Raw genomic sequence first — 72,089 nt, forward strand, 5'->3', positions numbered from 1 at the left:
AGATAAGTAGCTTTCTTGTACTTTACAACAGTTTGCAAGATAAGACCTACCAGAGAATTTCGTGCAATTGTGAGTTAAAACATACAAGACCTTTATTTCAGATCCTGACATAAGCTGTGCCTATGCTTTTTAATATTTGTCATGTGAGATTGCTTAGGTGCAACTACCCATTATAAGAAGGGGATTTTGGGAGCCTGAAATTGCACTATTAGACCACTGCCACAAGCAGCATTCTATAATTATTCATATCTCAGCATTAGGCAGCATTGCTTAGGACATATTACATTTCAAGCAGTTGTGCGATTGGCCATGCTATGCAGCTTGAAAGGTTTCCAGAGAACAATGGCCGCTGATTGTTTGGGGATCTTCTCAGTGGTGACCCCTGCCATTCGGCAAAGCGCCCTTCTCACTCACTAAAACCTCTCTACAGTACCACCTTCTGTGACAGCTCCCGCAACTCAACCAACCTTGAAACCTCCTCAGGACCGTCCCCGTTTCTAACTGGATGACAGGTGACAAGTGCTTTCTTACCATTGGACAAAAGCAGTGTCGCTCTGCAGTAAGCTAGGTTGAGCGCTGGTCACCCCAGGCTCTGCAGGGAGAAGTGTGGACGGAGGAGCCGGGGCCCCGGGGACCTGGGAGCCATAGGGGCCTCGGGAAGATGGAATAGACTAAGGGCCCCTTTTCAGCCTTACACCCCATTCTTCCCTGACCTAGCCTGTAGTGTTTGTGTGCGTGTATGTTATGAATGTGAGTCTGTGCATTGCATTAGTATATTATGTATGTTTCTGTACTGTGCATGTGTAAAGTGTTTAGATGCACGGTGTGCAGTTTTTGTGTGAACCCTTTGTGTAATCTGTACCGTGGATGTAATACAATATTTTCATGTAGTGTCTTGATGTATTTAAGCACATTGGATTTCACGCATAAAACGTGTGTTCATGCTGTCAACCAGGAAACCTCAAATTGTGCATCTTTTCATTTTGTGCATGGACTGCACAACCAAGCAGTGTGGTTGACTGTAACGTGATCTATGTGGTATACTTTATACTATTTACGGATCTGAATGCAGTTTGTTTGTCTTTAATCCGTGTAAAGTTTGTGTTTGTCTTATTGTGAATGACACCATTTTATTCCCCTGCTTGATATGACCTTATACCCTTCCTTTGTTTTCATTCTACTTGTTCTTTTATTTTATCCTATTTAATGGTGTCCTGCATGCTTGCTCCCTGTACCTATCCCTCAACCCTTCCTCTCCGGATTCATGAAGCGTTGCAAATCAGACGAATTGCACCCTGAGGAGGTGGGTGCACAAGATGCTCCTTTGCCACCTATTGTCATGGAAGTGCGAGCTTCAGATAGCCCAATACCAGGGGATGTGGGCTCTGCAGGAGCAGCTGTCAACCAGACACCCCCTGTCATCACCCGGAACAAACCTCCAGACCTCAAGGTAATAGGAATTTGATTGAAGAAATTGTAATAATTTCATGTAAATAGTTGCATTGTTCTATGAGCCCTTGGACATATATGTATTTCCCAGTACAAACACAGTAATTGCCATATTTTACAATGCACATTCAAGTTACATTTTATACCACACACCAGCAAACACTAAGATTATGAAGGTTTCCTTGCAATGTGACCATTGTTCATAGGGAAACTTAAAACACATTGTGATATGTAAGCATAAGGGTCTTGGTAAATTCATTAGTTACTTCAGATGTACCATATTGATAACAGATTTAGTAAGAAATACCTTGCACTTTTAGTTCATAGACAGGAAGCAACATAATATTGATTCAACAGACAGTATAATATATATACAGTATCAATGTTGTGGTGTGTAATATTCTGTTTTCAGGATAGGTTTATTATACACTCAAAATTTCATATAAACTAAGGCTCCACTTAGTGTCACATTTTTTGTTATTATTGTACATTTCACTGACCAGAAATGTGTAATGTTGGAACCTTCAGATTTATAAATACTTTTGTACAAGTCTCATCAAGTTAATGCAGAAGCTAAGTTATGGTACTACCTATTGATGACTTGATAAATACTTGTTTGACTCTATATGCACTGCATACTTAAAATGTACTAAACCTTCCATTTTAATATATTGTAGGCCAATCAATTGGCTGATATCATTAATGCTTACACATTAGGAAAAGGCTTCCTTACACCCATCTATCAATGACATTGTTCCATACTGTATATGTTAGGGGCCTTGCCACTTCAATTATTTCTCCATAGACAACTAAAATACATAGTATACATACTAATATATACTGAAATTAACTACCATTCCCTACTAGTGATATGCATTTCAACCATACATTGACATTTGTCATCAACATGCATTCCGCTGCAGAGCATCTCAAGGTGGAGGGTGTTGAACTTATTTGGCACTGTAGCTGTTTCCATAGAGACGCTGGAATGAGAATAAAGTTTTGTTGGCTGTATTTGGTGTGAGAGCTGTGGAGTGGGCTGTTAGCAAGATGCACGTTATGGAAATCAGGTTGTTGAATATGATGAATTTTCTTTTCATCTTTCTGCAAATCATATTTTAAAGGTATATTTATAAAGCGACAATATCGCCATGAAATTGGCTGATCTGAAAACTATAGGTAACAGGTACTAAAGGCAGCATAACTTTTCATAAAGACAGTTATTAACAGCTAAGTCTATGTAATAAAAACTCATCATTTCAGGAGGGTGTGTAATGTTCTCTGCAACCTTCGAAAGCCATCATTCTGGTAAGAATGCGATTGTTTCACTGAAGCTGGGGCTCATAAATACTGGTTGACAGGTGTGTGAGTCTGACTTTTTAATGATGGTGACTATGATTTTCATTCCAGTAGCTAGCAAAATGAAGCTACACATATCTAAAAGAAGATCAGATAAGGGTTTTAACCCCTGTTCAGGACGAAAGTTAATTTTTGAGTTCTTAGTAAATACAATTTAATGTACCCTTCCCTCAAATGCTGGAGTGACTTCTTTCTGAAATTATCAATTGCACCATATCATCATCATCATCATTTATTTATATAGCGCCACTAATTCTGCAGCGCTGTACAGAGAACTCACTCACATTAGTTCCTGCCCCATTGGGGCTTACAGTCTAAATTCCCTAACACACACACACACACACACACACACACACACACACTAGGGTCAATTTGTTAGCAGCCAATTAATCTACCAGTATGTTTTTGGAGTGTGAGAGGAAACCGGAGCACCCGGAGGAAACCCACGCAAACACAGGGAGAACATACAAACTCCTCACAGATAAGGCCATGGTTGGGAATTGAACTCATGACCCCAGTGCTGTAAGGCAGAAGTGCTAACCACTAATCAATTGTGCTTTTACTATGTGGCCCTAAACTGTTGGTGTGACCAAAAAATGTGTTCATACATATTTCGGCTTTGCACACTCCTGAATTCATCAAGGCACGGATCTCAAGATACTTGAAACTTGAGGCAGGTCGACTGTGCTGTACTACACAAGATGTTGCAGGACATGTTAAATAGCTATGTGGATTCTAAATTTGCAAAAGAACACACAGGAAAATATTGAATTAATGTCATATGTTAATAAAATAGGCATTAATGAGAAAACTGTTTTGTTTTGGTTTTTTCCCGCCATGAAATACATTTATTAGAATGTTGTTAATGTCTACTGAACATAAAATACATTTTTACAGTTGCTTGTGATTGCAAACACATGTTATAGCCTGCATACGACACTGTCATCACTACTGATCAGGACTTAGACTAGCCCTTTAACTGAAGCAAGAGACATGGCAGAAAAACAAGTAACTATGAGATGCTCAAAGCTTGATTTGGACGTGGCTGAGTGTGCTTGAGTTTAGCACATTCTTACTGTACATTGATTATCGCAAAGCGCCCCTTGCCCGCTCCGTTCACTCCCAGAAATCATGGGCTGTAGTACGTGCCCTTTGCATTCTTTGACATAGAGGACAGGGCTCTCGTTCACTGACGTATCTGCCAGTTCTGGGCATGTGCAGAGCCATTTTGCGTACGATATGCTCAAAATCATCTTGATAAATCAGGCCTATTATATTTAAATAGGAAACATAAGCTGATTATTGATGCTTGATCTAACAGGAGTATCAGCTATGTACTAGTAGTGTATCTGTGCCTATCGTAATATTTTTGTGATCAGTTATGTCTGGGTGTGCTCAGGAACACACAATTTTGAAGTGTTGAGCATGGTTTCATTGAACTCATTCTACCAAAAGTGCTTCAAAAAAGTGATCCCAAGACAATTCAAAAACAGTGGGCACTTTGGAATTATTTTTAGAGTGTCCTAAACCGACTTTTTTGGAAAAAATAAATATACATATAATACATTAAAAAAATATACGTATAATATACTTTTAGGGACACACAGCAAATATGTGTAATGTGCCTCTGTATGAAATGAAGTTCACTCATCCAACTTGTTCAATGTATATATTTTTATCATTCTTTATCAATCCTTTTACCCTTTTCTCTCTCCATGCCTTCTTTTTAAATGTTGAAATGTGCTTTGCTTTTGTTACAATCATTGTTCTGCTCTCAACTGAAATTGTTTGCTAAAACCCATTGTTCAAGATTGCACTGAACAGCAGATTCTCAATGACCTCCTTCATGGTGGATCTCAATATACTAGGCTTTTAACTCTTTAATTTCCAGGTCACTCAGCTCAAAGAACATTGTTTGTAAATTTTTCAACTTTGGTGTCCATGCACAAAGGGTTCACCATTTGATAGCCAAAAAGCTATCCGCCCAAAACACTGATTTTACTTTTATTCCTATGTAATTAGAGTTTATGGTCAGCAATCACTTCACCTTTAAAGTCACAGTATTAGGATATAAACTACACGTGTATAAAATCACCAAACTGGCATTATGCCTTCTATAGGGGATTCTTTAAAAATAATATATTAGGATATATTAGGTTGCAAGTGAACAGTCAGTTCTTGAAGTTGATGTGTTGGAAGCAGAAAAAATGGGCAAACGTTAGCATTGTAGCGACTTTGACAAGGATGAAATTGTGATGGCTAGACAACTAGGTCAGAGCTTCTCCAAAATGGCAGGTCTTGTGGGGTGTTCCTAGTATGCAGTGGTTAATACCTACCAAAAGTAGTAGTCCAAGAAAAGACAAATGGTGAGCCAGCGACCGGTTCATGGATGCCCAAGGCTCATTGATGCGCATGGGGAGTGAAGGCTAGCCTAGCCCATCTGCTCTAATCCCACAGAAGAGCTACTATAGATCAAATTGCTGAAAAAGTTAGTGCTGGCTATGATAGAAAGGTGTCAGAACACACAGTGTTTCATAGCTTGCACCGTATAGGGTCTGAGTGGCCAAGCTGACCCTTGTCCAACGCTGAAAGCACTTACAATGGGCGCGTGAGCGTCATAACTGAACCATGGAGCAATAGAATGTGGGACTAGTCTGATTAATCACATTTTTTTTATATCATGTGGACAGCTGGGTGCGTGTGTGTTGTTTACCTTGGAAAGAGATGGCTCCAGGATGCACTATGGAAGAAGGCAAGTCGGCTGAGGCAGTGGTGTGATGCTCTGAGCAATGTTCTGCTGAGTCCTGGGGGTAAATGTATGAATCTCCGGATTCTTCATCTCTGGCGTGTTCAGCCTCTTCAGCGCTTAAATTTAAAGAGAAGTTTCCCTTTACAATGCAGCGCCGCTTTAAATTTAAGCGCTGAAGAGGCTGAACACGCCAGAGATGAAGAACCCGGAGATTCATACATTTACCCCCTGGTATTTATGTGGATGTTACTTTGACGTGTACCATCTACCTAAACATTGTTGCAGACCAAGTACACCCCTTCATGGCAAAGGTATTCCCTGATGGCAGTGGCCACTTTCAGTAGTATAATGCGCCCTGCGACACTGCAAAAAATGTTCATGAATGGTTTGAGAAACAGGACAAAGAGTTCAAGGTGTTGACTTGGCCTCCAAATTCCCCAGATCTCAATCCGTTTGAGCATCTATGGGATGTGCTGGAAATTAAGTTTGAGACATGCAGGCCCCATGTCGCAACTTACAGGACTTAAAGGATCTGCTGCTAACATCTTGATCCCAGATACCACGGGACTCCTTCAGACGTCTTGTGTCCATGCCTAAACGGGTCAGAGCTGTTTTGGCGGGATGAGGGGGACCTGCACAATATTAGGCAGGAGATTTTAATGTTGCGGCTAACTGTTTTGTGTGTGTGTGTGTATGTATGTATGTGTATATATATATATATATATATATATATATATATATATATATATATATATATATATATATATATATATATATATATATATATATATGGCAATACAGATATAGAAGGACGGCGCCTTCAGGTGTGTAAAACAATGTATGTACAATAATCACAGAATAGTCCAGAGGGTGTATAACCAAACGGTGTCTATATGTATGCACCGTAGATAGTTCATAAAAATGATGCGCAGGATGATAATAGCAGATTCATATATTGACATATAGTATTGTCGTGCAGTATATAGAAATAGCGTGCGTACCAGATATATATAAATAAACCGCTTATCTGTATAATGGCTCCTTAGGCATCCCGAAGTTAGGTCTGTGACCAAATCTCCTTGGCGACGGAAACAAAGTATGTTCTAAGTAATATCACAACCGCAACACCAATCTCATCCGCTCATCATAGAAAGGAAATATATGAGAAGGCCATATGGTGTAGTATTTTAGGTAGACATTTTAATCAAGTAAGCATTAAAATACAAACTCACAATATGTATATTTTGTAAAAGCTTATCTGTAAATAACTGGTCTGCAGTTTAGTCCCTGGTTGTGATAGAAGTCCCTCAGCAGGCTCCACACAGAAGCTAGGTGGAAGATCATCTAAAAGTATGGATCTCAGGGTACAGCAGTGTTTACCAGTATTTTCCAGAGGTGTAGTGCAGGGGCTCAACGCGTTTCGTTCATTCAATGAACTTCATCAGGAGGAGTATATATATATATATATATATATATATATATATATATATATATATATATATATATCTATAATATAAAAGCCTAGCGGCGTGTGTTAGTCTGTGTGTGTGAAAAAAAAACCAAGCTGCAGCGCCACCTGCTGGGCGGAGTTATACACTGACCTACTAAATTCTTAGCATTATCTAATATATAAAAGTAAAAGCCTAGCGGTGTGTGTGTGTGTGTGGAAAAAATTATTTTCTCAGAAAGGACTCATCCAATTGACCTGAAATTTGGTATACTGACATTATTTGACAAAAAAATGAGCATAGTGAAGTCAGTTAACTTCCATCATCCCCCCTTCCCCCCGTGGGAGGGGTAGTAAAGGCTAAATTTACGAGTTGAGGGCTCAAACTCATTTTCGTGAGGTAATTTTACCTCATGAACACACATTAAAAAGGGTGCTTGTGTCGGGAAGTAACGCTCTTCCCCTGAGGAGGCCTGGGCTAGGCCCAAATGGATGACAAGAACCTTTTTAAGGCCTTAAGTAGCTTGATTTGACTAGAATGCATGAGTATCATGCACGGGTTAACTTGTGTATATATATATATATATATATATATATATGTCTGTTTTTGTTTATATATATATATATATATATATATATATATATATATATATATATATTATTTTAAATTTTTTTTTAAAAAAAGTGTTAATAACCATAAAAATAATAAATGCAAGCCAAAAGTTTTTAGTACCATAATCTCTTTCGGCATAGCGGGTACAGCGCTGCCAACTGAGACAGATTATCGTGGCAGTCACAAGTCACTTAAAACTCATATCATTACATTCAATTCGCTATAAAATAATTATTTGCCACTTTCCCATTGTTTAAGAATTTAGATGGGGGTTTTAAGTTAATGTGTGAATTGTTTTTGTATTTAATTTCACTTTAGTAATCCATAAACAGGGGAATAGTAAAAGCAGCCATATAAAATTGTCCAGCTATAAAGTAAATAGTGACCACGGCTTCTAGGTTATCATCTACAATTTGCCACCAAAAAAAATTCAAAACATTTCAGAACCTAAAAGGTTAAAGTCATATATTTTTTCTTCCAGAACTTGCTTAAAGTGAACCTGCCATCCTCAAATATAACACTCTGCTGTAATTAAAAGACAAATATATTATATATATATATATATAACTGTTTTATAAGGTTATGTTTATTCATGGTGACCTTTACAACCTGACTGCTGGGGGACATTTTGTTGAACTGCTTCTTTCTTGACCAAAGCCATCATTGGTATTTATTAATTATTCATATTCTCATGTCTGGTTTTTTTCTCTCTGTCACACAATCCAATGTTCCTTTGTAATACACACATCATACTAAATCTCTTCTGTTGCTATCACATTCTCATGTTTTTTCCTCACACTCTTGTTCACACATACTTTCTCAGTCTTAAGTGCTATATCTGTCTTTTTTTTTTTTCATTCTTTCTTCTTTTTTAAAAAGAAATAAATAAAAATTGTTGCAGTCTTTTTAGAACCATCACTAATGCTCCATTTTCAGTGCTATCACGTCTTGCATCTCTTTTCTTTACTTTCCTGTCAGTATCGCAGGTTAGCCCTGAGCTTAGACACCAGTCTGGGAACCTGATAGCTGATGTGAAAGGCTGTAAATTTTTCATGGATATTATGTGACATTCTCTTGCTGGCTTCGGCCAGCTGTAAACTCTCAGAATCCTCAGACCATAGGATTTCAGGTCTGACAGGCTCCAGTGCTTATGGAGATTAAAGGGTTAAGACTCAGGTGGGGTATTTGAATTGATGACAGCAGGTCTGCCTTTTTTAGAAGCAGCATGACAATAAGTATTAATTTGAAAGGTTAGAGACAGGGTACATACATGATTTATATCATAGCACAGTTAAAGGGCAAACTTATATTGCCCACTATATGCTTTCTCTGTGTATACATGTGATAGATATTGCTAAAAGTTAGTGGACTTGTTTTATTGATGTGTCCTGCAACAACTGCAGTTTTTGTTAACTATCTTTATTATCCTTGTTTGTATATTTGTTTAACAAAAATGAAACAAACGCTGCCATGCTTATCTTACATACCCTCTTTTCCCTACAGAAAATCCAGCAGCTCTCAGAAGGATCCATGTTTGGACACGGTCTGAAGCACCTCTTCCATAGTCGTCGGCGCTCACGAGAGCGTGATCATCAGGCAGCTTCAGAACAACCAGTTGCCTGGTCAACTACTGGCCCGCAAACTCCACAAGCACCCACAGCTGCCCCCCTATCCTCCTCAGACCACGACTCTGCAGATGAAAAAGAGAGATCTCCAGAAATGCACCGAGTGTCTTATGCCGTCTCCTTGCATGATCTACCAGCACGTCCAACTGCCTTCAACCGTGTATTGCAGCAAATACGCTCCCGCCCATCTGTCAAAAGAGGCTCTGGCCAGCATGGTGGTGGCCGACGGAGCAAAAGCGGCCCTGGGGACACTGCTCATCATCACCATCATCAACCACTGCGTGGAGGAAGTCCTCACCTTCCCCGCCGCCCTCCACCAATGGATGGTGGACTGGCTGCAGTGTTATACCATCATCAAGGCCGACCACGATCTTCCTCTACCACTGATGCTGCACTGTTAGCTGGAGGTGATGCAGCTGGAGCTGGAGCTGGAGGCTTTGCACATGAGGACCAGGAAAGAGCAATAGAGAAGGTATGACAAATATCACTCGATGATGAATATACTTTGTATGCCGTGTAAAATACTGGAGTTGCAAAACTAATGCAGAGTGCATTTGTATAGTGTTTATCTAAACAAGTGATCCATGATACAAGATGATGCACTGAAAATAAGATGGACACAAAGTAAAAACATTTAATAATAATATAGGCAAGAAGAGACTAGTGTGATAAAGAGAAGTTTTAGTTATGGGAGTGTGTGGTGGGAGATTGAAAAGAGGGAGAGCTTGGATTCGATGGTTAAAGGCTCTGCTTTAGCTACATACGGTATAAGATTACATATGGAGGAGAAGGGGATGTGTTTTTTTTACTACTGCCAGACTAATTGACAATGAATAATTCAGTTGTTTGTGCTATTCAAGCTGTAGCTGCAATTGTAGACTTTCACAATTGTGCTGATGTCCGATCTTTTGTCAGGTGGGCAACAGGATACAACTTTGTAAATACTTTTTTGGCAGTAATGGGATTAGAGCAGTATCATGTGTTTCACATACATTTATTTGAACGGAAAAAGCTGTTCAAAAATACGCAGCAACAGTGCGTAAGTTTGATACAGGTGACATCTGGTCACTTCTATTTAGTTACAGCAAAACATAATAGATTCGCCTGTATTTCACTGTGTTGCTTCTATTCAAATCACTTTCTTGATTGCTTGTGTGAATGGACACTATCAGTAGCCTGTTCTTTTAGAACACCTAACTCAGTTACACAGATCTATCCACCACAGGAAGACATAAAAATTGCTCCATTAAGCCAGAGGTGAAGGACCCTTTGTCTGTGAGTCACTTTCTTAAGCTGGGTACACACTACACTGTTTTCGTCCAATAATCGGCTCAAACAGCCAACATACGACCGCTTGTTCAAAAGTCGAGTCAGTGTGTGCAATGACACGATGGTCAAAAGTCTGCCCAAATGGACGATTATCGCCTCATTTGGTTTGTCGTACCGTTTAATATTTTCGTTCCAATCTCATTTCCGCTGTGTAGTGTGTATACACTTCCGACCGATCCACAACAGTACGAAATTATAGTCATTGCTCACGACAACATGGCTGTAAAAAGTCGCTAAAGGGACGTCCGCTCTTCCCTTTATCGTTCTAAACATGGCTAGTGTGTATGCAGTCCATGGACCGAGCGATCGGACCATCGATCGCATGTAAAATCGCTCGGCATAAAAAGTTGGTCGAAATTTCTGTAGTGTGTACCCAGCTTTATTCAAAGTTTCAGATTGTAATTGATGTAGTAGTATTTAATTTTGTTACCTACAAATTAAGTGTTTTTATTGAAATATAATGGAGGGGAAATTGAGAATTGTATAAAATAATAATACTACCTTTTGGTGTGTAGTTTGCATGCTCTCCCCGTGTTTGCGTGGGTTTCCTCCGGGCAGCTCCAGTTTTCTCCCACACTCCAAAAACATACTAGTAGGTTTATTGGTTGTTATCAAATTGACCTTAGTCTCTCTCTCTCTTTGTCTGTGTTTGTGTGTGTTAGGGAATTTAGACTGTAAGCTCCAATGGCGCAGGGACCGATGTGAATGAGTTCTTTGTACAGCGCTGCGGAATTAGTGGCACTATATAAATACCTGATGATGATGATGACCCTGTGAGGTACATATTCGACTGGCACTCTTGGTTGTAGAGATGTGCCGTCATAGCACCATCTTTGTGTGCTGAAAATAACGGAGACCTACTGGAATCTCTGGTGAATCCTCACAAAACATTTAGTAGAAAATGTAAAGGGTACAAAAAGGGAAGAAAATAAAAAAATACCACAACTCCTCCAACCTTTATGGTACAGCACTACATTCCCTTCACTGTTCCCTGCTCTGTTCTTTTGTTTTCAGGTTGGTCTAACTGCTTAAAGGTAATTTAATGCCATTGATATCTAAAGATATTTATTGTAATACACTACCAAAAGAAAATTGTGAAAAAAGTAATGCAAAATTCACTTTGACAGTCTAAAGAACAGTCAGTCCTGGTGAAATGAGCGCAGGACAGAAACAAAACAATTATGCTGATTATTGAATGGGTTGTACCAGTGCTTATTATGTAAGTAAAATAGGAGTGGAACACCAAAAAAAAAAGAAGTAGGATTGAAAATCTTATGAAACATGCTGGAAGGGCATTAAAATTATGGGCATTCCTCTGCATTCAAATTAAGCCTTTGGCTGCAAACATACCTGATGCAAAGATTGATTGGTAATTTTCATAGTCAGAGACCAGGAAATGTTTGAAGAGATGTGGAGTGTTCAGTAAAATTGCTCAAAAGTCAGATACTGCCATCTATATCACTGAATTGTTCCCCCTATTTAAACCTCTACTTGCTGGTCACTGGGCGCAGAGAGGACACCATAAATGACAACGTGATACACTTAAGGTCCTGATCCATAATTTAGGAACACCTGGCTTCAGCAATTAGCTAAACTTGAAGGTGTGTAGGAGTGTAAATACCACTTGTCTTTACTCCATTGCCCAAATAGATCCTTGCATCCTGTGGCCTCTTATATACAGAGACTGTAGAACAGCATGCAGTGCTGTTTTCAATGCTAGGTAGGCTGTATGCATGTTTCATTACATAGTCAATGGGCTCCCCCAGCTGGTAAGAATTAATAATTGCAGTGATGATCCTGTATGTTCAAACAGAGGGGATGCTTTTCTCTTTGTACTAATCCAGCATTGGTGACCTGCCAGTCCATTCCCATGATCCTTCAGGAGGGATTAAAGGTTCCCAAGCTGGGTGACAGTCTTTGAGGAGGAGACAGGCTTGTGGTGTGACTCTACATAGGGAGGTGACAGATAATGTATTCTCCTCATTGTACAGCAGTGTGGAGAAGCAGATGAGGGCCTGTTTTTTAAGCACTGAAATGGTTGCTGGTGGATCCACACTCGTTAAAGGAGGAAATAGAACATGGTGCACATTCTGGTGAGTTTTTGATAAACTTCACAAACTCTTAAAAGAATAAATAGAACTTCAGATTTACAGTTATATTAAAGCATCTGTCGAAGTCTTAAAATGTTAGGGTGGATTTTCGTGTGGGTCTTTGGAATGTAGCCAGTTTATAATATAGTGTAACAGTAAGATACGAATACTTCAATAGAAGTTACAAATATTATAATTAAGCGTTTCTAGTGAAGATTAATTTCCCATAGTCGTTCAGTTTTTATTGGGCAGCTTACCAATAGGAATGAGTGAAAATGGAGCCTTACATAACCAGGAATGGCATTCAACGGGGATGTCCGTAGACTGCTAGGAAATTATATTTAATTCAATCTTCATTTGTTTTGTGTGGAAAAAGGATGCTTACAACAGTTATAGTATTTGCCTATATTTTGGCGGTTAAACTGCTATTCTCTTTGGAAATAATTGACTAGCCGTTTCTTAAACAAATGAAAGTTGTGTATGTTCATTGAGTTGAATCCCAGTTGACCCTATTTTCTAATTAATTTCAAATAGGAGTAACCCATTTTACTCAACAGGAAAATTCCTATTTTGTGATGTGTTTATTTTTTTATTATTTACTATTTTAATTTCCTCATTGTTGTTTCTCCATTATGTATCACTGTTTGCCGAAAAGACAAACACTAAAATCAATATCGTTTAGGGTTTATACCCACATATGCAGTTTACATGAAAACAGATTCAAAAAGTGTGCCAATAATAATTTGTTTGTTGTATGAAACCTTTTCAAAGGGCCTTGTAAACACATTTAATAAATTAATAACTTATTGTGTAAAAGCACAAAGGTGGATATGGACCTTTTTGTAGTGATACTTGAGATACATTTTCCGGGTGGATTTTTGTAGTAGTGGCCTAAGCTTCTCACAAATCCTTCCTCATACTTTAATTGATAAATACATTTCAAAAACTTAATTGGAGCCCTCATCATCATTAGTGTATGCCAACTAACATCAGGATGCCTTGGAAATTTCCGCTTGGCTAGTGTTACTAGAATGGCTGTGCAGATAAGTATTAGCCCCCCACTAATAAATCTCACACTCATGAGCTCATGTTGAGTTGAACGCAAATTGTTTTTTTGGCATATAATAGGCTTTTTTACTTCTGCGCAAATGCAAAAAAACGCTATTTTCGGAACTAGTACATTTTGCGCTAACACAGAATTTCAAAAAAAAGCCTATTGTACATCAAAAAGGCAAGTTGCATTCAGCTCAAAATAAGCCCCTCAATCTATACTATTATCACAGCATATCTGTGATTGTCAGTGGAAATTGTTTGGTGATGGAGATACAGAATGCTAAAAATAATGCTGCAATCAAGTATTTTTGGTGTTTATGACAGGGCTTTCATGTGTGTTGGTTGTCACAGGGCAGGACAATTTTTCCCGCAAGAAATCGTTTATTTGGACTACTTATTGTCTCACTGTTCAGATTCCTGATGCACCAGAGATGGCGATAGAAGGACAGTGGTGGTACTTGTACTGCCGCTGTCCTTGTAAACACTGTCCCATATCGCAGACTGCTAAATAAACTCGAAAGCTTGGGATTGGATTCTAAGGTGCTTGAATGGATAAGATCTTGGTTGCAGGATAAAAAACAGAGAGTTATGGTAAATAGAGTATATTTACAGGAGGGAAAGGTTACCAGTGAAGTAACCCAAGGGTCTGTACTTGGACCATTGCTTTTTAATATCTTTATTGGAGACATTGCAAATGGTATTGAAGGGATAGTATACCTTTTTGTAGATGACACAAATATATGCAACAAAGTAGACACACTAGGAGGGGTAAAACAAATGATTACTGATTTAGTTAGATTTGAGGAATCCTCAAGATTGTGGCAACTACAGCTTAATGCCAAAAAATGCTAAATTATGCACTTGGGTCTCAAAAACCTAAAGGCTAAATATAGTATTAACGGCACTATAATGGATACTACTGAGGATGAAAGAGGTCTATGAGTCACTATTTCAGGTGACTTAAAGGCAGGTAAGCGATGTAACAATGCAATGATCAAGGCAAGTCAGATGCTTGAATACATAGAAAGAAAGAAGTAATAATGTCACTGTATAGGTCATTGGTACGGCTTCATCTAGAATACTGTGTTCAGTTCAGGAGACCATATCTCCAGAAGGATATAAACACATTAGAGACTGTACAAAATAGGGTAACTAAAAAGGTTCATGGCCTACAGCACAAAACTTACCCGGAAAGACTAAAAGATCTTAATATGTATAGTTGAAATTTTCAAATATATCAAAGGTATTAACAAGGTACAGGAGGGAAATATTCTTCAAAGGAAGAGAAGTATTAGCTTCACCGAAAGTGTAATGGATAAGTGGAATAGCCTCCCATCAGAGGTGGTAGAGACTAATACAGTAGAGCAATTTAAACATGCTTGGGATAGACATAAGCATATCCTTGCAAAGAACTAAGGGTCAAATATATTTTAAAGTTACCATAGGTTAAAAATGGTCAAATTCTATGTTAAGGTCATACTTTAAGATCTGTAGTGGACTGTCAGGTTAACCTCCATGGATCATATCTGAAAACTTACATTTTGTAGATTAGTGGTCCTTCAAAATGTCTTCCTAGTTGTCATAGACTACTAGCAACACTTATACTGGTGAGGTGTACTAGTGCCTAGACCCACTGGGGATTGTAATTGATGGGGCCCATGAAAGGGGGCATGGCCAGCCAAGAGAGATGGGGGGGTGACCAGCAATCCCTTATGTACCCACATAGTAATCTGTTGTAGTCACTGTACTGCCATATTAATGCCCGACACCCCTGTCCGTCACCAGTCAGGACTTACCCCTTTTTTAGCCCTGGGTGAGTATGACGAAACTCTATCTCACAGCCTCCACTGCTACCCGCAGCACTGATAAATGCCCCTGAGGGAACACAGTGTGCTGCTAGGTATCCCAGCCAACCCTGGCTGAAGTCGCTAAGGACCTACCCGCTATATGAGACTCCACTGGCTGAGGAGCTGTCACAAGTGGGAAAGTGGAGGGTTTTGGAGCTGTTTACTGATAGGCTCTTGACAGATATATATCATTAAGTTGAGAAGTAAATTGGGTAGGTGGGAAAATTGTTAGATAGAGTAGCCTTTAAATCAGTGGTCAGGGAACAGGGGTAAATTACCCCAAATGGGGTAAAAATGAAATTCCTGGGGGTAATGCTGCCGATTCACATGCTGTCAGTTGGATTGTAGACCCCTTTAAGTGTAAAATTGCTGATGTACCAGAAGAGACCAAGGGTCGGCAGAGGCACTTCTTGAGCTTCGATGCAATAATGAAGCACGTATTGCATTTGAAAACAAAGCAGATCTGTCATATTTTTGGATGTCAACAGCTGCAAAGGCATTCAAAATTGCACATGAGGAGGCAGTCAAAAAGTTGCTGCCTTTTGCAATAACCTACCTTTGCGAACAAGGATTTTCCACTCTAACGAACATAAAAACAAAGCAGAGAAATTGATTGGACGCTGAAGACTGTATCCAAATTGCTCCGACATCAAAATGCCCCAATAATGATGCTCTCGTTTCAAAAATGAAGCAACATCATTTCTCCAAAACCTGAAGTTTTGAAGTGGAAGCGTTCAAAGAAATTTTGAATAGATTCAATAAAATTTTGAATTCCAATAATTAATAATATACGATTTCCTTCCTTTCAAATCAAGGGGGTAATGTCGGCATATCTAAATATATTTTGGGGTAAAAGGTAAAAAAGTTCCCTGACCCCTGCTTTAAATCATGTCACTCTCCTCAATATCACTAAGCGTGTTCGGTCGTGAATGTTCAACATAATTTGTGACTTTCGTCACCAGCAATCTACAAATGCAACAAGGGGTGTCCTGTGTTAGTGAAAAAAGCCACATGGGTAGTTTTAATGGCAAATATCCGGGTGGAAAATAAATGATTGATTACTGTTGTACAGATGTGTTTAAACAGAGCATGTGGATGTGTGAGAATTGTAAAGAAAACTAGGGAATGATGCTACATATATTTATAAAACAAACAGTTTTCAAAACTGATATACATCCATAAAAGTTGTCAGAATTGAAGTAAAGCTGTAAAGTTTTTAGAGTTAAAATGTACCTGAATGGCAGGTACTTCTTCCTCTCTGTCAGTAGTATGAGTATGTAAAATAAATGGTCATCAGCATTTGTGATTGGTCCCATAAACTGTTAGACTCTGATCAGATTCATTGAATACCTGTTTGTGAATATTTGGCCAGCTCCTAAGATGGCAGCTGTCACTGGTATTTCTAGGTATGTGGAAGATGATGTGAATAATAATAACTGGCATTTAAATTTAAAAATAAAATAAGTAAATAAAAATGTTATAGACCCTCTCCCCCCAAAAACGTATAACCAGCAATAGCACTTCTAGCCTGGTCTGGTTACTGCTGGTGTGGAGGACAAACAGCGTGTGCCTATTTTAGCTGTTGCTCCCCTTCATACACTCACCAGCTGTCTCTATCATTTTTTGCCCTCTCTTTTTCCAGCCTACTGCTCCCCCTCTTTTAGCTCCTCTGCCATCCCTCTGTCTGTTTCACTACCTCTTACTTCGCTTGCCTGCTGCTCCCTTTCTTTAACTACAGGAAGTGCTGTGTCTCTGTCACTTTCTCTTACATACCCTTTAGCATGGATACTGCTCCCCTCTTTTAGTGAAGCTCTCTTTCTGACACTTTCTTCGTCATCGTCATCATCATCATCGATTATTTGTAACGTGCCACAAATCCCGCAATAGCGGACAGTCAGCATACAAATCACATGAATACTATTTAAACACAATAAAGCATGTAAGTATAAGTACAAGATATACAAGGTCAATTACAAGTAGCCCATAGTCAAGTATTAGTTCAGCACGTTACATATAAAGCCTAGCACTAACAAATACAAGTTATACATAAACATAGCTGGTACATGTGGTAGACAAAAAAGGTTGTCGTGAACATAGAGAACCTACAGTTATTTATAAGGGATAAATCATAACTGCAGTGTAAATATGTTATATCAAATGAATCCATTGATAAGTTCAGCTACTAAAGTTTAAAATGTGAAGATAGAATGTCTGTTGTATGCGTATATGCACATTCCAGTGTGACATGATAGGAGTGTCACCTATGGCTGCTTCAAAGGGCTCTTGCTGTGAGATATATCCTGACACAAGTTAGTTTTTGGACTCCTGAATAGACTTTGTGCGGCTGGTCACAGCAGGACATCCCTGCAGCCCAAGGCAGCATTTTGAAGGCCTATACAGGTATATAGAAATATGCGCTTCCAAGGAAAATGTCTTCATAGTTCATATTTTGGGAAATCCGGGTGCCACTCCATACTGAGGAGCAGAAATCACACCAGGGTTGTGAATAACAGGTACAGGTGGTATCCGGGACAGCTAAAATCACATATATTTGAAAAAGGTATGTCACATTGTCAAAATTTCATCATGTTTGGTATCAAAAGATGGACAAAGTCATAAGAGATTTATTAATAATAAAATTGGGTCTGTGTGACGCTCCACAGAAAAGTTAGGTCACATAGTAGAATTGGGTATTAAATCAGGCAACATGCAAATGATGATTGAAAAAAGTATCACAGACACAACCCCTGGGGGCAGAGACAGGTGTGGAATTGTCTTTAAAAAAGAGAGACAAGTTACAACAGTTTGTCAGACTTTTTGGGAAATCAATTCACATTGATAGGCTGTCCATCTTTCTTGCCAATTTTCCATGGCACAGAATATGCCATTCATGGAAGTGACACTCTGAATGTAACCCCATTTATTTTAAACTGTTTTGTTTGTGTATGTCAATCTATTAATTGTTTATTCTTTATTTTTCTTTATATCTGAATGCCCTGTACTTTTGTATATTAAATCTATAATTTAATATGTGTCGTCCATGATACTCTTAATGAATCCATTAGCCTGTTTAGAAGAATATAGCTCAACTAAGTTAACCCTTTGAATGCCAGTGTGGGATTTGTTGATATATTTGATTAACAAGCTGTGTGTGCTTTCATTTACATTTTTGTAACAGTCTGGATGTGTGAAAAGTTAACCCTTTGCTTGCTGGTGTGGGTCTTGCTAGTCTATGGATAGTTAGAAGCCATGGGTGCCAGTGTGGGACAGTATATTTGGGTCCTATTGCCCGTATTCAATAGGTGGTGGCAAACCTGAAGTGTGTGAGGTGTGAGCGCTGTTTAGGGTGATTCAGTAGGTCTATAACTGTCACAATATTTTTGCTTAACTTCATCTCGTCTATGCCTCTCTGTGTATTCCCTTCAAAGGTTACATGGTAACATGTGAGTATTCTGTGCATTACTTTGTGGGGAGGGATGAAACAGAAATATGATGCCGTCCTGTGCCACTGAGTCAGCAGAGACACATCACTCAATGTCTTGATTGCCAAGATTGAAGTAAGCAAGATTTATTTAGAGAGCTGTTCATTGTATCATAACAGAGGCATGCATATGTTTTGAGTGCCAATTCTGTAAATCTAGATTCATCAGGAATCAGATTACAGATTTTCAATGGCATAATCTGGGTATGTACTGGGAACAGCATAATACAAGTAATTACTCCAAGGCACGCATTCCATATCAGCCCCTCTAGATTGGCTGACGAAAGGGGCGGGCTGGGCTGGGGTACATCCAACCCCTGGGTCTATACAATTTTGGGCCAGTTTGCCTGCAGCCTAATAGTTCATGTCCGTGCCTTGCCGTCAAGAGGCAGGCAAAGGAAGCTCTACTGCCAGTCAAATTGTGTTTTATTATTGGTATGTTAGGGGAGCACGCTACTGGGTATGCTGTCATATCCAGTAGACAGCTCCTAGCATGCTGATTGGGGGATGACACTTAGAGCTATTGCATTTCTCAAATGAAGTGGCGTTTTAAAGCTCTGTGCTAGTTATTCAGCACTAGCAAATGTGATTTGGTCATTGTTTGGTCTAAAATGTGTTAATAAAATAGTTAAAAATGTTATAAAGAACTATATCTGGTCCTGTGTGAGCATATCTTCCTTGTTATTTGTGTTTGAGCATTGTTGCAATTACAGTTTGCTGCTGCATGGAAATGTATCCATCCATGTCATTTTGTATAAGTGGTTTTCTGTTGTTTGCGTATGAGCATCTGTGCAGTCATGTATCTGTCTGCATGTGTGTCTCTGTTCTCATAAATGTGTGCCTATGAGTATTATTTCCCTTGTATGTATGTTGTAGTGTTTATGTATAGGAGAGTATACAGATAACATAATACTAAACTGTGAAAACACAAGAAGAAAAGGGGCGCCACACATAGTGTAATTCAATTTATACACTTAAAAAATATATCCACTGATATAATATGCCTGTACCAGAAGGGAAGAAAATAGCGGCTTATCTGATGGTTTCAGCCCAAATTCAATGAATTCCTCTTCTTAGTATCGAGAATCACATGAGCGCTACAACTCAAAGAAAGGCACAATAGTATAGTACAGTCTAGAAGAAATACTGCGACTGGTAAAAAAGTATAAATTTAATAATAAGGCAAACATCTCAGTAGCGATAAAAAGCAAAATTATGCCCGTACATAGGAACAGTTTAAAACACCTTATCTGTCCACAAATGGAATATCAGCTCCAGAGCGAGGTCCCGGCCGGTATACAAAAACCATACTCCAGGTAGTAACAGCCACGTAGGGGAAGCCACGATATCTCCTCGACGCGTTTCCTCCTCCAAAAAGACTTTTTCAAGAGGTCAAACCCGGTTGGGCAGCACGGTGGCTTAGTGGTTAGCACTTCTGCCTTACAGCACTGGGGTCATGAGTTCAATTCCCGACCATGGCCTTATCTGTGAGGAGTTTGTATGTTCTCCCCGTGTTTGCGTGGGTTTCCTCCGGGTGCTCCGGTTTCCTCCCACACTCCAAAAACATACTGGTAGGTTAATTGGCTGCTATCAAAATTGACCCTAGTCTCTCTCTCTCTCTCTCTCTCTCTTTCTCTCTCTCTCTCTCTCTCTCTCTGTGTATGTTAGGGAATTTACACTGTAAGCTCCAATGGGGCAGGGACTGATGTGAATGAGTTCTCTGTACAGCGCTGCGGAAACTGTGGCACTATATAAATAAATGGTGATGATGATGATCTTAGTAGTATAAATACTGAAGCCTCCTTTCCATGGCCAATCAGATCCAACGATTTCCTCATCGAATCCACTTGGAACGCAACATAATGAACTTCCTGTAGTACTATACCTCACTTCCGGTAAAGGGTTCCATAGAAACACGTACGTACTTCATACCACTATACCTCATTATACAGGACTAATAAATAATGAAAAAGAATTAATAACAAATAGCAACCTATACAAAAAATGGCTACAGATGTATTAATCACCATAAATAAGCACATATCAAGAACGGCCAGAAAGGTCATAACTAACTAATACATAGATCCTCTGACTATTAACATATAAGAATAAATATGAGCTAATGTCGAGACCCCCTTACAAATACAACTGTTCACATAAAGTCCACTCAAGAACACATAATAGTCAACTTCCAAAAATAGCGATACCTCATTTCCGGTAGACGTATCCATGGAAACACATACAGCCAACCACGTGCATAGATTTTTTTATGTGTATAAATTGAATTACACTATGTGTGGCGCCCCTTTTCTTCTTGTGTTTTGATTCTTAGGTGTGACACTTGCAGACAGGTGTTAATTGATTTTGGAGCTGCCTACGGTCTAAGTATATATTTTTTATGTTATTCTCACTGCCTGATTGGTACTAGCACCTTTAGAGCTTAAACCTGTCTTGTTTTAATACTATACTGTATATATAAAATTCTGACCATACATGCTGCACTATTAAGACTGTAGTTATTGTTTCAGTCTACAGTAACAATCCAGTGTTCCTGTTCTGCTGTTGCCAAACTAGCACAATTACATGGGATGCAGTGGCTAAGGTCGGAGGGAGCTCAACAATGTTTTGGGGCTGACGTGTGTGCAATGAAGCCCCATTTAGGCTTTCGGTTCTGGAAGAGCACAGTAGGGACCTTTGGACGCAGATGGACTGGCAGCTCCAACCCCTGTTATAAATTTTGCTATGGGGCCCAGCAAATAAGTGTGCACATATGTTTTATTGAACTTCATAGTTAAATAGAGGAAAATAAAACTATTTTTAAAATACATCTTATATGAAGGAACATTTCATCCCTTCATATAATTTGCTGAGAGTAATGTGCTTGAGCTTGTGATGTATATAGTGTGGAGTCTAATAGCAAAATGTAAAATTGCAAAGTACCGTCAGTTCTCATGTGACTATATAAACATTTTGACACTTTCCCCTTTTTATACCCCTACCCACTCACCTTTTTGTAGCCCTCCACAGTCTTTAATGCCAGTGGTATTCTATGCAAGTAGTGTGAGGGTAGATTCAAAAGGAAGGAGTAGTTCAAAAAGAAAGACTGTCATTGCAGAGTTATCAAAATTCAACTACTATGAACAAGAGTTAGATTTGATTTATTTTTATTTACTATCATTCATAATAGGATGACTGGTCCAAAGTGAGAAGTCACACCCAATATGACAAATACACAATGTTTTATACCCATTTTTGCATGACAGAGTCATCATAGGCGGAGAGGTTCCCAAAGGACCAGCGTTCTGGCTGCTCAATTTGACAAATATTCCAAACTTCAAATTGAATCATTTCTTCTTCAACACTTAAACAGCAATGGAAAGGTAGTAATCCCTGTGCACTGAAAGTTCCCATCCCCTTCCACCATCAAAGAATGGTTTAGGAGGGTCAATTAATATATTGATATAGAGGATCTATTGCTATCCTCTATAGACCGCTACCCAGAGTTTCTTAACATGATATTATTGAATACAAGGATTCTGATAACTACATATCACATGGTGAGTAGTGTATCTACGATAGTCTTTTCCTGATGCAAGTTGATGACTGGAATGAGGGATCATATATTTGCCTCCCTCTCGCTTTACCCCAAAGAGTGGCCCTAAATTACTTCCCCACAAAAATAGCTTGTTTTCTTTAATCTCCGTGTTACCATTCATATTCCAGCTCAAAAGTTCCACACCCAATAAGGTCGGTAATTTTGTCATGTCCTGCTTGCTAAACCTGTATAATTCCCAGAATTGTTTCCCCTTCCTATTCCCTCCTCCCCCTTTTACTCAATTACACAGTTAGAATTGATTCTATTTATATTTTGTATTTTTATTTGAGTGATTTTGTGTAAATTTGCAAGTTCAATAAAAAGAATATTCATGACTCGACCAATTAAATCTTTGCCTCCATACCTCTTAGGATGTCAACAGGTTTTCCTAGAACGTTCTGTGGTCAGACAGTTTAATAATTCATCTTATACTGAGGAAAAAAATTATGGAAAGGAATGTACTGACAGACCCAATTTATGCAAACCTGTAAAAATCATTTAATGAAGACAGTTAAAGTTAATATTGATGTACATTCATGTTTTCAACCAACTTGTCTATCCTTCAGCCATCTTTGCTACCAATGCCATTTTACCATGGTATTGCCATTGTGGCATTACTGGAGGAAAGCAATGGTTACTAAAAGTGATTTGTTGTTTGTAACACACAATCAAGTAGAAATAGCAAAAAAATATGTTTTATATATGTCATTTAGATTTTACATAGAATGGTAAGGGAATTTTAAATAAATATTGCAAAAAATAAGATTTTTACTCACCGTAAAATCCATTTCTCTGACTCCATTGGGGGACACTGCGAGACATTGGGGTATAGTAGTGGGCTCAGGAGTCTTGTCACTTTAACTTGTTAAGTCTGTGCACTCCTCCTCTACTTAACCCCCCCTCTCAGAGAGATCCTCAGTTTTGAATAACCAAGAGTGAACGTAAAGGAGGTAATATAACCTGGACAGGTCTTAAATTATGAAGAACCATAACCAAAGTTTTCACACACAGAACTATATACAGAGCAAGGGAGGGTGCGCAGTGTCCCCCAATGGAGTCAGAGAAATGGATTTTACGGTGAGTAAAAATCTTATTTTCTCTTTCCTGCCATTGGGGGACACTGCGAGACATTGGGGATATACCAAAGCTTCCTCAAGGGTGGGAATGCTCTGGACCAGCTGCACGCATAACCCTGCTACCAAAGCTTGCATCAGCCGCCGCAAAGCCTTGAAGTCTGTAAAATTTAGAGAAAGTGTGGACGGAAGACCAAGTTGCCGCTCTACACAACTGCTCCGCAGACGCCCCGTGCCTGGCCGCCCAGGAGGCACCTACTGCCCTAGTAGAATGCGCCTTCAAATTTCCTGGAACGGACAGAGAAGCTGCAACGTAAGCTTCTCGAATTGTGGACGTGATCCACCTGGCAATTGACTGCTTTGAAGCAGGCCAACCCCTCTTGTTTGCGTCATATAAAACAAAAAGATCTCTGGTCTTTCTGACCTGAGATGTACGGTCTACATAAGCCTGTAGAGCTCGTACCACATCCAAGCACTGCATAGACCCTTCTGAAGAATCCTTTTTTGACTTGAACACAGGTACAACAATTTCCTGATTAAGGTGAAACCTGGAAACCACCTTAGGAACGAAAGATGGTTTAGTACGAAGGACCGCCCTATCAGCGTGGAAAATAAGAAAAGGAGGGTCACAGCGAAGAGCTCCAAGCTCAGACACTCTGCGAGCAGAAGCTATCGCCAACAAAAACACTGTCTTCCACGTAAGATACCTTAAGTCTATTGACCCCACAGGTTCAAATGGAGGCTTAGAAAGAGCGCGAAGAACCAGGGCTCGACAGGATGGCAAAATGGAGGTTGCATATGTAACACCCCTTGCAAGAAAATCTTAATGTCAGAATAACTTGCAATCTTTTTCTGAAAGTAAACAGAAAGGGCCGATATCTGGCCTTTGAGAGAGCCCAGACGAAGACCCCTCTGGACCCCATCCTGTAGAAAATCCAACACACGAGAAAGCTTAAATCTAGAGGAATGGAATCTTTTAGACTCACACCACAAAATATATGTCTTCCACACTCTATAATATATAGAGGACGAAGATGGCTTTCTGGCCTTAATCATGGTAGTTATAACCTCTTGAGAGAAACCCTTTGCTTTAAGTATTAGGGTTTCAGTAGCCAGGCCGTCAAAGCCAGCTGATCTAAACCCGGGAAAAGGAATGGACCCTGGACCAGAAGATCTGCCCGCATGGGAAGCCGGAATGGAGGAGGCCCTGCTAATAATAGCAGATCTGAGAACCACGCTCTGCGTGGCCAAAATGGAGCTATTAGAATAGCGGGAACATTCTCCCTCTTCAACTTCTTTAGAACCCGGGCAATCATAGGTATTGGAGGAAAAAGATACACCATCTGATATGGCCATGGAGCTGACATGGCATCTATTATTTCCGCCCTTGGGTCTCGAGCTCTTGCACCGTAGCGTGGAACCTGATGGTTCAGCCTGGACGCCATCAGATCTATGTCCGGGCAGCCCCAACGGTCCACCAGAAGGGAGAAGATCTGACTGTTCAAAGCCCATTCGCCGGGATGAAGTGAGTGTCTGCTGAGGAAGTCTGCTTCCCAATTCTTCACCCCTGGAATGTAAATGGCTGAAATCTTGGGCACTTGATGCTCTGCCCAAGACAAAATGCGCCTGGTCTCTCGCATGGCAGCCGCACTGCGCGTGCCCCCCTGGTGGTTTATGTATGCCACCGTGGTGGCGTTGTCGGACTGAATTTGTAGTGGCTTTCCTCTTAGAAATTTCTGGGCTCCTATCAGAGTATTGTACACTGCTCTGAGCTCTAGTAAGTTTATTGGGAGAAGTGATTCTTGAGGGTACCAGAGACCCTGAAGCCTCAGAGTTCCTGTTACACCTCCCCATCCCAACAGACTTGCGTCTGTTGTGACTAGAGTCCAAGCCCAGGTCTGTAAGGATTGACCCTTTTCCAGATTGGTTTGGGACATCCACCAGACAAGAGACAGCCTTGTGGATCTGGACAGACGAATAATCTGCTTGTCTAAATTCTTCTGAGACCCTGACCACTTGAGTAAGATCTCTGCCTGAAGTGGACGGGAATGAAACTGTGCAAAAGGGACTGCTTCGAAAACCGAGACCATTGTCCCCAAGAGTTTCATGCAACTGAGGACTAAGACTCTCTTTTTCACTAGAATGACTCTGGTCCTTTTCCACAGGGCTAAGACTTTTTCCCTTGGAAGGTAAACTCTCAGAGACTGAGTATCGAAAAGCAGACCCAGGAAACGCATTTTTTGGGCTGGAACAAGAGATGACTTGGGTAAATTCAACACCCAGCCGTGACTCTGAAGAAACTGTATGACTGTCTGCACATGGTGGGACAGAAGAACTGCCGATGGTGCCTTCAATAGAAGGTCGTCTAGATAAGGTATAATTGTTATACCCTTCTGGCGCAACAGACCTGCCATGATGGCCATAATCTTGGTAAAGACTCTGGGGGCAGTAGCCAGACCGAAAGGGAGAGCCCTGAACTGGAACTGTGCGTCTCCCACTGCAAACCGAAGGAGACTCTGATGTCCCTCCCATATCGGTACATGTAGGTAGGCATCCTTGATGTCTATGGACGCCAAGAACTCCCCCTTCTCCATCCCTGCTATTACAGAGCGAAGGGATTCCATACGGAATTTCAGAATAGTCAGATGTTTGTTTAATGACCGAAGATTCAGAATGGGCCGGAAGGACCCATCTGGCTTTGGTACCAGAAACAGGTTCAAGTAAAAACCTAGACCTCTTTCTAGAGGAGGCACCTGAACAACAACCTGCGCTGTTAGAAGTCTTTGAATAGCCTCCTGAAGCGCCACCCGTCTGAGGGGACAAGAGGAGAGAGGGGTGATAAAAAATCTGTGACGGGGGGAGTGGGCAAGGTCTATCACATAGCCCCTGGATACAATCCCTCGAATCCAGAGATCTGGTGTGGATATCCACCACTGATCTATGAACTGAAGGAGACGAGCTCCTACTTGATGCTCCCCCTGAACAGCCCCTTCATGGAGAGGGCTCATCTGCTGGGCGAGTAGAACCTCTTCTCGCCCCACCTCTACCTCCTCTGCCTCTGATAGCAGGATCCCTAGGCGCTGAGTATTGCCCTCTATTAACGGTACCTCCCCCTTGGGAGAACTTCCGAAAGGAATGAAACCTTCCTTGACGGGACCTGTTGGGAGCAGTAGGGAGAGAAGTGTTCTTTCCACCTGTGGTCTCCTGGATGACCCTCTCAAGCTCCGCCCCGAATAGGGTTAAGCCGTCAAAGGGTAGATTCTCCAAAGCCCTTTTAGAGTCTGCATCCACCGACCATGTCCGTAACCATAGGTTACGCCGAGCTGCTACAATAAGGGCAGATGCCTTAGCATTCACTGACACCGCATCCATAGCTGCGTTTGACACATACTCTGAGGTCTCCAGTACTTGCTCTGCCATCTGTAAGAGCTCTGTACACAGAATATTATCTCTAAGCCCTTTAATCAAAGCTTCCATCCATAACTGCACGGCCTTGTTGGCCCAGGCCACAGCCATATTGGGTCTAAACATACTTCCCACAGCAGTGTATGCTGAGCGAAGAGCAGAATCACACTTTTTATCTGTGTAATCCTTGAGGGTTATCCGTTCTTGGACAAGAATAGCAGATGAAGAAGCTAAACGGGCCACCGGGGTATCCACCTTAGGAGATGATTCCCACTTTACCGTGTCCTCAGCTGGCAGAGGATAAAGGGATTTGAATTTTCCTGGCATCATAAATTGTTTACTTGGTCGCTGCTAAGCCTCAGAAATAATCTCCAACATCTCTGGAGAATGGGGGAATGTAGTCAACTGCGCCTTAGCTCTTTTAAATAGAGAGACACCCATGGGCGCTGAGTGCTCAGGATCAGCATACCCTAATGTATGCCTGATTCCTAAAATTAAACCATCCACACTAGTGGAAACTGAGTCAGAGTCATAACGACATTCCCCTTCCGGGTTCAAATCTACCTCACCTTCCTCTGCCGAGGAGAGATCAGAATCCTGTTCTAGGTCCAGACCTGTGTCAACAACAGCTCTCTTACTCCTCTGGGAAACGGATAATAACCTGTCTTCCCTCTGGGGTGACCCCTCCTGTGATGTGGAAGCATATTCCTCAGACTGACTGCCTATGCGTGTAAGTGGGATAGTGTTCTCACGTACCTCTGTCACATGCAGCATAACTGTCGTCAGTCTTTCCACAGCTGAAGAGGAGGACTGCAGCCAAGGCGGTTCCACCACTGCAGGCGATGCACCCCGGACTGGGCTGTCACGCACCTGAGCTTCCGCAGTACAAGCTGCGCAAAGGGCGTCTCGGTCTGTGTGTCCAACAGAAAGTTTTGTATTACATTTTGAACAGGTAAAATACATAACAGAAGACCCAGAGCGACCCTTGCCTTTAGCTGTCCCCTTCTCAGCCATTGTCCTATTTCTTAAAATAATTATAGAAAGAAATATAGACAAAATGAGACTATAAAAAAAAAATCTCTTGTGCTAGGAAGTCTCTTTAGAAAAAGAGCACCACTCCAAAAAACAAAAAGTTATACAGTACTGTCTGTGAAAATTCCTATAACATGAAATAACTCACATGACAAATGCATACATATGTAAAACCTCCACAAAACACTCCACTAGTCATACAAGCCTGTTAATCTGTAAGGCAGTTATGTCTGTCGGTAGAGGAGAGGCAAAGCAGAGGATCTGGCCAGCGCTGACACACTGTTTACTTCCGTGTTCCCACGAGTATACTGGGTCCTGTGCGCGGGAAAATACAGCCTGGGAGGAGGAAGTTGTCATTACTTCTCCTCCCCTTCCTGCTGCTTCTGTCCACCCTGCTTACCTCCGCCTTCAGGCACCATCCTGACCTCGCAAAAATAGCCACCATGAAGCGCTGGACTCGCGCTGTATCCACCTATAATGCCCAGGAGCGCGAGTCATGAGAAACGGCCAACTCACCTCTAAATGAGTGTGAGCGCCGCTTGTCCCCTCTTTTCCTGCTTGTTGCCATAGGGGCGAGCGGGGACCTGCCGGCATCTGAAGCGGCATGGGAGGAGAAGCTGACTGCAAACTCTCTCCCCTTGTCCGCTATCCTGGAGACTGTTGCTATTCTAAGGGGAAATACCGGCAGAAGGTGAAGGTAAGAGAGCCCAGGCTTCTCTTACCTGCGCTGGGACCCAGAGTGAGCAGAGCTGCGTCCTACTCACTCTCCTGGGTCTTAGGCTGGAGTCCCGCGCTGCACCTAAGGGAAAGAAAAAATTAAAAACATGTTGTTATATCTAGAAAGACTAATAGAGTATAGGCAGGAGCCTATACTCCAGTGACCTTAGCTCCAAGTCACTTACAAAAAACTGAGGATCTCTCTGAGAGGGGGGGTTAAGTAGAGGAGGAGTGCACAGACTTAACAAGTTAAAGTGACAAGACTCCTGAGCCCACCACTATACCCCAATGTCTCGCAGTGTCCCCCAATGGCAGGAAAGAGAAACCTTATTTTTTAATTATTATTAGAGGAGACCCTTTTGAGTCAGAACTGACATAGAGACGAACCTTATTGCAGACACTAATTCAGTATAAATCTGATCCAGGAGTCCAATGGCCTGGGTTAGTTTGACCGCTGTGTGTATATAGATAACGTCATTAGGAACGGTTAGTTGTCAGCGATGGTCATGTGCATCACAGCACAAAGCTGCCATGTTTAAATGTCATTTAGGTGCCTATGAAAAGTTTCTCCCTATCTATCAAAGCGTCAGTGCTGGAGTTAATAGTGTTATTGCCGGTGGTAGACCCAGCTTAAGAAATACGCATATCCCTGGAGACGGACCTGGCGAGACAGTCCGTCGCATTAATTGCAGTGTAGTATTATAAAGCTTGATGTTTACTAACTACATTGTTGTTATTTTACTTCACTTCATGAAAACATCTTGGGAGGGTGCACTGGTTTAGGTAATTCTGCAAGCCCATATAGGAAATAATGATTTTAAACTGATCTTAGGAGACAGAGTGGTTTATACCGTTTCTGCTACAGCATACGTTCTGGATTGGTAGTTTTGGAGGCTGGTAACTAGCAAAGAATATGTGCTGCACTGACTTTTATCAGTTTATGGAGCAAACTGAAAAAAATAGGGTGAAGTATAAAAGTAACTTGTGACTTGGCCATATTGGATTTCAATAAATAGTGTAAATGTAGAAACTTTGATAACTAGGTTTTCGTGTCTGAAGCTAAATGCTCTCTATAGTTAGCAACATACTGATCAAATGTACCGTAACCATTTTTTCTTAGTAATATATTTTGCAGTGCTCAGTTTTACTCAATCATACCTAGTTTAAAAACAAAATATAACATTGATAATTAACTATCACTTATACACTTACAATAGCATGGAATTTATTATTAAGTCTATTGCTTACATTTCCATAATTATTTAAAACAAATCCTAAATATTTTCATAAGAATCTGAAGCATTGTGGTGAAAGGTGACATGGTTTTGGCTTCTACATTTGCATGGCAGTGAGACGGGTGTTGAATGGGTTATATGAGCAAGTCAGGTTATGGCATGTAGCACATGGGATTGCATTACATGCACTTGTCACCATTCTATCAGCTGTTGCCTTCCCCCCTCTCTCCTGGGTGCGGCTAAATGTGTAAGAGGACCACTGTTACTTAGTTGATCTATGCAAAACTGTTTAGATTCCTCCTAGCACCCAGCTTTACCTGTGTGATCAATTTGAAGCTGAAGTTACATCCAGTCCGTATCCTTCTTCTCTAATGTTTTACAAGGGAGCAAAAATGGGTTGTTCTGGAAATTAAGGGTATGTTCTTTAGTATGTGCTTTTGGCAAGTTACCTGGAATCCTTATGATTCAGAACGTCTCAGCACATCGACCCAGCATTTGAAGTAGAAGCCATGGTCAGCCAGATCATATAGGTCATCTGTAAGTTAACTACAACCGTGTCCATGATCGAACTAGTATATATCAGAGGTCAGTTGGTTTTATTTGGAAACATTCTGAAAATTGTAATTTGATACTGTTTGATACTGTAGCAATTAATATATTGATATACTTGACCTAGTACCTGTGGTGGTTTTAAGGAATGACATGTGTGCAGAGTTACATAGAGTCGAATACAGTATCCTGTTTCTCTGCTTTCCATTGCTCTGCACAATACTTAATGTACGAGTATGTTTAGTATTGTGGTATTTTGTGGGTTTTTGTGTTTGTTTTCTCAGCAGGTGTTGCATGAAAACTTTTAAGCTTAGTTGTAACAAGTTTAACATATTTTACAAATCTAATTATTTTGCTTGTTTGCAAATGGTTATACTAGTAAAATAATCAAAAATAATCTGTACCTGTAGTAGTAGTGTTTAGATATATAAATAGCATATTGTATTGTGGGAGATGGAGGGTTTGGCATGTATACTTTTAGAGTAATTATCACATTATTTATATTTCAACCATAGGTTAAATGGAACATAGTTGGTTAGTTAGTAACATGCCCTGTTTCCACCACTGTCCGTGCTGCAGAGCACTGTGGCACCTCGCAAATCAACAGCAATGATAATATTAAAAGGTTTCTACAGTCTCCCATCTTATGGCCTAATCACTGTATTTGAATTGGGGTGTGAGGGATTTGAGAGGGGTTGGATGTGACAGCAGTCCTCTCTCTTTAAATCTCCCACTGCCTAATCATTGTCAGGTATGGAAGATATTACAGTAGGAGTGTGGAAAAAGCCAGTTTTCGGCTGTTTTATTAAAGACCAAACCACCATTAAAAAGACAGAATGAACATTTTTTTTAAAAAAAAAACACCACTTTACAAATCCCCATCCCGATTTTACCAATGATAAACATACAAACATCCAGATTTACTAAGCTGGGGGTTGCAAAACTGCCATCAAAACAAAAGAGGTGGTAGTGAGAGGCAAAATTAGAGGATGAATCTTGCCATTCAGAACATAAGAGGAAGCACCATTAACATATTTATTATGGGGTCAACCATCATTGATTAAAGGGCAAAATTAATTTATAATTAGCTTATGGGGGCAAATTTTATTTTTCATTTTGTTATAGGGACAATAATATTGTATTATATTATGGGGAAATATTAATATATAATTATATTACCTGGGTTGATTGCTAATGGGAGCATAATGCAACCATGATATAATAATACAATAATATTGTTCCTTTAATATAATAAAAAAAAATACCGCAGAGCCCCATCACATAATGACAAGTATACCATGCAGAGCCCTATCATAGAATGACAAGTATACCATGTAGAGTCCCATCATACAATGACATGTATACCATACAGAGTCCCGTCATACAATGACAAGTATACCATGCAGAGCCCTATCATAGAATGACAAGTATACCATGCAGAGTCCCATCATATAATGACAAGTATACCATGCAGAGTCCCATCATACAATGACAGGTATACCATGTAGAGTCCCATCATACAATGACATGTATACCATACAGAGTCCCGTCATACAATGACAAGTATACCATGCAGAGCCCTATCATAGAATGACAAGTATACCATGCAGAGTCCCATCATATAATGAGAAGTATACTATGCAGAGTCTAATCATGATGATCAGTATACCATATAGAGCTCCCTCAAGTGATCTCCAGTCACCCATTTGATTACTCTTATAAAATGCTGAGTCCAATTTTGATGACCAGTAAACAGTGCAGTTATTATTTTACTGTACATCACTGTCGTAACCCATTTTAGAACCCCATACTGACCAGTATAAAATTTAGTGGACATTATTGTGAAAATTAGGCATTTTGTTTGTGATTTGTTTTGATATATTCCAAACTACACAAAACTATTAATGATAGTTTCACTCTAGCTTAGCATAGCAAGAATGGGAAAAATCTAATTTGGCTTCTTAGACCGGGCACAAACAATTATTAACTATGGGCTCCTTAATTTTTTTGGGTTATGAGAACTGCAGCAGGAGTAATACATAGTATAACACATATATTTCCTAGTTCTAAAAGGTATTGTGATTAAATTACATTCACTAGCAATGTACCTTGCAGACATATAGTAAAGTCTGAGCATGACTTTTCATTCATTCATCTTAGTATCTGCTATTTATACAGCCATACATTTAAATGGTGAGATTTGTTTCTGCTGTTTGATTCCATTCATGTCATTTAAACATAGCAACAAAGACATGATATATAAGGATGTATTACTAAGACATAAACTTGTATTTGTATACACGTTCAAGAAAACATTTGTGCACATTGCATCCTGCATAATAAAACGTTATTTTTTAGCAGTTTATTTTCATCAGCGTGGCGTGCCTTTGGAAGCCTCTCCATGTAAAATGCAATATAAACCACCTCCAGTATAATACACATTGGATCTTAATGTCTTCGGTAAGCTGTCACTAAGTTCAGCATTATATGTTATCCTAATCACTCTACTTCAGCCTGACACAGTAGGTTGTCAAGATTAGATAGTTCAGTTACTGAACTGCATACAAATCTGTCTAGGAAATTCATGCTGAATTAATATTTTGTTGGTAACTTGCAAGACATATATTATCTACAAATCTAAATGAGATTCTTATTTACTGTATGTGATTACCGGTGGACACTTTTCTGCTGCAATTTGCAATGCTTTCCTATTTCATCTAAATATAGTCAGTGATATATAAAACATTCCTGTCGTTAGAGATTATGTTTATGAGCTTTAGGAGACACTTGTTATCTCTTATAAACTCAGCTGTGTAATTTTTGCCAACTGTTGTTCATTGCCTTTGAAAAATTAGCTAGTGAAACCATTTGTTTTTAGTGACTACTGCAGTTACAGCTTCCAGGTGCAATTCGGAATACTCGCTCTTAAGTTAACATGTATTTTAATTAGAATGTAAAATAGAATAGTATAATAATCACTTGCTTATTTACTTCTTGGGACTGTTTTCCATGTTCCGTTGCAGTGTGCCAGACACATCATGCAATGTACTTCTCCAGCATTTATTTAAATGTGGGCAACAACTAATGTGGCATCCCTTGGGTTATGTTTGTACTAGATATTCTGGCAGCTAATGTCCCTGAATCAGATCAATATTTGGGAGCAGGCATGTCCTTGTGTCCAAGTATTCCCTGTGGGCTGATAGATCACTCATGTGATGGCCATTGATTGACAGTGCATGCTCGGAGATAACCATTCCCTCCCCTCTGGGTTGTCCTGTCAGAGGTGAGGACAGACTGCTAGATCGTGGACTGCATTCTGTTGCAACCTATTCGGTTTTCTATTTTCTTATTTCTTTTATTTTCTAAGCCTTTCCCTGAACCATAGTAAAAGAACCTTCAATTTCATGCTGCAGGACCCATTTTATATTACAACATTTATGTTTTGTTCTGCTCCCCTCGTCCCCCCTCATAGACATTTGTTTCTAGTTTGTATATCTCATTTTTTTCTCCTGTGTTTGTCTCCAGATCATTACCTCCGTTTTTTCTGTTTTACACCTGTCTCCATTCTCTGTATCCAACTATTCTCTTTGCTTGTTCCTTAACTTGGGGGGTCATCATGAGGGAGGGAGAAGAAGAATTACCATTTGTGGGGGCACTTGGACAGGCTCTTTGCACAAATCCTTTGGGTCTCCTGTTGCCAGAAATATTCCCTGCTGATCCTGTGCCTGTGAAGATGCAGCTTGTAAACCCTCTCCTGGTAGCTGGTGTAAGTATAGCTGTGTGGTGTGAATGACTTAAACTACATCTTTGGGAAAGGGGTAACATAATGTGTGCTCAAGGTTTTATACATAGGGTATATTTTGAGGTTTAAAATTTTGGTGATATGGTAAGAGCCACTGAACCAAATATACAAGTTCTGGCAATGAATGGAATATTCACATATACACATTAATGTTTTTTAACATTGCATTTAGGTGTTCTGAACCACAGCAACCAATCAGCAATTGACTTTTATTTGTCTAGCACAAAGTAAAATACAAAGAAATCAAGCGTCTAATTACTTACTATTGTTTCGTGACAATTTTGTACCTAAATGCAAAATAGTAATTTAACTCTATTGACATAAGAGGAGGTCATTAAATGAACAGTAGGAAATCATCAAAGAAGCAGGAGGAGGTGATCATTTTTTAAACAGAGGTCTGAACATTGAAGATGCAGTAACAATACATTTACCTTATCAATATTATGTTGCTAATACAGGAACTTATTTCGGAAGTGCTAAAGTCCTTTGTGTTCCTAGCTGGCCTGCCGTGCACATATGTATGTGCACACTTGCTATGCTCTCTCAGGAGATGCCTCTGCTGAAACATTTTAGAAAGTGCACTGTACAAATGTGTAGAGATCTGTCCAAGCCCTATCAAGCTCATACCACTTTCATTACATATATCTTTTTTTGCTTTTATGCTAACATAATGCTTGGTTTAGTCAGGTGCCAATGATTTGATTAACATTGATGGCTTTTTATGTATTTAAATTTTACATATGCAAAGTGTTAATAAAGTAATTATCCATCAGCAGTGGTCGAAGTGGGCAGGCATACGGTGCTATGCCATACCGCCACTTCTCCTACTGCTTTCATTGTAAAACTATCAAATTCCATTCACTTACATTTTCCATACTGACACTTCTAAATTTCAACTTTGACCACTGTCTGTCACACAATGATTCCTCAGTAGACAGTTGCAATATTTGTTTTTTGTTGAATTTTTCTAAAGTTTAAAATTTTGTTTCTGACTACAATATTCAGATTCTGATCTTTGTCATCTTTTCAATCATCAGCAGCTGGACAAGGGGGATTTGAGTACCCTAAGTCTCCCCCCCAGTACGCTTCATGGCGGTTCCGAGGGGAACATCAGCATCGAAGTCCCCGAGGGGGCACCAGATCCGCAGCGCACCAAAGCGGCCATGGACCACCTACATCAAAAGATCCTCAAGATCACAGAACAGATCAAGATTGAGCAGGAGGCACGAGATGATAATGTGGCAGAGTATCTGAAGTTGGCCAATAATGCAGATCGGCAGCAGGCTTCTCGCATCAAACAGGTATTAATAGTAGTTCAAAAGCAAAAATGTATTCTACATCCCTTTGTATTTCAGGTGAACACAACAATTGTGATCTTTGTAGTCCATTGAGGTAACATTGGTACAACTGAAAATTACTGAAGTACCCATAGCAAATTCAATATTAATGTTTTCATGTATTATACAGTTAACTGTCCACAGTTTAACGTTAAGAAATCCAAATGGCAGCTATCGAGGCCCGGGACCCCCATCTTCCCTTGCTTCCTTCATAGTTTCTGTTGTATGGTGATATTTTATAATAGTATTTGGCACTCCAACATTTAGCTCTATCATATTTGTGATCTTCTTAATATACAATCTTGGACAGCTCTCTTCGAGGCCATTCAACAGGCACCCAGTGCTTTCTTGTGGCATGCTATATGACTAGGGCTCATTCACACATGTTGAGATGCTTTGTATACGTAAAGCAGTTTTACCGCAAATACAGATCACTGAAACTGCAATGTTTCCAGGCCACTGGCTCTATAAAGACTTCGGGGTAAATGTATGAAGCTGCAAGTTTCTGGCGGGTTTGAAAAGTGGAGATGTTGCCTATAGCAACCATGATTCTAGTTATCATTTATTCAGTACATTCTACAAAATGACAGGTAGAATCTGATTGGTTGCTATAGGCAACATCTCCACTTTTCAAACCCACCAGAAAGTCTCAGCTTGATACATTTTTCCCTTAGTGTGGAAATGAGGAAGGGGTTGCTTTCATGGGGATCAATGATCCTGAAACCTACTGTTTTGCATGAAGTCAGTGTGATAAAACCAACAGCATGCACAGCAAGTCCCTGGGGAAAGAAAACATAAGCACATACATATTTGCAGAAGTCACCCAAAATACTGGGTAGGTAAGTGAAAAAATGGAAGGATTATTGAGGGTAAATCATTTCAGGATTTTCACAATTATAATGGAAATGATGCAGGGAGAGAGCACTTATTTGACCCACCAGTCTTATTAAATCAACTTTCTCAAAGTATTGTTTAGCTGAACATTTTGTTGTTACAGTACTTCTTCACCAATTCAGGGATGAATATAAGCAAAAGCACCCCACACGATGGGGTTGAGGTCAACATATCCTGAACATCAGGTCCTAATTTGTGGAGACTCAATTCTTACATGAGTTAGACACAAGGTAGTCTAAGGGGGGACCCCTTATAATATAGGTAGAGGGTGGGGTATTAATCTAAAAAAATATTTTTGAAAACATTCTGGTCAATTCTAAAAGTCGCACAGACCTGCAGTGTAAATTTAGCTTATGTGTATTGTAATTTAGATGAGATTTGGCTGCAGCTAAGTAATACAATTGAAGTCCTCTTTTCACCTGTGTTTTCCTTAGCTCTCCTCCAGCTTGCAACTTGACCCTTCTTTCGTGCTATAGCTTCGACTGATTTAAATAATCTATTACATACCATGGGTGAAGTTACTGTCAGTGATTGTGGACCCACTGTGCTGCTAGTGGTTGGTGCTGTCTCACCTGGAATGTGGAGCCAAGAACTCCTGCATGGATTTGATGGGCTTTGTGGCGAGACACAGGTTTCAGTCCCAGGTTTGCCCACTAGACACTAACTGACACAACGCACACCTGAAGACGAAGGGCGAAAAACGTTCATGGTTGGAGACAGGCCAGGGGTTAGGGTGGGCATTGCAGGTGCGTAATCAGAAATCAGACAGATATTTGGTCAGTAGGCCCAGAGGTAAATTTATTAATTTATTTATTTATTATGGCATTGCCAACTGCAATGCCATAATGAATCCTTCACCTGCTGCTGGCATCAGGCACCACCATGATATGTGAAATAAATCGGGGTATATAAGAGGGGAGTTAAGTCACGCCATGCACCTATGCTGTATCAGGATCGAGGACGGATTGTCTAAGAGAGGCATGTTACAGATGGATTACCTTATGGATGGACCTCCAGGCTTCTCCTAACCAGTTTAAGTGGAAAACATAAATGGATTTCTTGACCAAAAAGGGCATGCAAATCAGAAGCTTTGACCTGGGATCTTTCTTCAGGAGCCAAAGCCCTGTCAATTAACCAAACAAAATGATTTTCATGTGACATCTTGGAATCTAAGATTTGCTTTATGTTTACACCCTATTGAAGATTAATCAAGAGTGGTTTTGGTGAAAGACAAAAAACAATCAACAATGGACCGCCAAAGGTTTGAGAAGAGATAAATGGATGACATTGGGAATGTGTTGAATGGGAGACACCTTCAAGAAACAGGATTAACATCTAATACCTTTATGTGTACCAAATAAATGAGGACTTTGAGTTTGTGAGAGGGAACTTTGAAATTGATAATAGTGAGCCAAACCTTATCTCCAAACTATATTGGAAGTAATGGTTTATGATGTCTGTTAGCATACATTTTGTGAAGAATTGAACCTTTAAGGAGGAAATAATGAGTTTCTTTTAAGATAGCAGTATCAACAGCAGTGTCCCTGGAGATTTGGAAATTGGAATTGGGAGATTTGGAAGAACATTAAAACTTTGAAATATGGACTATATTAACTATGAAATGTTGACTTTTAGTTGTAGACTCCTGAACATGATCATTGTGTGCAAAATCTGCCCAAGAGAGTAGATCTGTCCAATGTTTTGGTGTCCAGATCTAGTATTCAAGGACCTGATTGACCCCCTCTGTCTGTCCAGTTGACTGAGGGTGGTACAACAAAAATAGATCCAATTTAATATCTTATTGCTTGCAGAAAGTCCACCAAAACTTGGAAACACATTTCACTCCTCTATCAAAGATAATGTGAATGGGTAAACCATGGAGGTGAATTTTTTTTTTAATAAAAGACTTTGTAAGTAGAGGTGCAGATGGTAAACTTAATGAGACATTTTATAAAAATTATCAGCCACTTCTCGGATGACTGTGAAATCTTTGGAATGTGCAAGTCTGCTAAAAAAGTATGCAGAGCTAGTCCAAGAATTTATTAGCACGGGAAGGAGAAGTAGAGAACCTTCTGAAACTTGGGGAGAAAATTTATTTGGAGCACATACATTATATGCCAGGATGAAATATATTCCTTTAAATCAAGGCAGCAAAAAGGTTGTGGTAATCAATTTCCGTGTTTTGTGTTAACATCGGGATGATCAGAGCCTGTGAATAAAATCTGTGTTTCCAGTGTTGAATGATCTAGCTCTACCACTATACTTGAAGGATCAATGATATGTTAAGTACTTTTAAGGTGATCTTAGTCCAAAAGGTCAAGGGTAAAGAGAAGGTGTTAGCTCTGACATTCCTGGAACAAAGCTAATGTGTGAAAATTAAATCAAACGAGCATTAAAAGAGCACCCATCAGGTCTGTCAAGGATTCAGCCTTTCAGCGTATTGTAGATACTGGAGATTTTTATGATCAATGTAAATGGAGATTGGGTGGAGCGCAACTACAAAGGGCCTTCATTCCACCAAGGTTAGCTTTACTGTTTACACTTCTCACTTTGCAGTGCAGTAGTTTCTTTGGTCTGGAAATCATTTATTGGAAAGAAGCCATAAGGATGATGCTTACCAGTGTTATTATTATGGAATAGGACCCCACAACTACAAAAAGAAGTGTCTCAATGTTAAGCTGTAGGGTACATTTACCACATTTAGTTGGCCAAGCTTTTTGACCATTTTCCGGCAATGTTATATTAAAGCCAGGGCTCTGTGAAGGCTGAAAAATATGATGAGCTATTTCTAATATTTTGGGTGTTCAAAATGTCATTTCATCTGTCACTTTCCTTTATCCTCATTAGGTTTTATGCTCTTCTTAAGTCTAGGTTAGTAAAATGGACAGCTCCTGGAAGGCAGGCAAAGCGTTAATAGATTAGTAAAGACTACCAATTTTTAATTGGTATTTTGTTTAGCCCCCCCCCCCTGTAAACCCCTGTAACCCCTTTTAGGAGGAGCGTTACCTGTAATTAAGTTGATGGCACAAATCAAAAGGACAGTGTGATGGCATAATTTTGTCCTCTTGTTTACAGAAAATGTAGGCAAATTCTGAATATTATGAGACAACAGAAGATTGAAGATTAGAAACTTTCAAGACATGTGCCAAGCACAAAAAAACTATGACATGATATGACTGGACTGGTGACAAGAAGGTGCTGTTGCAATAGGGTAAACCAGAGTTAATGATTAGGGAATGACATAAAGATTTGTTCTTTATGCAGAACCCCAATTTTAAATTAAGGGAAGCAGTCTTAAACCAAATATAATTTCCAGGAATGATACCCATATCAATGGTTATAATGCAGAAGGACTTCTCAAGTGGAACTGCTGGATTGTGATTCTCTCTAAAAGGAGCTTGTTCAACAAAGTTTGCAGCACCATTGAATCCAAGGAGACCATAGTAGTAATAAATTTCAAAATATGAAAGTGAAATTTTAAAATAAAATTAACTGATTGGAAAGATGTCAACACTTCCCAGTTGTTCTATCTGGAACGACCTAGGATTTGTTGCTTCCCGATTTAAGCAGGTCCTGGCTGACAATGTGGCCCTTGGTGCTACAGTACATACAAAGCCCAAGACATTGCCTTTAAGAGCTTTTCACTTCAGAAAGGTGAAATCGTTCCACCTGCATAGGTTTCTAGTGGAATAACCAGTTTCTGGAGATGAGAGACAGGAATGTTTTTGTATGTGCATTCTCTTTTGTGGGATTGCTCTCTGAAAGCAATATCAATGTTATCGCAATGATTGATGAGGTCATCAAGAAATGCTGGAAAATCTTGACCTGCTAACTCATCCTATCTTATCTTGCCAGAGGTGGACTATCAATTTCCGAAAAATGAATAGCTTACTAAGGAGCATTGTGTCCTGTTGTAATTGTAATAGACTTCAGGAGGTAAAGCTTACCCAACCAGACTAATGAAATACTTTCTGAGAGGCTGCGATGAATCATGCACAGTGCATAGAGGAGAATCAATTTAAATTAAATTTACTGTAGAGTTCAAGCCCAGGCAAGAGCTTTGTCAGTGCAGAGGAATAGGACATATGCCATTATGACACATTCTCAGCTGAAGTTTCTAGGTTAAAGCTTAAACTGGATTGCACACTGGTTGAGAAAACCCCAACAGGCCTGAGAATTCTCATCATAACAAGGTGGCAAGTAAATATGGAGGGAAGAAACTTTCAAAACAGATGGTTTCAGTGCAGGTACAAAAACAGATCTGGTACTTAAAACTGTGGGCAAGTCCATGTGTGTGGTCAGTCCATGAAGAAGTGGAATGATGTAGTTCTGTTTTGCTTCCTGCTTCTCAATTTGCTTAGAGGTTCACAATAACTAGCAAGTCAGCAAGGGTTCATAGTCTGAGATAACTGACACGGACAGTGGTTAATTTAGCTGATTGTGCCTATAGACCCACTGTTCTGCTAGTGGTTGACACTGGCTCACCGGGGGCATGGAGTCTAATGCGTGTCTAGTCTTTACTATGGACCTCAACTGCAAGACACCCACAGTTTGTGACCCCCAGGTTCTACCCACTTGGCATCAGCTGACACAGGACTCACCTGTAGACTAAGGGCAAGGCACATTTGTGATAAGAGACTGGTCATGGCAGGCAGGGCAAGTGTGAGGTTAAATAATGAGCCGAGGATCAGGGTCACAGGTAAACAGGTGTGGCGTAAGACAGGGTAGGTTTATAACAAAATATCGGCATGTACATAATCATGGTTTTTATATTTAATAAATGTTAAAAATGTTAAGTACTAATTTCCCAATTTCTTATTAGATTTTGAATACTTTGCTTTGCAAATTAATAGTTCTTACGCCATCTGTGCATCCTTCTGCCTCTCCACTCCTGCCTTACATCTGGTAAATTCCATTCAAGCCAATATCATGTCAAGTATCTTCTCTTAACCATCTGCTGCATATTACGTCCAACAGTTTCTGATGTGGCTAACTATGCTTATGAGAACGCACTTTGCAGAAGAGATTATACAATTCTAGATGGCATCATATGCCCATTAACCCTTCCATCAACTTGACTAACTTGATGCTGTCCCATTCTGGGTCAACTGGCAACCACCCGCAAGTCTATGTTATAAGCCAGGGTTTGGCAACTATATATATATATATATATATATATATATATATTATCATGCCACATGGTTGTGTCCCCAATTTATACTATGTCACAGTTGTGCCCCTAATTCATAGTATGCCACTTAGTAGTCTCTCATGTTCATAGTATGCCACATAGTTGTTCCCATATTTATAGTATGCCACTTAGTTGTCTTTCGTATTCATAGTATGCCACATAGTTGTCCCCCATATTTATAGTATGCCACATAGTCGTCCCCCCTATTCATAGTATGGCACACATTTGTCCCCCCTGTTGATAGTATGGCACACATTTGTCCCCCCAATTCATAGTATGCCATACAGTTGTCCCCCCTTTTATAGTATGCCACACAGTTGTCCCCCCTAGTGATAGTATGTCACAGTTGTCCCACCTAGTCATAGTATGCCACAGTTGTCCCCCCTAGTCATAGTATGCCACAGTTGCCCCCCCCATATTCATAGTATGCCACATAGATGTGCCCCCTATTGGTTGTATGCCACACAGTTGTTCCCCCTATTCAAAGTATGCCACAAAGTTGTCCCCCATATTCATAGTATGCAACATAGTTGTCCCCCATTATCATAGTATGCCACACAGTTCTTCCCCATATTCATAGTATGCCACACAGTTGTGCACCTTATTCATAGTGTGCCACACAGTTGTCCCCCCTAGTCATAGTATGCCACACAGTTTGCCCCCTTAGTCATAGTATGCCACACAGTTGTCCCCCCTAGTCATAGTTTGCCACATAGTTTGCATGAGGACTTTTACATACCAGTACTCACTCGATGGGGACTTCTAGGGTAAGATTATCCTTTTTTCTCCTTAAGTAACCCCAGTTGTATATTTGTTTTGGAAGTCATCACTTTATCATTGAATGAGCTATAAACATTTACATTGATTCCTTGCTCACATACGTTGTTTTCAAGGTGTTTCATGACCGCCCTCTTTTTTTCTGTTAGAAAAATAATAAAAATAAGTGCCACATTAGAAGAATCAGTTTTCTATTGGGCATGTTCATAAATGTGGTTGGAAAATGACCACTATTGGCCGGTGTGTGATAATGTTCCAGTCTGCGTATAATGGCTACTTGATTACTTTGCCTGAGCACCGAATAACAGGATCTCATCCAATTTTGCCATCCACTTGTTTGGCCAAGAAAGTAATCCTCTTGTTTGGAACTCAGCCTTAGTTCCAAGATTGACCCATATGGGTCATTCTTGGAACTAAGAATCTTAGAATGACAATTCATACATTTTTCATTTCACAAATTAGTGCAGTGAGAAGATGATCACACAAACAGACTGCATTTAGAGACATGTCTGATAATGATACATTACATTTAATTTAGATTAATATCAGTCATTTATATTGGGTTGATATTGCCGCTGGTGGTGACAGGGTAAATTACTTAACAGCGTAAAGTCGCTAAATAACATGTTTTGAACATTCGTGTTTCCAATTGTTTGTAATGATGGTGTGTGCTTACTGTGCCGGACACTTCACTGTTTATGTGTGTGTTGACGTGTGTGTCCGATTGTCTTATATGTCTTCATACCTTTTTTATTACTATGTAAGTAGTTTCTGAATTACATTTTATATGTTCTTCCCCTTCACACCAGGTTTTTGAGAAGAAAAATCAGAAGTCTGCTCAGACCATTGCTCAGTTGCACAAGAAGTTGGAACATTATCACAAGAAACTGAAGGAAATTGAGCAGAATGGCATATCGCGACAGCCAAAGGATGTTTTGAGGGACATGCAGCAAGGACTCAAAGATGTGGGAGCAAATGTACGAGCAGGCATTAGTGGCTTTGGTGGAGGAGTAGTGGAAGGTGTAAAGGGAGGACTTTCTGGCCTATCTCAGGTCACCCACACAGCAGTGGTGTCAAAGCCCAGGGAGTTTGCCAGCCTTATCCGCAACAAGTTTGGAAGTGCTGATAACATACCACATCTTAAAGATGGTATGGAAGAGGATGGTGAGGGCCAAGGTGGCTCAAGAGCATTGAGTGGCAGTGTCACTTTGGCACCGAGTCCGAAGTATGGAAGTGATGATGAGTGCTCAAGTGCTACTTCTGGGTCAGCTGGGGCAGGAAGTAACTCTGGGGCTGGACCTGCAGGTCCTGGCAGCCCAAGGTCTAACACTCTGGACGGACATCATCATGGCCATCATGGAGGTTTTGATGCTATCTTGGAGGAACTGTGTGAGATCAAAGATGGGCAGAGTCACCTTGAGGATTCAATGGAAGACTTGAAATCACAACTGCAGAGAGATTACAGTTACATGACTCAATGTCTTCAAGAGGAACGCTACAGGTTGGTGCTGCAGAACTAACACCGATTTTATTTCTCTATACATAGTAAATATAATATCCAAACATAGGCACAAATAGTCTGCTGTTAGTCAGTAGATTATTTTCCTTATGAGTACATTTGATATGATAAATGCTTATAAATACTTATGATACAGAACTTCATAGCTACTTTTTTATGCTGAAAGTCCAGTTTACATTTGTGTACTGATAGCTGACATATTGCAAGTACAGTAATTACTATACAAATAAAGAACTAATATTTAACAGAACTCTTTTTAACAGCGCTACTCTATAAAAGTAACATTTTTGTTTGTTATGTGTATTGTTTAGTAATACCAATTAGATAGAGATCAGATCACACTTAGGTCATTGTCATACAAGAATATAGATAAATCAAAAGTGTTTACAGTTTTTTTTCTCACCGCTCTGTATTAAAAAATAAGTTAAGAGATACAGCGGGTGAAATAAGTATTGAACACATCAACATTTTTCTCAGTAAATATATATTTAATGTGGCTATTGTAATGAAATTTACACCAAATGTCAGCAACACTTGCAATCCACACATGCAAATAAATCAAACCATAGATGTCCATAAATTAATGTGTAATAATGTGAAATGACACCTAAGGTATAAAAAACAATAATATATAGACTTTTATTAACTCAACATCTTAAAAATACCCTATATTGTCCTGGAGAGAGGGGGGAGGTTTAGGGATTCTGGAAGTGATGGATTGTTGTCACGAGTCGCGGCGGTGCCTCAGGCGCAGTGATTCACTGTGCCCGCAGGACGCGTCCCCTGCTGTCTCCATCACGATCGGGACGTCACTTCCTGTTTTCGCCACAGCCGATGTCTAGACAATGGTCGGGACGTTGTAGTTTCTAGCGTCGCATCCCGGCATTAAGGGCAGCCGGGCGCATGCACAACTGGTTAATTAAATTATATTAATTTATCAGCCTTTGGAGGCTGATTACTCCCTGCTGGGCTCCTCTGCTGCCATTGCCCAGTCTCTGTATATAAGGCAGGGAGGGCTTAGCCTCCCTGCCGGTTAAAGTTCTCAGTTGCTGTTTGCTAACCTGCTCCTGTGCCTTGAACTTGTTTGCTGTTTTGGATTGCTTGTGTATGACCCTTGGCCTTGTTTATTGGACTTTGATTCTTTGCCTGTTGCTCAGACCTTTGCTTCATTTCTGGACCCTCCTCGTTTGCTGCCAGCCCTGACATCTTGCCTGTTTCTGACCACGGTATCTGCTTCGTACCTAAGACCTCGGCCTGTTTCCTGACCACACTTGATTCACTATTCCCCACTTCTCTGCTCTACGGTACGTTCATAAACCTGTACTACTCTGAGTTTAAGACCTGGGGGCATCCGAGTACCTGCGAGCATAGCGAGCTCTACTGTAAAGGTGGCTGCTATAGGTGAAAACCTCTCCATCTTGTTCTACAAGTTTATGATAAGACCGCCAGCCGTAATAATTGTGTGGAGTCCTAAGAGAGTATTTTGAATGTAGCCTAAAAAGGGGACAGAAAGTTGGTGGGAGTTGTTGATGACAGATCCATAAATGGAGATCAGTTATTACCTGGTGGAAAGCATGCAGGGGCTGGCTGGCAGACTTTAGCTCAGGGGGAGGCAAGCACACAGCACTTGCCCATAAGCAGCTGCCCATCCTTAAAGAGCGGTTTTCGGTATAATATATATGTATATTTGGGAGGGAACTTATGTCTGACTTTTTAAACATGCCAGTAATTTACTAACATTTATTTTACACAATATGGTTAGAGTCAAAGGTTATATACAATATATATACAGAATAAAAGCAAATATACAAAATTGCATATAAACCTTGACCAATGGATAATAAATAAGGATTAATTTATTATTAAAAGTCAAAATCATACATATTTTTTTTTTTTTAAACTATTTATTTTGAAAAATAGCATTGATATACAGACAAGAATCAGCAATTAGTACCTTGCATAAAGATAAGAAATAATAAAGCATAAGTAGATGACAATGCAAAGGGAGACATTTGAATAGCAAATATCAAAAACAGCAACGGATTGTCATAGAACAAACAAATGAAAAAAACATTTTTTGCACTAATTGTTCAAGATTGTATAACATTTTCTAAGAATATGAGGTGGGAGGGGGGGGGGGGACACTGGTCGTCGCTAAAGGAGAAAAATAAAATGCAGAAGAAAATACTTCCCGAACCCTATAAGTAAAGCCAAGGAGCCTCATTTGTAATCTGCTCCATCTGGGCTATAAACTAAATTTAGGAGCGTAGGGCCGCCATAGTGCGGGGTTCAGCTTGTTTCCATGACTTAGCCACTAAGCATCGCACTGCAGCAAGGATATGGGAAGCTAATTTCGCTGAATGTCTGTCATTGTCAGGGGGTGGCAGAGAAGAAAAGACCATGGGTCTTTCCGTACAGGACACGGAAGGCGGGAGGAGAGGAGGGTCCTAACTTGATCCCAAAAGGAGGACATTTTAGGGCAGGTCTACCAAATATATAGAAAGGTTCCCATCTGGCCACAACCCCGCCAACATAATGGAGAACTAGAGGGAAACAATTTAGTAAGTTTCTCGGGGTAAAGTACCACCGTTAGTATACTTTATATGCATTCTCCTTTATCAAGGTGGAAATAGAGCTGGTGGCAACCTGTTCCCTTATAATCTCCCAATAATCCTCCCGGGGTGAGGGCCCAAATCCCTCTCCCACTCCCTCTCGTGTCTCCCGCCGGGAGGCAAAAGTATATCAAGAATTAAGCTGTAGATATAGGAAATCGTGCCTCTACCCAAGGGTAAGGAGAGACATAAGGTTTCAAAGGGGGAAGTAGGAGTGGGGAAAAGAGCACCCCTGAGGAGAGAACAATCTGACTCAAGTGAGCAGCCCAATAATAACTCTTCAAATCCGTGAAGCCCCTACCACCACATTTGGTGGGCCTCTTTAGGAGAGCCAGCTTGACCCTAAGAGACTGGCCATTCCAGACAAATTTAGAAAGACATTTAGGATAGAAGAAAGTTCCGAAAGGGGGACTCTAACAGGAAGGGTCTGAAAATAATAAAGAAGCTTAGGAAGGAGGTTCATCTTGACAGAAATGATCCTGCCCAGCCACAAGATAATCAATGAACGCCAGGAGAAGAGTTCTGACTTGATTTTTGCGAAAAGGCCCAGGTAATTTTCCTGGTACAGGGAGTCATAGGAGTCGGTGATAAAAACATCTAAATATTTGATTTTCTTTCTTTGCCACCTAAAGTTGAAGCAGGAGGTGAGGGCTAGCCTCTCCCGGTTGGAAATATTAAGCAGAAGGGCTTCTGATTTAGCAATAATTAATCTTATAACCAGAAAGGCGCCAGTAATGGTGTAAAATGTTGAAGAGTCCGGGGAGTGACTTCCCTGACTGTTGGAGAGTCAAAAAGACATCATCCGGGAAGAGAGAAAGCTTACTCTCCAAATCCCTTGTCCGCACACCTCGTATATGAGGACAGGCTCGGATGGAAGCAGCAAGAGGCTCTATAATGAGTGCAAAGATAAGAGGGGAAAGAGGACAACCTTGGTGGGTACCGTTGGATATGGTAATGTGGTCAGACGGAGAACCGTTGATCATGACTTTCGCAGAGGGTCGAGAATACAAGGCTTGAATACCAGTAACGAGGCTACCTAAGATTTCAAACGCCGACAAGGCTCGGGATAAGCTGCAGGAGATCCAGTCAAAAGCCTTCTTGGCATCAGGAGAGAAAATAATAGCCGAAGGCTTCCTGGTATCAATGATATGAATCTGATCAGCAATTCTCCTTGTATTATCTCTGGTCTGGCTGCCCGGAATTAAGCCAACTTGGTCATAGTGGGCAAGGGAGGGAAGGACCGAATTTAATCTGTTAGCCAAAATTTTTGCATATAATTTAACGTCTGTGTTAAGCAGGGAGATAGGGCGATAATTAGCACAGTCGTAAACATCTTTGCCCTCTTTATAAATAACAGAGATCCGAGCCTCCAAAGAATCCCTGGACCAAGAACCACCAGCCAGGATTGAGTTGAATAGAGTGTGCAAACGGGGAATCAGGAGCCCAGCAAACCTCTTATAATAGAGCACTCAGGGCACCCCAAAACGAAGTTGGGCTACAGCGGAGGGTGCCGTAGGTGCAAGGAGACGTTTTATTGGCAGGCTGAGCTGAGTAACAATAGCGGGGAGCCTTAGATGGAAACAGGCTCCACGGAGCTCTCGGAGAGTGCGTCTGATCTCGATGGCCGCCAGACCATGCCCCCAATCATACATATTTTTAATGTTCATCAGACTCCATTCATAATATAAAAAAGGGTTGTAGTCAATAGACACAGATACCCTTTCTGGGTACACATGGATTAAAAACACACTAATAAAATCTTTTTATCTATTCCTCCCAAATTGTAAAACTTGTTTTGTAAGTAGAGCGGAGTGGAAACAGAAACTCACTGCCTCTATTGGAAAATCAGAAGCCCGATGCTCGCTGGTGGGATTGCAGGTGTTTCATAGAAGTGAGACACACGCTCGCGTGTGTGTTCGCCAGGGCCAACTTAACTACTTTATGGGCCCCCGGTCAATGCAGTGCACCGGGCCCCAAAGAAAAAATAATTATATATATATATATATATATATATATATATATATATATATTAGTGTGTGTAAAAAAAACATATATATATGTTAAAAAAAAAAAAGTGATTATATATTTATATATATATATATATATAATCACTTTTTTTTTACATATATATATATATATAGGGGCCCCCTTAACTTACCTTAAGTGCGATCCCCTTCTCCTTTTTTCCGCGCCGCTGAGTCTCTTCTGCGCTCTTCCGTGCTGTGCTCGCAGTGAATGCTGGGCGTGACATCACGCCCAGCATTCACTGCAAGCACAGCACTGAACAGGGGACCAGGGAGGGAGCCGGATCGCAGCTGATGTGACCGCAAGGTAAATATTTTCATTTTTATTTTTTTTCAGGATTTTTATTTACAGAGCTGCCTCGGACGGGCCCCCTTCCCCGCAGGGGAAGTAGTATAGTATTTTATCAATTAATTGGCCGCATCTAGTAATATGCGATGCAGCCGCCTATGCACCAATTGCATAGGCTGCCAGCAGCACATTCGCCACTGGATCACCAGGCAGCCCAAAATTGATTTTTGAGGTCCAGCCCTCCCCTGGAAGCATGAGCCTCTGTGTACCCCCAATGGAGGGGGATAGCCAGCATAGACTTCACTTAGCTGCAACAATGATCCCTTTTGGTCTGCATGTGTTTTTTTACATGGCAGTTTGTGTATCTCTGTGTTAGTACTGTGTTTGTATCTCTGTGTTAATGTAATATCTGTGTGCACGTGGCAGAGGGAGGGGATCAGTTACTTATCAGACAGAAATTCTTTGCAGAGCAGCTGTTGTCTGGCTGGTTAAACTGTGAGTCAGTTCGCCCCCTAGTGCTAATACAATACAATTGAATCATCCTCTGTCTAAGTCTGTTTCCTGGTTCTAACTCCCTTTTGTTAGTATCCAGCAATGCCTCACTACATGTCATATATTAATATAGATGTAATAAATATTAAGATATGATTCAAAAACCTAGCATATAGAAATGTGTTATGGTAATGGTTTCTACGTTTTAATAACATGTTTTCTGTGTGCTGGTATGATAATCTGAGGTTTTGAGTGCTTTATTTTAAAGAGCAATTAAACCAAAAAGTAAAAATGTTCTTTTATGCATGAAGTTAACATGCACTTGTAAGTATTCTGGTGGTGCCACACAGGTTTTTTTCTTCACATTTAAACTGCAGGGTCTAATTACTCCAAATTTAAATAACCAATTTCTACAAGTTAAATGTAGATGAAGTAACAAGTGCTCAATAGGTTTTTAAAATGCTGACAACACCGCTTTAGACAAGTGTCCAAAGCGCTCAATAAAAATGCCCTCCAATTGAAATATATTATATTTCAGCAGACACTGTAACACAGAGCATTTTAATTGACCATTATAAGCTGTGAGATTTAAAAACCCTGACTTTTACATCTGTGATAATAACACTTCTGAAGCTGGAAAAGTGCTAGTGTTGAAGAACATGTGTGACACCATCCTTACACTGTCTTTCTAGTGGAGATCTGTAAAAAACAAGCAAATTATATTTACTATTAATTCCTTTTAATAGATCAACTATAATGGATCTATTAAGCCCTATCTATTAAGCCCTATGTGCTTAAGAAGTTACCACTGCTCTTGTTGATTGAGCTTTCAGGTTTTCTGGCAACTTGCATATTTTTCTCTTGTAGGCATGTGTAATGACTTCTCTGATCTATTTTCAGATGGCCTATTTGTATGGGGTATACCCTTTCTGGTAGGGGGGGGCGGTGGGGATCACAAAGAGTTTTTCTATGTAATGAAATTCTAACTTGTAACCTTTCCTGACAATATTTATAACCCATTGATCTTCAATAGAATGTGTTCATCTCTGCATTATCTGTTATTCTGCCACCGACGGGTGTTAGTGGGGACTCGGGAAGGCAATATTATGAGGTCTTTTGACCTCCTCTTCTATCCAGTTTGCCTGGTGTATTGTCTCACAGACCTAGAATTTCTTACATCTTTGAAGAGTTGGTGAGATGTGGAGGATACTTCAGCTTTCGATCCTGTGACAGGTGGTTAGATTTACTCCCAGAAAACTTCTGAATACTGATGTCTAGTTTATCACCAAAGAGCAAGGAACCTTCAAAGGAAAGTATCACTAGACTATTTTTAGATTAAGCGTCTGCTGGCCATGGACGCTTCCAGAGAGCTCTTCTAGCTTCTGCCATTGAAGTTCTGGCTGAAAATGTAATGGTATCCACTGATGCCTCGCAAAGGAATTCTATTTCCCTATGCATAACTTCAATGCTTTTCAACAAATATTTACTACTAATATCTTCCGGGACATCTGTATGAAGAGCCTCTACCTATAGTCTGAAACCATAGCTACCTGTGATTTCTAGGTAGATCCAGAAGAAATATGAATCTTTGTTACACAACTTTCCATCTTCCTATTGATAGGATCTCTCAGAGGACCACCGTTTTTAAAGGAATAGTAGTCCTGGCTGATAGACTGGCTATTGCTACAACCACTTTTAGAACTGAACTCCATTTCTGCGCCTCTTCATCATTTCTGGGTGCTCTTCAGCTGTTCAGGCTCCATCCAGCTGGCAAATGTCTGGTTATTCCTGTGTTCCATTTTCCATTTGCAGTGACCAGTTGTAAGTCCAGGGAACAGGGTTCCCTGATATTAGTGTTTCTAAATGTCTTCCTCTGCCTGGTCCTCCATGATGAAGACTCCACATGTGGGTTGAGCACCTCTGTCGGTGCATGCGCGCCATTTTCAAATTTGAATTACAAAGCTCCATTTGATTTTATCATGTTTGCTACAGATGGTAGCAACTAACGGTCCTTGAGTAGCCAGTACACATCCTTGGCTTGCACCACCAGCGGTGCATTACTGGGACCACAGAAGGAAGTAAACAAAAACTACTACCTGTTCTCTTTACTTCTACTATAGACAGGAAAAAGACACAGGGGAAGAGGAGGAGCTGCACTATGTATACAACCTGTTGCGTTTCTATTTTCCTCTCTCTAAGGCTAGAAGACTAACCCATTGTAACGGCTATCATGGAGAATTGAAGAGGAAAAAGTAATTTGTAATTCACTATTAATTATACTAGTATTAGCAAATGCAGTCGGGAGCATTGTGTTGTGTGTTGTTTTGTGGACTTGAGTTTACTTGCGTTTACCACAAGTGCCAAATGTAATCAAGTTTGAAATGCTACAGGCATGAAACACAATTCCTATCTATGCCCTTAGTCAAATATGAACAGTTAAATTATGTATGGTATATTGTTTAATTCAGTAATTCGTGTTGATTATAAAGGGCCTCATTTATGAAGCGCAAAGGGCCAAGGCACGCACAAACAACAATTGCATAATAAAATGCTATAGAGAATAACATAAGTAAAAGTTTAATGAAGGTAAAGGATTAAAATCATAGAAAAAATGTCCAGCTCCTAAACATCATCAAAAAATATATTCGGTAATATAATTTTAGGTAATACAAAAGCTAATATTATATTACAATAATTATAATAATATTACAATATTTATTATAATTGTAATATTAAAATAGTTTGAATTCTAGGACAATAAGCATAAAGAAACAAATTTATAATAATATCTTCATTCATGTATGGTAAAACTAGTTATTTAGAAAATGGGTGTTATTTTCAAATCCCCAGACATATAGTACACGTGTGCATACTGATGTGTCCATGACCACATTAACCACTGTACTGGCAATCTGTGCATCCAGTCATTGCGGTTTGGAAGGTGGGCCCCAATAAACATTATGCAAAGTGAACATCACCTATAAACTCATCCTACTAACACATTTGACCCACTGCCATCATTGTTGCCCATGTCCCCTTACTGCTAGGAGTTATATGAAGCATGATTGAGGGTAAAATGAACAAAATTCATGTTTCATAGAACTCCTAACAATTAGGAGAAACCTAGCAGTGCCTTTATTTCAAGTGGCTATGTTTTCATTTTCTATTGGAAATACATTTATTTACTTGTACATTTGCACTGCCCAATGGCCTTTCGTAACGCAATTTAGTCTAGACATAGGGTGAAGTCTATTAAGAGGTTGTTATAGAGGAACTGTCACTTTTAAATTAGTTGCTCCATAAGCATAGAAAAACAGTGACCTATATGCAAATGTAGTGACTCAGCATGACATTAATACTGCATATTACTCTATCCTCTTCCTTCACTTATCACCAGATATATATACTTTGTATACTTGTCATCAGATATGGCTAGGCTTTGTATATTTGTCACCAGATATGGCTAGGCTTTGTATATGGCTAGGCTTTGTATACTTGTCACCAGATATAGTTAGGCCTTGTATACTTATCACCAGATATGGCTAGGCTATGTATACTTGTCACCAGATATAGTTAGGCCTTGTATACTTGTCACCAGATATGACTAGGCCTTGTATACTTGTCACCAGATATAGTTAGGCCTTGTATACTTGTCACCAGATATGGCTAGGCTATGTATACTTGTCACCAGATATGGCTAGGCTATGTATACTTGTCACCAGATATAGTTAGGCCTTGTATACTTGTCACCAGATATGGCTAGGCCTTGTATACTTGTCACCAGATATAGTTAGGCCTTGTATACTTATCACCAGATATGGCTAGGCTATGTATACTTGTCACCAGATATAGTTAGGCCTTGTATACTTATCACCAGATATGGCTAGGCTATGTATATTTGTCACCAGATATAGTTAGGCCTTGTATACTTGTCACCAGATATGGCTAGGCTATGTATACTTGTCACCAGATATGGCTAGGCTATGTATACTTGTCACCAGATATAGTTAGGCCTTGTATACTTGTCACCAGATATGGCTAGGCCTTGTATACTTATCACCAGATATGGCTAGGCTATGTATATTTGTCACCAGATATAGTTAGGCCTTGTATACTTGTCACCAGATATGGCTAGGCTATGTATACTTGTCACCAGATATAGTTAGGTTTTGTATACTTGTCACCAGATATAGTTAGGCTTTGTATACTTGTCATGCAGGTGTCTGGTTACATAATTGTATACAAATTATAGAGGTCCATCACCTGGTTTTAGGTCTTTGTGCCTATACATATTTTGGTAATTTACTATAGTAAAATTGACTGCATTAAAAAAAAGATTGTCAATCTAATTATAAATGTCTTGTCTGTGTGTATGTCTATTATGGCATCTTTTATATGTTTATATGCTGTCTCAGTGTATGTATTTTGTATACTACACTCCTGCCAACGTATAATTTAATTTTATTTTATTCTTTTAGGTATTGATTTTTATGGACAGCATAGTAATTGTGCACTTTTCACCAACAGATAAGCCACAAATTTCTTAGATAATCCACACTGGCTCAACATGCTCTGCATTTATATACCCATACTAAAAAATCTGACTATTTTTGAATCTAGCTCCTAGATTTTGTGCTACTCCTTCTTTGAATAAATGCAAATCTGTGTTTTAGCGGCTGGCTGCTATTTGGTATGATCTTATGCAAAGAGAGGTTTTGCCAATAGGCATTTGGAGCTGTGCACTGCAGCTCTCTAGAGAGGTTTGTAAACTAATGATTTGAATACCATTAGTGAATCAATTATAAAAGGGTGCTCTGCCAGAGAAGAATTATGAGTTTTTGAATAGTACAATTTATTCAAAATTATCAATCTATAAGAACGTAAAACACAAATGTGTTTCTGACAGTACATCCTAGTATATACTTTTTTTCCATATATCATCATCACCATTTATTTATATAGCGCCACTAATTTCGCAGCGCTGTACAGAAAACTCACTCACATCAGTCTCTGCCCCATTGGGGCTTACAATCTAAATTCCTTAAAACACACACACACACACACACACACTGAGACACAGACTATGGTCAATTTGTTAGCAGCCAAATAACCTACCAGTATATGTTTTTGGAGTGTGGGAGAGAACCGGAGCACCTGGAGAAAACCCACGCAAACACGGGAAGAACATACAAACTTCTCACAGAGAAGGCCATAGTCGGGAATTGAACTCATGACCCCAGTGCTGTAAGGCAGAAGTGCTAACCACTTAGCCATTTATAATAAAACTTTTCCTTTTCATCACTATATCAAAAAAGTACAGCAGTAAATGTTTTAGTTAACAAAAAAAAAATAGTATGTATTGCGAAGTTTTCGATCATGTTCTTTCATTGTTTACAGGTATGAACGTTTGGAAGAGCAGCTCAATGACCTGACAGAACTCCATCAGAATGAGATGACACTGCTTAAGCAGGAGCTGGCTAGCATGGAGGAAAAAGTTGCTTATCAATCTTATGAGCGGGCTAGGGACATTCAGGTACAGATGTGGATATGACACTGTGACTAGGACAACTTCAATTAATATTGTATGTTTCTATCCTCTCAAAACCTTAAAACCATCTGCCTCAACCCAAAAGCTTTATGGTACTATTCTGCTTTTATCCTTTCTTGTCTAACTTCTATTTCACCATGAAAGAGTTCTTTCCCCTCCTAACGATTCTCTCCACACATTTTACATATCTATCTGCAAGTCAAACTTCTTTTCTGCAGTCATTTATTACTTAAAGTACTCATTTTAAAACTCTTACATACCCACTACCCATTCATCCATTTTCCATCAGTAATTATGCTACTCAATTTTGAAAATAAAGATAAAATTGAATTCACCAGTGTAAAACTGTATGTGGGTAGTAATAAATTACAGACTTCATGGACCACTCAAACTATGGTTTGGGGATTAATTATGATTGTGAGGATCTTCCAGATAAATCCTCCTGCCTACTTGTCCTTTTAAATATATAGTTTTTTTTATTGGAAACATTTTGTCAGATTTGTCTACTTTCTTATTTATTCTTATTCTATCCCAATAAAATCTGGAGAACGCTCCCCCCCGCCCAATTTAAATAGTATTCTTATCTTATACATAGCATTTTGCACCCATTAAACTTCTGCTAGTGCCCATAGTTCATACTTTGCCCTTACTGACCAAGCTTTATTGTATAGTCTAAGTTATATATCATGGAACTGATCTGTAACTATACAGCTATAAGCATATTTTCACTCCTGCTTCTTCCCTTTAAAGTGACTCTAATCTCAACATTATGCTTTCCTTATTTGTGTTGCACGTCAGGAAGTAAATGGGAAAATGCTGTCTGTTTTTATGTCCTATGTTTTATGACGATCATTCTGTGGCAGTGAGCATGTGGTTGGTAATAGTTATCCCGGAGGTGTCGTGTTGCCCTTCCAGGGGTCATATGCAGCTGACCATTGTCATTTTCCCTCTTTGGTCCCCTAACTATTGACTTTTATGTCACAGAGGCTATGTTACTGGTCAGTCCATGACTGGTCAGCTTATCTAGCCAGTCATAGGTTAATACTCTGCTTGGGCTGTGTGAACACTTTAAGTTGGTATCTTGATCTCAGAATGTGATCTGATGATTCCCCATGAAGCTAATGTGTATCTTGTGGGCCCAAAGACCACTTATGAGGCCATTGAATGATATGATTGTTGCTCACCAATTGTGCACACTTCTGTCAGCCGCCCGTGGTTGTTCCTTTTTGTCCTTTCCTTCACACCTTTCTCCCTTGTAAACAAATGTTTGATAAGAAAATAAACTAATTCTATCTGCAGAGGAGTAATGCAGATGGAGGTTGGGGGCAGTGGGAGAAATTTCTAATAAACACATGTGGAGGTTTTATCTGAATAGACAACAAGACCAATTGTGGTGCTTTTAAATGGGTAGTTTGACTTGCTGTTTGCAGCGCACACTGTCACTGAATGTACGGCAAGATTTTCTGTACACATTTTTAACCCAAAAAAAAATGGATAAATGCTATTGCAAAGCATACAAAACAGGGGGGGATACCTTTAATCAAGAAATCCAAAGCTTTGCTCCCATCCTCTTGTTTAAATAATTCTTAATTACCTGTCTCTTTCCATTTCAGGAAGCGGTGGAGTCTTGTCTTACCCGTATCACCAAGCTAGAATTGCAACAACAGCAGCAACAGGTTGTGCAACTGGAAGGGGTAGAAAATGCCAATGCTCGGGCTTTGCTAGGCAAGTTCATCAACGTGCTGCTAGCCCTAATGGCCGTACTACTAGTCTTTGTATCTACTGCTGCCAGCTTCATCACACCACTGGTTAAAACACGACTACGCCTTTTGTCCTCCCTGCTCTTCCTCCTTTCCCTGCTGACACTCTGGAGGCACTGGGATTGTGTTACTTACTGTCTGGAACATGTTCTCCTGCCCAGCTGATTCCTCCTCCCAAGGTTTCTAACCTGCACCCTTATCCCATCTCCACCTCTGTGGAGAATCACCTTTGCAGGAGATACTGCCCAGTTCCTTCTATATATATATTTATCTGGATTTATCCATGTATGCATATATTGATATACCTATATAGAATTTTTTCTTCTTTAAATGGGCAGCAATTTGCTACTTAGGCATCGGACATGAGGATGGAAAGCGGTAAGAGAATGTGATGGTTGGCTATAAGTAGGTGCTGCCCAGAACATGGAGTAACACTGAAAGTATGCAACAGGACATGTGTTTCTGCAACATATAAAGCAAATATAGTGCTTGTGTTACAACTTACGAGACGTGACAGCTATGGAATGAGCAACTTTGGTACAAGTCTCTGTCTATTGTTTCACGGGAGAACCTACAGAGCTTGAAGAGAAGTGGTGATTGCAATGCAATTATGACTCAATGCTTTGCATAATGGGATGTCAAACCTTGCAAAGTTCAAATAGTTTTGTATGCTATGAATTGTGAAGTTCTGAAATACCCCTGCCTGAACCTACCCCTCATCCTGACTTTTAATATGAAAAGGTCTGTATAGATTCATTTCTACAAACACAAGCTTTGACGTGCAGAGGCTATTAGGGGTATGGTGAGCAGGATGGTGGTGAAAGAATCTCTAGAGCAAAGTGAGTCTTTAGCCCCTCCTCATGTCTTTCTTTTTTCTAAGGTTCCTTTATTAAAGTGGGACCAGCATGGGGTTGGTTGCTGCGTGGCCAGCAGTACAAACATCAATAGTATACTGTTTACACAAAGAGGGGGGCTGTAGACACCATTTATTTCAAGGATTAATTTATTCTAATTGAAATGCAATAACTATGATACGTTGTTTAGTGCTATATTGCACCAGTGGCCTCTCTGCAAGCACACAACAGCTGACATTGCAGTTATGCTCTCTTATTGATATAGCAGATTGGCCCATATGTCATAAAGTATAGTATTTAGGGGGAGGTTTATGTATTTATTTATCCCCAACACAAACTTGCCTATTATAAGCTAAAGCATATTGTATATTTATTTATTTATTTACATAGGATGATAGATTAAAGTGTACCTATGTCCTACAGCCAGTGGGCCTCGTTTATAAAGCACACGGGATGCGTACAGTAGAATGCCTTGATTTTACATGGGTGTGCTTATATAGTCTGCCCAGCGCATATCAAGTTACATGCCAGTGTGCCTGTGTTTGCAGAGCAGTGGCAAAATATGAAGTTTTACCGTCACATCAAAGTCCAATCACCTACCATTTTAGAACCGCTCCTTTCAATACATTTAGTAGTTTGTCTTCTAAAATACTGCTCAATTTAGACTCAATTGTGACTTCAATTAATCATGGGAGTGAGGGGAGATGGGAACTTATACATGTGGCACATTTATCTGCTTGAACCTTTTTTGTATTAGGCAAAGAATTGCGCTTCTCCACCGAAGTGCAACTGAAAGGTCCAAAATGTGCCCCATTAAGGAAAGTCTCATTCACACCTATCTGCTGTTCATGTACTTTTCATTCGCTAATGTCTAAAAGGTGCATTAAAAATAGGATGAATGGTTTCTTATGGGCTTGTTGCCACCACTGCATTCCAATATTTTAATCCCATGTGTTTATGTGCACTAGCATTATGATAGATAGTATTGGTAAAAGAGCAGTGCTTGACAAAGGCGTAAACAAATGCATCTTTAAAATGCTTCAAAGGGCATGTTAGTTTCCATATATTTTCATCCATTTCCCATGCTTTTTTATCCATTATTGGGGCTTGTTCCCATATGTACGAATGAGCCCAATAAGTAGATGTTTGTTGAGTGGAAATCTTTCAAATAATCATGTTCCGCAAAAAGGAAAAGTTTGTACTGGCCCTCAAAATTTGGTGCCTATTTTGTATTGTGTAAAGCATAGCCACATATTGCTCAACTCCTCCCATCAAAACACCGCCGCAAACCCATGCACTTTGGCGGAAATCTAGGCACACCTAAGCAAATCGAGGCACACGCCACCACCAAAGAAGATTTTTTTCGAGGCCTAGTGAAAGCAGACTTTTTGTGGGCTAAACCAGTATTCATCCAGTATTCATCCCAGTCACTAGCAAGTATTCACATCGCTAAAGCATGCCACGTGTCTCAGTGATGCCACTATTTCCTAGTGGAATTAATACATTGGTTCAGTCCACAAAATAATTGCATCCACTGAGTGTAAGCATCAGGTATTCTTTAAGCAGCCATCTTTGGTTATGTTGAATTGTAAATCGCAACACAATTTCTTTGTGTTTTTCCTAGTTGTCTTAACATTTTTTTTGTAGTTTTTCTATAATGCATTGAGAAGTTTGCAGGTAAAAAAAAAAGGGTTTAAAACTTTAAATAGCCAAATAGTTACAAACAGCATAGACACTCCACATCACATGTGTGAAACTGTTTTATTCCACTATGTTTTAGATGATATTTTTTACCAGAAGTATTACATGTATATATTTAGAGAGAGAGGTCTTCCCCTTTAATTTACCTGTACATATCGTAAATCTCAATTTCTCTAGCAAGAGAGTGACATTTTATTTGTGTGTTTTGGTAATGTTCGGGAGGAGAAGTTTACATCTTTTCCCTGTCCCTCCTCCCGTTTCATGTAACGCGCGTATCACAAGGCAAAGATTGTGTGTTACATTCTCTTGCTTCTGTGTGAAAAATAAAATTTACACATTTAAAAACTGTTGTTGCCTGAGTCTCACTCAGAGAGGGTGGTGTTCATAGTTGTGTTTAGCTTCTGGTAAGTGCACCACAGGTGGATGTCAAAATTGAAATTAATATATACCCTGAGGACTCGTACACACTAGGTAAAAGACTAGTATTCTACCTGCAGTGACTGGGGCCCACCTAATACCACTGCAAAGGGGGTGTGGGATTGCCTGGTGCACTTAAGACAGGGCGTTATCATTGTAGACTAATACACAGGCAAAACTGTGTGCACTACTGTTAGCTGCACGCAACTCTGCCTTCACGAACAGTACAGTGTGAAGCAGGACATACCTCCCAACTGTCCTTGTAGTCGGACCAAATCCTGACTAAGCATGACAGTCACTCAAATTTGGGACTGCCCCACCAGATTCAGGACAGTTGGCAGACGATCCTGCTCTCTCCTACCTGTCTTGTCACTTTCACCACCTGTGGCTGCTGGTTTCTTTAGATCAGTTGCTGCTTGTCTGGATCCTTGGAGACCTTATTGGGGAAAAAAAATGGGTACATGAAATCTAGAAACTCCAACCATCCCTGCCATTAAATCAACATGACCTACATTTAAAAAATTAGGGCTCTCTCCAGCCCCAACATTAAAGTAATAGTACTCACATTTGATAAATAACCCTATTACCCTCCATCCAAACAGCCCCAGCAATAAATTAATAGCATTTATGTTTAATATAACCATTTCCCCTGACCATCCCTGGCATTAAATAATTAATATTCACATTTAATAAATAGCCCTCCTCCTCAGCCCCACATTCAATTATAGACCCAAATCACTGCAGCATTAAATTAAAGGTCCCATCACCCCATCTCAACTTAATAGGTCCCACCTATAAATTAAACTGCCCCACCAATAAATTTAATTGCCCCACTATCACCTCACAAATAAAATAGCATCCATCAACTAATTAGCCCACACCTAAACTCCACCATTAAATTAATAGCCAAAGTTCTACTCATGTACTATTAAGACAGCTCCCACATTCCCTCAGAAAACTATAGCGGGGCTGCTATAATGTGTCTGTGTAACTCCCCTCCCTACAGTTTTCCCTGTGCAGCCCCCCCACGAGCTCCCTATAGTTTAGCATAGGCAGCCCCCTCCGTCACTATAGTTCAGTAGAGGCAGCCCAGGTTAGTATAGGCATCTTCCCCCTCACAATAGTTCAGTATAGGCAGCTCCCCACCCTCACAATAGTTCAGTATAGGCAGCCCCCTTCCCTGCTCACTTACCGTTAGCTGCTCTGTCCAGTGTCACTCCTCAGATTAGGCCAACAGGAAGGGAAGTAAGACTTCCTGTCTGCTGCACAGCACTGTGGGGCCCCATACAGCAACAGACAACCTAACAATTGGCTGCCTGTAGCTGTCCAATGACCACCAATGCTTTTGAGCACTTCCACCCCTTCCCCTCCACACGTGAAAAAACACGAGCTGGTCACCATCAAGCATCGGGACCCAGTCCAACGCTGTTTGCACGGGGTAAGTACGATCTCCCCACTCAGTAGCAGATACTTCACCACCTGCCTCCACTCACACCCTTCTGCTTCTTACCTTTGCTTGGGGAAGGGGGACTAGTCTCTTCAGTCTAAGGGTATGGCACTAGCCTGTGACAACATAGACAAGCTCCACACTCCCAGTGTAACGCTGACATGGAAGTGTAGCAGACAACAGATTCACATTTAATACGCTGCTGGCTACTTCTTCACGTCAGTGGCTTGTGCTCCATATGGGGGTACTGCAGGGGCATTAAAATCACTGGGCGAGTGACATGTCACTCATCCAGTGTTTTAGGAGCACCCTATCCCTTGCCACCCTAGGCAACCGCCTAGGTTCACCCAGGGCCATTGCTAGGATCCATGGCGCCCTAGGCATTTTTAAAAAATCGGCTCCCTCCTCCCCCCTCACCCCGTCTCTCCTTACCTTGTCTCACCACCGCCGCCTCTCTGCTCCGTCTCCTCCCCTCCACTCACTGACACTAGTAAGTGGAGGGGAGGAGACGGAGCAGAGAGGCGGCGGTGGTGACAAAATAGCCTCTTTCCCCCTCCCCTGTGCATCTGAATGCTGTGCGGCGGCCGTGACAGGTATGGTCAGCGGTCGCCGCACAGTTTTAAAGTCATTTAGTATTCTGTGGCGCCCTCCAGAGCCCGGCGCCCTAGGCAAGTGCCTAACCTTGCCTAATGGGAGCGCCGGGCCTGGGTTCACCTAATGGTAGCATTAGTCCTGCATCTATATACTTTTACGTTTTATTTCATTTTGAAGTACTTATTTTGGAGTTCCTTTTGTCATGGAGTAATCAGACAAGAAACAGGTCAGTAGGTAACTTTTTATTAGTATGTAGCGTTGAGTGTGGCATTTATCACATCACCTATAAGTCAGGTTTTTTACTTATTATGTAGTGTAAAAAACTTCAATATCATATTATTAACTCAGATCCATATATATAATCAGTGAATAGTGTCTGTAATGAAAACCTGTCTGTATCAGCCTCAATTAATTATTTCACAGGCCACCCATGGCAGTCTCATCAATACACTGCCTGCAGCTATCATTGCGCTTACCATACATCATTTCCTAAGCTCCTGTGCAGGCTGTACATAAAGACATGACTGAGAAAGAAACCGGAGAACTCAATACTTAGACAAATAACAGAGCGAGATTTATTAAAGCCTTTGAGCTAGAAAACATGTACCAGAAATGTTGCAACATATTTATAAATGTATAAAATCAAACATGCACATTTTTTCCCTTTTTTGATTGGTGCTTTTATGATGTTGAAAGGGAGTAGGTGGATCCTTGCAACATATTTAACAAATATCACACATTTGGGGAGCACACAAATTTCATAATAGCTGGCCAGTAGGTAAGGCTTTTAAAACAAAAAATGCAAATATATAGAAGCTGTGTAATAATTCTAAAAGAAGAAGAGGACTACTTTTCAAAAATAAATCTGTTTATTGTATCAAAAGTACCCAATAGCATTTCACCAGCAGGCGTATACAGTTGTGTCCCTTTTGTGATTCTTGTTATTTCCACTAGATGGAGATATAGTATCAGACTTACATTCTTCTACTAAACATAGTTGTCAGCCTATGGTAATTTGTCTTCGTGTAATGTCTTCATATGCACAGAAATTATTAAGCAGCATTACTATTATTATTATTATTACCTTTACTTAAGGCACCACAAAGGGTCCGCAGCGCTGTACACAACATACCAAAAACAGTGAGCCATGAAACAACATGATACAGAAAGAACAAAAATATATACACAGACACAGGTAACATGGTAATGCAAATTAAATTATTACTGGGACAATGAGTGAAAGTGATGGTAAAAATCAGCGAAAAGTAGGCGTAAGAAAATAGGGCTAGGGGAGCAGGCCAAGAGGTACAGAGGGATGTTGGAATAGTAGAAAGGAGCACACAAGGAAAGAGAGCCCTGCTCCTGAGAACTTATATCCTAAAGGAAAGGGGAGACACAAATAGCATTGTGATATTATTTCTCAGAATTGTGTTTCATATGTAAAGCAAACATCATATAGTTACCTTTTAGTTGTTGCTTAAAATAATTATTATATGGTGTATCTGTGTAGCCATGCTAGTTAAGTAAAATAATATATATATACGGCCTGAATTGGCCTTAAAGTGGGTATAATTTACTCGTAAAAAAGCCGGATGTAAAAATAATGTATATACACCCATATTCTGAGCAATGCACATCTTAAGACCCGTGCAGGTGTGCACCAGTAGCATATGTGCCTAGATTATGTCACAGAAGCATACGTCCCACTTGCATCCATTTTTTTACTTATTTATGTGCAACAAACTCTATTCATAAATCACTATTGCGCATCAATAAGACTTCTCTAATACAGTAGAAACAACTCTATCTCGTGTACAGAAAGTAATTGTTCTCCCTAAAAACAGACACAAAACAAAATATATGCCCAAGCACTAAAGAAACCACCAATCAGCATCAGCAAATCACAAGCAATTGCCTAGTGCTGGAGACCGTTATCCTCTTCTGCTATATCCAGCTGCCCCTGACACCCGGAAATAATAAGGCTTTTTCAGGCATATATGCCTCTTTTTCCCAGGCTACATTAGATTGCATTTGCATGAACACTCCCTTACTGTACTCGGCCTACATTAGAACTTCCTTTCCTGCCTCTACAGGTGCAGTCTGGCATAAGTGGAACAATTATGCAAATCTGCGTGGGTGTATGTATGCATGTGCCCACCTTCTGGCAATGTGCAGAGAAATTTCACTCAGGATACTCTACACAAACCCTGCTTCAGACCCTTTGTATATAGTGTATAAATGTAATGTTTCATGTAGGTGTTTAAATGCAGAGCAGATGAAGAAACCCACTTGAAGAGAAATTACTCTGACGTTAATGTGAATGCAGATTGATCATACTTGCCTACTCTACCAGAATTTCCGCAAGGTTCACGAATTTTGGGAGTCCTCCCGAAAGAATAGGCATCCTGCTGGAATGTTATGGAGGCGGGGCTTATTTGTGTCATCAAGCCCAGCCCTCACTATATAATGCCATGACTTGTGCTGCCTCCTGCACTTACCACAGGATCCCGGAGGGGAGGTTTTCAAGGTGTGCAAATATGAAATTAATCAAATAAGCAAGTGAAACCACCATATTATATTAATATATCAAATAATGTGAATTACCGAACTGAATAACATACATGAAAAAACTGTTAGTATTTTACTAAATATGTCCACTATGCTCTTTATCACTCCTTTCCAGCAAGTTGCCATGTTAAGAAGGAGGAGAGTAGAGTCAATGACAGCTTGGCAGAAATGTATTGGTGAATAAGAGAAGCTTCAGCTACATTTTCTGTGCCCACCATAGCCATCCCTGCTTACACAAAGACTTGGTACTGATCAAAACTGTAATATGCGTGATGCAATAACTTGCTTCATCAGATGATCAGATCCTAATGTGTGTCCCATTTGTAAATAATGTGATTGTACATGAAGGGCAATCATTTGCTGCTAATTAAAAAAATACATTGACATGTAGAAAGTCAGGTATAGATATATATAGGGTAGTCTATTGAAATGGAGGAGCAAATGACATGAAGTTTAGTGAATCTACTCCTCTTCCCAGAAGAGGTGGGTCAGATAATACTTAAAAAAACTTAGAATGCTAGGGGTTCTTTTCAAATAGAGCAATCCAGATTGTAGGTGCAGTACAGAGGAAATATTGTTTTTGAGAGAAAAGCCCGAGCCTGTAGCAGCAGACTGCTCCTTGATTCATCCTCTAGCCTAATACACAGAGCCGGATTAACAATAGGGCTAAAGGGGCTACAGCCCAGGGGCCTCAGGCAGCTGGGGGGCCCGCTGGCATTCATCGGGTTGGAGGCGTCCCCACCCCCGGCTCCGACTGTCACCTGTTCAAGGAGAATGGCAGGCAGCTAACAGCAAATGCTGAGGAGATCTCGTGAGAGTGAGTCTATGAATCATAGTCTCACTCTCACGAGATCTCCTCAGTAAAGAGATCACAGTGCGCCGCGGAAGCACTAAAGGGAGTGGAACAACGGAAGGAGGTAAGCTCACAGGGGGGACTTATGGGTAGGGGAGGCTCATGGGGGGGAGAAACCTCACAGTACCCTTAGCCCAGGGGCCTCCCTTCCCTTAATCCGGCCCTGCTGATACATATTTTACTTCTAAATGTCTACCAGTATAAATAAAATCAGAATACCTAACATTTATTTAGGGGAGATATGGTGCAACGATAAGACGATGTGGGCATCAAAATTGGCAAGGTAGTCAAAAAAATAAAAAATTCAGGCCTGATTACAGATAGAGGTGGGAGTACAGAACCATGTATATATTTCAGAAGAGATACAGGCAGATGTATCCAATGCCAGTAAAATAACTCTCTGGGATGTATTCATTAGTATGACAACACAAGGAGGCACAAAGCTTATATCATGTAGAAGAAAAAGAAGTAGGGTGTTTTTCTAGTAAGAGCATTAGCACATTCTGCTATTAGTGGGAATTGTACACCAACTATATTGTAAAAACCATATTTTTGTGCCACACACAAAATATAGTGTTGCCAGGAGATAATCAGCACTCGTAGGGTTTATGTGAGTGAAGAGTTGGGCATTACAGACTAATACTTTGTGGGGGTTTTTTCAAGCTTCATAACTATGTTAAAGAAACATTACATAACAGTTGATTAATTCAGCTTTGACATTGGACATTTAAAACTTAACAAATTTCATAGAGATGACATTACTAAATTTGAAAGCAGCACAGTGGGATATAATATTCAGTTTTTGTTGTTTGAAATTACAATAAGTACTTTAGTTTGTCAAAACCAATTTTTCAACAGGTTCAGATGGCTGTCTTTTACAAAAGAAAGAGAATATCAACAAATTGGATAGTTGCAAAACCACATTCAATATCATATGTGTCACACATTGCACCAGCTAAACCTGCATTATGGTCACTGTACTCGCCTGTGAACTGAGCATGCACACACCTGGTTTGCTCAATACTTCCTGTATCCTCTTGATTGGCTAATTGCCTGTCAGCTCTGTCTATTAAAAGTACCTGCTTCTCTACCAAGTTGCCAGATCTTCCGGTCTACTTTCCTGTTCAGATGTCCTGTTCCCTGGCTCCTGTTTGCTGCCTGTTCTCTGAGGTCTTCAGCATGTCTATCATCATCATCATCATCATTTATTTATATAGTGACAGCAAATTCCGTAGAGCTTTACAATTGGGAACAAACATTAATAAAACAATACTGGGTAATACATACAGACAGAGAGGTAAGAGAACCCTGCTCGCAAGCTTACAATCTATGGCACAATGGGAGTTTGAAACACAAGGGCATGTGCTACATCATATTGCACACTGGACCAGCTAGAATGTAAAGGTAAAAGTATTAAGTGGGCTGTGTAATCAGTCACACAGCAATGTTGGTCAGAGGGTTGTTCTCTTGTGATAGCTGTGTAGAAAATGGTAATAGGGTAACCTAGGGAGATTAAAATTGTGGTTGAGGAATATCATAAGCCTGCCCGAAGAGATGGGTTTTCAGAGAATGCTTGAAGGTTTGAAGACTAGAGGAAAGTCTTACTGTATGAGGGAGGGAATTCAACAAAGTGGGTACAGCCCAAAAAAAGTCCTGTAACAGCGAATGGGAGGATGTGATGAGAGTGGAAGAGAGACATAGATCTTGTGCAGAATGGAGGTGTCGAGTTGGGAGATATTTTGAGTCAAGTGAGGAGATGTATGTCGGTGCAATTTTGTTGATGGTCTTGTATGTTAGTAGAAGAATTTTATAATGGTTTTGTTGAAATACAGGCAACCAATGTAGAGACTGACAGAGTGGCTCAGCAGGTTTGCAAGGAAAATCAATCTAGATTGTAGGGGTTCAAGTCTGACTTTGGGAAGACCAGTAAGGAAGGTAATTGCAATAGTCGATGCAGAAGATGATGAGTGAGATATGTGCGTATTCTGGAAATGTTCTTTAGATGCATGTAACATGATCTAGATATAGAGTTGATGTGGGGAATAAATGATAGTTTTGAGTCAAGGATTACACCTAGGCAGCGAGCTTGCGGGGTGGGATTTTTGATCATGTTATAAAAACAAAATAGAAATGTCAGGCAGGGTTCTTCTGTTTTTGGGTGGGAATATTGTTAATTCTGTTTTTGAGTTTGAGTTGGCGAGAAGACATCCAAGATGAAATGGCAGAAAGACAGTCAGTAACGCGAGACAACACAGATGGTGAAAGATCAGGAGAGGATAGATAGATTTGTGTATCATCTGCATAGATATGATACTGAAATCTATCCGCAGATCATGACAGTCTCTGTGACTACTCCACTATTCTATGGTAACGCTCTGCAGGTTATTGCTACCTGTTCTCTGAGTCTCCAGCACATCTATCCGCAGATCATTACAGCCTCTGTGTCTACTCCACTATCCTGTGGTAACGCTCTGCAGATTATCTGTGATGCAGAGGGAGGGATTATGTACTAATGTGTTTGATGATAATGCTTTTGTTGGAGAGATTAACACTTTAAATCCCTTGGGTTGTGAATTTGATCAGGGTAAAATGTATGAGATTGTGCCTAAATGTGATACCATGTCTGCTAATGTTTTAGGTAGATCGATTTACATGTACCCAATTCTGAAGGTGACCCAAAGAGTAGCACAGAGGCGCTGTGCATGAACCCCTGCAAGTGTGAAGAGTAGTTCATTGGAAACTAATCCCCCTCCAGCCTCCTCCCTCACTGCAGAAGCTGCAGATTCAGGCAGTGATTTGAATGAGCGACCTTATGTTGTGTGCAGGGCCACCTTAACTACATATGGGCCCCCAGCAATGCAGTGCACCAGGGCCCCTAAATATATACATATATATATATACATATATATATATATATATATATATATATATATAGGGGCCCCCTTAACTAACCTTAAGTCCGATCCCCTTCTCTTCTTTTTTCTGCGCTGAGTCTCTTCTGCGCTCCTGTGCAGTGATTTCACTCCCAACATTCACTGCAAGCACAGCACGGAAGAGGGCACCAGGGAGGGAGTCGGATCGCCAGCTGACGTGACCGCATGACCGCAAGTTAAGTATTTTCTTTTTTTTCTTCTTTGCAGGATTTTTTTTTTTCAGCGCTGCCTCGGACGGGCCCCCTTGCCCGCAGGGCCCCCGGGCACCTACCCATTGTGCCCAATGGAAGAGACGACCCTGGTTGTGTGCAACACTGATAAGCTCAGAAGTGACACTTTCAAAGAAGAAAAAAACACTGATTTTAGTTTATCGACAGTGAGGAGGAGGGTCAGTCAGACCTGTCTTGAAGGTGAAGAAGATAGAATTTTTTGGGAAAATGGCCTTTTGTACAGAAAGAAAAATGTCACGAGTGTGCATCAAGATGTAATTTGCTGAGAGGCAGCTAGTTGTACCTAACAACTATAGGGAAGGGTTGCTGAAAGTAGCACATGAGATACCCCTAGCAGGACATTTGGGTGTTGCTAGAACTAAAGCCCGTTTGGTACATAATTTTTACTGGCCTGGCATGCTGACTGACATAGCCAAGTACTGTCACTCATAACATGTGTGGCAGGTTGTTGGGAAGTCTAGCGATGTGGGGAGGGCCCCTCTCTTTCCCCTGCCCATCATATCAGAACCATTTGAACGGGTTGCTGTGGATATTGTGGGTCCTCTAACCATTCCCAGTAGCTCAGGGAAAGAGTACATTCTGACTGTAGTGGATTATGCTACTAGGTACCCAGAAGCAGTAGCACTTTCCTCCATTCGCTCAGACAAAGTAGCAGATGTCCTTATAGCTATCTTCTCCAGGGTGGGGTTCCCAAAAGAAATGTTAACTGACCAAGGTACCCAGTTCATGTCTAACCTCATGCAGAGCCTTTGTAAAAAGATGCAAGTGAATCATTTGATTTCTTCCCCATATCACCCACAGGCCAACGGGCTGTGCAAACGCCTTAATAGCACCCTAACACAAATGCTTAGTACTTTTGTGGAGCCACAGGGAAGAGACTCGGAGAGTTTCCTGCCGCACCTCCTCTTTGCATACCTCGAGGTACTGCAGGAATCCACTGGCCTCTCACCCTTTGAACTCCTATACGGACACCGGGTGCGCGGCCCGTTAGATTTGATTAGGGAAGAGTGGTAAGGGAAATTGATCACCCCAGAAATGTTAGTGGTACACTATGTGGTGCAGTTCAGGGAAAAATTGCAGTTCTTAATAGGGATGGCACAAAACAGCATGAAAGCTGTGCAGGCGAAACAGAAGCTGTGGTATGACCGCAATGTGAGAGAACGTATATTTGAGCTTGGGCAAAAGATTCTGATTCTGATCCCTATGCGGCAGAACAAGTTACAGGCTGCCTGGGAGTGCCCCTACACCGTAGTACAGCGCATTAATGATGTCAATTATGTAGTGGCAAAAGATGGCCAAAAGAGGTAGAATGTATATCACATCAACATGCTCAAAGCTTATCATGACAGGGAAGCTTGTGTATTAGCTGTGTGTAGCTTGCCTGAGAGCGATCAGGAGTCTGGCCCCTTGGTAGATTTAGCAGCTGCTGCTAAAGGGGCAGGGTCCCTAGCAGATGCCCACTGCAGTGAATAACTTTCTGACTCTCAGCTAGAGCAGCTAGCTGACATGCTACAGCCCTATCAGTCCCATTTTACAGGGGAACCTGGAAAAACACACTTGGTCACACATCATGTAAACACAGGCAACCAGACTCCCCTGAGACAGCCAGCATATCGTACTTCCCTAGAAGTGCTAGAAGCAATGCAAATAGAAATAGACGAAATGTTGCAGCAAGGGGTAATTCAAAAGTCTCACAGTTCTTGGGCTGCTCCAGTGGTACTGGTCCCAAAGAGATGTGGGGGCACCCGGTTTTGTGTAGACTTCAGTATGTTGAATGACGCCACAGTGTTTGATGCTTATCCTATGCCTAGGATAGATGATCAGCTTGCCGAGGCACACAATCATGGATCTCAATAGAGGGTATTGGCAAATCCCATTGTCACCCGAGGCACGTGAGTGGTCCGCAGTTATCACCCCATTTGGGCTCTTTGAGATTTTGGTTATGCCCTTTGGAATGAAAAATGCCCCTGCGTCCTTCCAACGCCTGGTCAATGACCTGCTAGATGGCCAGGAGGGTCATGCATTTGCCTACCTGGATGACATTGCGGTGTTCAGCCACACCTGGGATGAGCACCTGATCCATCTGAATAGTGTGTTAGGCCGAATTTCTGAGGCAGCTATGACTATCAAGCCATAGAAGGGCCAGCTTGGCATGCGTGAAGCGAAGTACTTGGGGCACCGCGTAGGGGGAGGTACGCTCGGCCCAGAGCCAGGTAAAGTAGAGGCTATTACGGCAGGGCCTGTCCCTTACAACGAAAAACCAGGTCATGTCTTTCTTAAGTATGGCTGGGTATAACCGAAAGTTTTTGCCCCATTATAGCACCCTAGCCAAACCTCTGACTGACTTAACAAAAAAAATTAACACAGGTGGTTAATCGGACAGAGGATTGTGAAAATGTATTTACAGCTCTGAAATCTGCTCTGGCCCAGTCGCCTGTGCTACAGATTTCAAATGGAGGTTTATAGTACAGACCGACTCGTTTAACTATGGACTAGGCGCTGTCCTTAGCCAGGTGACAGCCCAGCAGGAGGAGCACCCATCATTCTCCTAAGTAGAAAACTACTCCCCCGGGAGGTGGCATATGATACCATTGAACAAGAGTGCCTAGCCATCGTATGGGCACTGCAAACGTTACAGTCCTACCTGCATGAATGGGATTTCACCATTATTACAGATCATAATCCCTTAAGATGGCTAAAAAGAGTTTCTGGAGATAATGGTAAGCTTTTAAGATGGAGTTTAATTCTGAAGCAATATAACTTCACCATTCAGCATCGGAAGAGCACAGAACATGCAGATGGCCCTTCGCGCCAAGGGGCAGAAGTGATGAATGGGCAGGAGAGACAGTGACAGGTCACAGTCTCCGTGCCCTAGGTTTAGGGGGAGGTGTGACGATTATGTACTATTGTTATTTTCCCTTAATATTCAGGTATGACAATGTATATTCTATGTAATCTTGTAATGTAATCTCAACATGTGCTTTGCTAAATGACATGAGTCTGAACCTATGCAAGTGTCAATAATGTTTTGAAACTAGCCAGGCCCAGGGAGATAAGCATCTCAGAGGAGTTTGAAGCCCCAAAGTTGTAAACCATCTAGCCATTCAAACAAGCAGAGGTAAGAACTCATGCATGGAGAACATTCCAGATCTCAGGACATTCATTAATTCTATTGTGTTCCCTCACATACTTCAAGTCTTAACTAGTAAGTAATGACTGGTTTAATTGCCTATTTTATTTTCTGAAACTTATTTGTGCAACTTATTGTATGTCTTGTTATTAACTTTTTAGTATCTAAGCCTTGGAATTTTTTTTTAGATTAAATAAATTTATTCTAGTATGTTCTCCGCAATTCTTTGTGAATTTACAAAGCCCAGGGAGGCTCATGCTACATGTGTATGTGATTTAATTGTGAAACATTAATAAGTGGTTTTGGTGAACGTAAGGACACCATAATAAACCCTTTGTGGTGGCAGAAAAGGTGTATTCATTGCTAAGTGAGTAAGGTGACGCCAGTCATGGCCAGCTGTATCTGGGACAGGCTGAGCATTCGTGACACTGCCCCAGAATTAAATAATTAGCATTCACTATAAATAAAT

The 72,089-nt window shown here is 40.4% G+C and overlaps 1 protein-coding gene across 5 annotated transcripts; it reads left to right on the plus strand.

The window, feature by feature from the left end:
- The first annotated feature begins 568 nt into the window (after positions 1 to 568).
- TMCC2 (transmembrane and coiled-coil domain family 2) lies at positions 569 to 59,794 on the plus strand. 5 transcript variants are annotated; one of them, XM_075196111.1, is made up of 6 exons: positions 569 to 1,450; positions 9,121 to 9,714; positions 35,488 to 35,751; positions 43,459 to 44,150; positions 54,983 to 55,118; positions 56,747 to 59,794. In XM_075196111.1, the coding sequence occupies exons 1-6, from the start codon at positions 1,265 to 1,267 to the stop codon at positions 57,056 to 57,058; spliced, it is 2,184 nt and encodes a 727-aa protein (XP_075052212.1). In that variant the 5' UTR covers positions 569 to 1,264; the 3' UTR covers positions 57,059 to 59,794. The 5 variants fall into 5 exon arrangements, with proteins under 5 accessions (XP_075052212.1, XP_075052213.1, XP_075052216.1 ...); XM_075196112.1 differs by having other exon boundaries at positions 35,491 to 35,751; XM_075196114.1 differs by lacking the exons at positions 569 to 1,450; positions 9,121 to 9,714 and adding exons at positions 30,294 to 30,454; positions 34,270 to 34,414.
- The last annotated feature ends 12,295 nt before the right edge of the window (positions 59,795 to 72,089 follow it).

This window comes from Mixophyes fleayi, chromosome 2 (genome assembly GCF_038048845.1).
Source record: "Mixophyes fleayi isolate aMixFle1 chromosome 2, aMixFle1.hap1, whole genome shotgun sequence".
Classification (NCBI taxonomy): domain Eukaryota; kingdom Metazoa; phylum Chordata; class Amphibia; order Anura; family Limnodynastidae; genus Mixophyes; species Mixophyes fleayi.

What these genes read in the sequence shown, in the direction of transcription:
- TMCC2 (XM_075196111.1), top strand. Translation starts at nt 1,265, where the DNA reads ATGAAGCGTTGCAAATCAGACGAATTGCACCCTGAGGAGGTGGGTGCA. An exon ending in ACAAACCTCCAGACCTCAAG is followed by an intron (nt 1,451 to 9,120) that starts GTAATAGGAATT and finishes TTTTCCCTACAG; the next exon opens with AAAATCCAGCAGCTCTCAGA. An exon ending in AGGCTTCTCGCATCAAACAG is followed by an intron (nt 35,752 to 43,458) that starts GTATTAATAGTA and finishes CCTTCACACCAG; the next exon opens with GTTTTTGAGAAGAAAAATCA.